Here is a 72,089-nt window from a genome sequence, read left to right as displayed (position 1 = left end):
GAACACTTTCCAGCAATGTTAATGAGACTTGCAACCAATCCTTGTTGACTAGAGCACAGCCAGAGCCAAGCAGAGCAAACAAAGAAGAACAAATTGGTGTGCTGCCATAATCCAAACATCCTGGCAGCCAGATTCTGACCTGCTGACCATAATGCTTCTAGAGTCAAATACTTCAAAATTACCTTTGCTTTGTTCTGTATAAAAATACTTACTCCTAGTCAAAAATAGAAAAACAAAAAGCCCTAAAATGTCTAAAAGCTATTCCTGGGACATGTCTGAAAAATACTGACTTCTTAAGTCAGCATGAATATAAAGTTTCAGTAATTCAGGAGGAGGATAGAGGATACTAAAATGTTCTAAATCCCCCGAATGTGTGGGGTTTTTTCCCAAAAGCGATCACCATTGTGATAGATTTTTCTGTTTAAGCTCATGCAGACCTCCTAGTCTCTATCATTGCTGTTCTTATAGTAGCAGGCACCAAGATCCTGTATGTAAATCAAGTTGCAGACTCATTAGTGTTACTGCTGCTTGCTTGCTAGCTAAGACACCAGTTCTGATTTAGGGTATTTTGACACTTAGCAACAAACTAAGCTTTGTGAGCAGGTGGCTGAGCCAAAATAGTAGCAGAGTTCGCAGTTAGCTGAAATAATAACAAGGAATTGCTGGTCAGAATATGCTTTCTTTCTTGATTTATTAAAACAGCCTACAAAAACTCGTTGTGAAGGATCCACTCCCACGAGACACCTGTTCAAAGCCACCATAATACAGGTGTTTTTCTTTGCACACAGAGTGTCCAACCAGTGGATCCATTCACCTGTGGTGACCAAAGTCATCAAGATCCTGTGTTTCTTGCCTACCCAGGAGATTTTTAACTGCTCAGTTCTAAGCTCTCCCAACAGCTTGTTGCACCTGCAACCTGCAACTCTAAATACACCCTCCTTTCCAGATCTTCATTGCTGTTCTCTCTGTCTGAAGAATTGGAAGTTGTCTCAGATGGTCTCTCCCAGCTCTTGTGTGGCAATTCCATTTTCATCACTTCACTTACGTTGTACAGAGAGAGTAAGGACATCCACTTGTCCTTTGAGGATCTCAGTGATACCTTGCATCAAGGACCTCCTCTCACTGTTTTCCAGCCTGGCTGCCTTTCACAAGCAAAACAACTTTCCAGGCACTGGAGATAGCATAAAGATGTCACTGTCTGCTGTGTCCACAAACTTTCCCTTTCTGAGAGGAAATGAAACCACTTCCCCTCACATGAGACCTCTCAGTATGTCACATAGCCAGATTAAAACAAAAGAACAACAAAAAAATTGGAGGAGAGATCATCTCTCCACTTTGGTCAATGTGCATTTGCACTCTCTGGTCACCTTTTGTTCCTTGTATGCTGCATGTTTGCAATCTAATGCAGGGATTTGAAACCTATGGCTGAAGGTCAGACATAGACTGAAAATTAATCTCTCATGAGCTGTGGCCACTCTGTTTTTAAAGGCATGACTGCTGGCTTGCTGGACAGCCTGAGCTCCTGGGGTGGCCAGCCAGTAGTGGTTGAAAGAGCAGCAGAGCTGTTGTCAAGAGGGCAGAGCCCACCCTGGCCTCAGGGCTGGAGGATGGCACTTGGGGAGGTCCGAGAACCCGTCTGCTTCTCGCAGCTCCGTGATTTCACAGCGAGGCTGTGAGCAAGCCTCTTCCAGAGCTCTTGTGTTCTGCAAAATGGGGCTAGAAATAGAAATTTGTCTCATGTGCGAGACTTGCCATCTGTTTGGGAACCTTGCTAGCAGGTTCACCAGATGAAAGTGAAGTGTTGAAGGCTTTGTATGGGAGGATGAGAAGGTGTATGTGTGCCTGGGGAGGCAGGTTGGGGTGGTAGCCTTGCAAAGGTTCGTGCAGCAGTTGTGAAAGCAGCAGAGGGGACTGGGAGCACAGCCTTGGTTGAGATGCTGCGGGTGTTTCCAGTTGCTGAATTGGACATGAAGCTGCATACATGGACTTGTAGGCCAATGAGTTGTAGGTACTTGGTAGCTTTATCATGGGCATGCAGCCTGAACCACTTTAGAGGGCAAAACTTATTTTCAGAAGGCAGAGGAATATTCGCTAGGAAAATGAGCTTTCTTGCAGCATGAATTTGCAGAGATAGCTAGTCACATTCTAAAATCCTGCCAGTTTACATTTACAGATAATTATGTATAAAGAACTAAGTTATATTAACAGCTGCAGGAGAAATCAATGAAGATATTGCAGAGAATTGTGATCCCAATGAGGAAATTAGCTGCAGGAGAGGAGGAATTGTTGACAAGCAAGAAGCTTTTCCCAGTAAAATACCACAGCCTTTATTAGGAATGCATAAGAAAAAAAGATATATATAACTCAGGACGTGAGTGAGTTGTTTGGCTTAGGGGAAAAGGTAAAGGAGAATTGTTTTCTAAAAAGTTATTTTTAAGATGTAAGCAGGTCTTTAAACACAGGCAAGAATTCTGCATATTATGTTTGCTAGCACAGGGAATTCAGCAAATGAGCACCAAACCCAAAGGGCTCCATCCCAGATGATAATTCTCATGCAAGGAGTACTTAAGTGTACCCCTGGGCCCACATGGAGAGATTGGGCAGGGACTTCTGTGACAAGTACACAGCAGAGAAAGAGGAAGAATGATCAGCAAAGACCATGGTATAGACTGGAGTTATCAGAAAAATATTAACCCTGTAGAAAATGGTCAGATCCTGTTATTGCTTCTATGAACCCTTAGCCTGATTATTGCCATGTGACACATTAGGTTATTTCTTCACAGTAGCTCTTGGAAAGCCCTTTATACATTCATTAATAGGCATTGAAAAAAAAAAAAGTAAGCCTCTTTCTTACCAACTTGATACATTCCAAAGGGCCAGGGCTCAACATCCCTGGGTAAGTGAGTGCTTTGAAGATGCCTGAAGGTGAGCATGTGTGTGCATGTGTGTAATGCATTTGTGGAGGCCTTGAGGGTACTCTGGTTGATGGTGACCAAGCATTTAAATGGAATGACTTGGGACTTGGAAGACCTTCTAAGATAAAACAACTGTAGGGAAAGAGTTTTTGAAATGAAGAGATGGCAAGAGAGAAGCACTGGCTCTTGAGTTTATGGTGCTCTTGCCTTTAGACCTCAGTGCCTGTTTTTTGAGTTGTTTGGGATCTCAATAATGTACTCAAGGTTACTGAGTCAAACAGAGCTAGGCTCCGACCTCAAAACTATTACAGATCTTCCCATCAAACCTCCAGGGGACCAGTTTAACATTCAGGCTACAGGCTATGTAATGTACTTTACCACAAAGTTGATTAATTTTCCTATCAACAACCTGTATGTGTGCTAGTATTTCAAAAATTGGTGTATCAGTTTAAAGGGAAAATTGTAGGCAATACTTCAGCATCATCATCAACTGAAGTGACTGACTCAGAGGTAGTAGGAAACCATCAAGACTGTGGCAATAGAACAAAACAAGCTTTTAAGGAGGTAGAGCTGTGGCTAATTTTGAATTAGAGTCATCAAAATATCACTATACATACTTCTAGGATGCCAAAAATTGTCTAACTGTGTTGTTCCACATCACTCTGAGCCATTCTGGATCAGCCTCCAGTGTAGAGAGATGCTTAAGATGACTTACAGAAGTGTTGAGAGAGGAAACAAGGTGAAAAGTGTTTTCAAGGCTGATGCAACAGTAAAAATGCTGGTCTCTGATGAAATGAGAAAACCTGACTGGAGTATGGGGATGTTGATTTACTGTGCTTGACGCACAGAAATGCTCAATTGATGTTCTTCTCAAGAGAAATTTTTGAGTCAAAGATGACACAGCAATGGTGTGTTCAGCATTTGCACTAGTATCAAAGTAAATTTATCAAAGACCCAGGATACAAGCATCCAACTTGGGCTAATTAAAAGTAGATCTCTCTGTTGCAATCAAGTACTATGTTTTAGTCAATAAAGAGCACAAAGCCAAACCAAGACGTGATGTAAGCCAGTCCAACCCTGCAACAGCAGCTGCTTTAGATATAACTTTAACCTGCCTTTACAGCACAACAAAACATAGTTAATATCAATTCCTTTAAAAGCTGGCACATTATCTATGGTCTTGTATGTGTTCTGATAAGACATGACTTGTCCTGGGAGGGACCATGTGCTTTCACTGAAGTCAGCAGGAGCCAAGCACTTTTTAGTCAGTACCTTTGAAAGACAGCCTTGTATCTCACTGTAAATCAACCCTCACTGGAAGCAACCATCTGGGATGGTTGTGGCTGGAGACGTTACATATGGAATAACTTTTACTCCTCTGTCTAATTCTATGTTACATACAGGATTTATAATAACCTGGAGTAATAATACCATGTTTCTGATTTATACATTTTTTAAAATCCACAGTCCATGTCAAGTCTTTGGGAAAAAAATAACATAGGACTTTTTGATCGTCATACAGATTTTAATTTGAAGCTTGTTTTTTCTTCCTGTCCCAGCTGTAAAACAGGATGAAAACCAGAGAACAGACTTGCACAAAGATGCCAAAAAATCATCTGCAGAGATACTTTATCCTGAATCACCATCCAGCTCTATCTGGTTGACATTATTGCCTCCCTTGGCAAATGACTGATCCTCAGAAATATTTCCCCTTTTCTCTGACTTCAAGAATGGGTTTAGTTAATTCCTATATTATGGAGCTATTGTCTTTCTTCAGGTTCTCTGATTTTATTCCCATTATTTCCCTTGATTTTCCAGTTAATTTTTGGCAATCTCCTGAAGTCAACATATGTGACAGCAAGAGAAGCAACAACCCCATTTCTGAGGAAGATTTGCCTGCTCTTCTCTGTGTTATTTTTTATCTTTTCTAGTGTACTCCTAGGAAGAGCTCCTGGAGCTGATTTCATTGCCCACGTCTTTTACCAGGAACCTATTAGGGTGGGTTGCAATAGTAAATGTAACCTAGCCAGACATCAACAATACAGCTCAAAACTAATGAAGGACAAAAAATAAAAAAGGAAGAGGAAAAACACCATTATCTTTCATTATTTGGTGTTTCCTCATGTGTATGATTTTCTTTTCAAGGGATGGAGAGGTGAAGAACAAAATCAAAACTCTCCCCTCACCAAGGATTGTGATGAGACCAAGCAAAGGGGAGCAGAAAGGATTTCTGGTATCTGCTGGTATAGGCAGTTACCAAACTTATCTCAGCTACCTCCCAGCCACATCAACCTTTAATTCCAGCATTCACTTCCATCACCCTGGGTTTATGGTTCACAAAGCTCCAAGCTGGTAGGCTCAGTGTGGGGCTTCTGATTTTCCTGAAAGCCCTGATCCGACTGGAAGATAGAAGTGTTCAACTGCCCAGACATGCAACATCAATTAATATACCAAATCATTAAAATAAAAAATTATAATAACTGGATGATTGAGTCATTGTAAATTTGGTTACTGCAGCGGCCCATCACTTCAGCCACTCCAGTCCCACTGAAAGCAGGATGAGATACTCCCACTTCCAAGTCGCTAGCACAGCCAGCCTGCCTCAAGCTTCTGTTCCCACAGATGTTTCAGAAGGGGGGATCCCACCACCAGTGCAATGACTGCAGACACCCTGAATCTTGGCCAGGAGTTTTGCCTTCTCTCCTTCAGCTCTCAGACATCCCCGGCTTTGTCTTTTTGTGGGCTCTGCAATGTGTCTCAGCTTTCTGCCCCAAGTTCAGCAAGGCCAAGGAAGCAAAGAAAGGACTGGGGTAAGGGGTCAAGGAGCACTTTCATCATCAGTTTAGTCTATGCTTTGTTTCTAAGCACCAATTTTCTAGGTAGAGGTTTTGTGTAAAAGAGACCCATAGGCTGAACAAATTGTTGTGGATGAAAAGCACTCAAGAAGGGGTCTGAGCTATAAAGTCCCTTTTGTTCTGCAGGAAGAGACATATTTGTCTGCTCTTTGAGCAGTGATATAAAGGAACCAAGATACCCTTGGTGACAGGAATTACAGATTAAGAGAGTGGCATAATCAGTCTTCCTGCTGGCGTGTCTATGTTGTTCTAGATACAACCTCTTTGGCCTCTCTCCCTCAAAATTGTTCCTAGCTGGATTTGTTTCCTGCTACTCAATTTTTTAATATGTAAAAATCACATGTAGAAGTTCTTTTACTTTCCTAAATTCCTATACTCTCATCTAAAGTCTGCTTTTTTTTTTTTTTTAATCTTTTCCTCAAAATGGTAGCTTTTCCCATTGCTTAATCTCACACTTTCATATGTAACCACAGTTGGATGCAAGTTAACTTGCAGTTTGATGATGACACTTCCCCATTGTTGAGTCTCTGAACGCAAAGGTATTTTTTTCCTTGGGCACCAGTAATGCTGATGAGGTCAACAGAGCTTTGGGAATACGTTTTACTACTTAAAAGCTCTTCTAGAACTAGCTGATTGGAGCACAAAGTATTGTTTTATATTGCAAAAGCTGTGGCTTCTTAACTTAAACCAGTTGAAAGGCAGAAAATAATTCATCAGAATGTTGCAGTGGGGTTTATAATGGCTGTGTGCAAAGCTTATCTTAGTAAAGGAAAATGTCTTCCTACAAACTAAATTGTTTAGGCAGCAGAGGCTTTGGAACATCATCTTTATAACAGTCCCTAAATTAGCTCAACTTGTTTGTTCTATAAAGGACAACAAACCCAACAAACTTTTAAGCAAACAGCAGGGCAAACTTTTCCAGCTGCAAAGGGGATTTGGAGGCAGCGTGCATCACTAGTGAAGTGCGCAGCATTTGGTTAAAAGGAGACCAGTTCCCAAAGAATGCATCTTGGTACAAGCACAGATACAGCCAGATCAGCATAAAGATACTTCTAGGGATCACACAGTGTTAGTGTGCCACTCTGGAGAGAGCACCATCCATTCCTGCTGATACAAAACCAGACCTGTGGGAGACTAGAGAGTTTTTTAATTAAAGCTGGTCTACCAAACATTCCTACCATTACTTCTGAAGGTGCACTTTTTGTACCTCCTGTTGGAGTTAGCAACAGTGATGAGAGAACTTTTGTACCAGTACATCTACACAGAGAAATTGTGAATGCTTCCATGATCTCAGATTGCATTGCCCAGGCAGATCTTTGCCATGCAGCTGTCACAGATGTTGAGCTCTTGACCATTCCTCACATCTTTTGACCAGTAACACATTTTTGATAAAATGGTTTACAGTGTTTTAGTTCATGTCACAGTGATCTGAGAGCACACAGTGGATCAGCTCTGTTTTATCTGAGTTGACTGAAGAGTGAAGAGTGATTGAATTGAAGAGTGCAACAACAGGCTCTCCAAGGTCTCACAGCCATTCAGACCAGAGATGGCAAGTCTAACATAAACCCTCCAAAACACAGTGTAGCTATTGGGAACTCAGTGCCAGCAGCTTCACTCTAAAGATCTGTTCCTGTAAAACTTACTAATGCAAATATAGCTGAAAAATGTTAAAACTGAGTTACAGCTCACTGGATTTACCCCTTAGTCTCTCAGGTTTTTTTTTCTGAGCAGATGTCTGAAGTTCACAGCAGCATTTCACTATTATTCTGCAGGTTATTTCCAAGCAGAGGAATTTTGTAATCAGATAAAACAACCTTTAGAGCACCATACAACCACAGAGATTCTGAGACATATTTACTTTGAAGAAGGGCAGCATGCAGATAACATTTAAGCACATCTCATAATCCTATGAATCTACATAGTGATGAAAGAGATCAGCTGGTTTTCAAATGTTAATGCCCTACTTACTGTTCATACACTGCTGTAGAAAGGTGACCTGTGGTCTTTTCAAGGGCAGTCACACTTCTCTGACAGAATAGAGGTATTTCATGAAACAATGCATGCACAAAATGTGTTCAACCTTTATGGTACAGATCTTGCAACAAGGGCTTGTTTTGAATCTGTTTCAACCACAGCTGAGTCCAGGTTTAACTTAATGAATCTGGGTGCCAAGAGATCCTCATTCTCCCTGCAAAGGTAGGCCAGTCACTCATTAGCAGTGTCCTTTCAAAATGCAGCTGCTTGAAACTGCTGTGTTTAAATGGTACTTAAAGTGACATAATGCTGGGAGAAGTTCAGAGGAGAGAAACAAGACTGGTTGCAAGCATGGAAGAGTTTACATGCACAAAATGACTGAGATAGGATTCCTAAAGTGAAGAAGATGTGATGTGGGTGGAATGCAGTTCAGAAGTAGATGAAACTATAGGTTGCATGTTGGAGAGGAAAGAAGGTCTCTCTGATTCTCCCAGTACCAGAGACACAGGATGTCAAAGGAGGTCAGTGGGAGAATGAGGTTCAAAGTAAATACGAGATGTTTGATTATATCTGTTGATAGCACGCTTGGGAATTGCCTTGGTAGATGCCAAAATCTAAGGAAGCTCTCAAAGACCACAAAAAAAGAGCCACCAAAGCTACTAAACACAGATTCTATGTTGGATTTGTGCCCAACCAAGATAGTCCTGTTGTATAAGCAAAATACTTGAATCTGCAACACCATTCATTGCTACTACAGTTTTCACTAGACCAGATGTTTCCCACTCCTTCCATTAGGGTTGTCATGATGCATTTTGATTGCTTGAAATTACAGGAAAATACATTAAAATTAGTACCTAAATTAAACTCTATTCTGTGAACACACTAGGAAAGAAAACAGACACTTCAAACTTTGCACAAATCAGTCTAACATGCCAATTCACTGATTCATCACTTAATTAATGATGTTTCCAACTTGCAGGTCTCTTATTCATAATTCAGAACTCACACAGCAATGAACATAGAAGTTACCAAGTAGACAGTGAGAGTGTTCATTCTTCCTCCCCCATAACTTTGTGAGTGTCCCCTGTTTCACACCTGGAGGCAAAAATATCTCATCAGTCTGCCTGCTGTTGGATCCACTTCAAAAGATTTTTGGGTAAGCCAATGTATTTATAACTTCCAGCTTGGAAGCCTGATCTACACCATTTCCATAAGTTAGTGGATTCTGAGGAAACGGTCACACAATCAATACAGCAGGATTATGGCTGCAGGGATGGCAAGCTGCAGGTGATGGCAGCTGCATAATGACCTCCTCCCCTCCCCTTCAATCATGTCCTGCCTGTGTGTTGTTGTGGCTTTGAGTGGTGCTTCCAGCATATGTCAGGGTCTTGTGCCCACTCCGTGGTAGCCAAAACCTGAGCAGGAGCTGCATGAGTGTTAGCAAGGTGTCCCTTTTATTCCCAGGCTAATCCTGCAGAGACCAGACAGGCATAACCCTGTTTGAGTTGGGCTGCAGGTGACTTATGGAAAAGGCTGAGCCCAGCTTGGATCCCTCATAGAGCACACTCATGTCTCCTTTTCTCATCCAGCTATCGTGCCAGCTCCAATATACAAGACAATTCCTCTCCTTCCATCAACACTTACAGTGTACTTTAGACTTTCCTCTTTCATAACAGGGATATTCATTCTGGTTTCCTCACCTCCTCTCATCTGGTTGTCTTCTGTTGTCTTCCTCTCTTGCGCCGTCACTCAAATTCAGAAGTTAGCACCAGCAGCCACAGCCTTCTCCTTGGGAAAAACAAGGACAAATATGAAAGCAATATGCTGAGAAAATGGCATAGCAGAAAGGAGAGTGACCAGCAGAAGAAAGCGGTGGGGGACCAGGTGTGTCACTGATTTGGCATTGTTTATTGATTAGTTTCAGTTCAAACCAATTATCACCGGTAGTACCAGTCACTAGAAAAGTCAATGCTCAGTCATGTTCTCTCCTTTTGGTGTGCAAATCAGATGTGCCATTGCTTGAGAAAGGTCATAGCTTGGTGATAACCTAGCAGCACAGCCACTGGGGCTTGTCAAGATTTTTACCTGCAAAAGCTATTATCTAATGCCGTTATCTACTACTGGCTTTCTTTTAGTTTTTGCTGTGCTTTATCCAATTGCATGGTGCAATTCTTGTTGTTATATGTCCTTTTTGTAACTAGTAGAACAGTAAGTGCAGGTAGTTATTCCTTGTAGAATGAACTGTTCATGACCTCAAAATAAAATGCAGCATAAAGGTTCACTAGAATGGGATGGTAACAGGGGCCTTGACAGTGCAGGTGTAGCATGATATGAGAGGCCTCAGGCTACAAACAGCTCACCAGTAGTTAATAAGTGGTTGTCAAAGGCTGCAACATTAGGAGGTAGGTCAGAAAAATTCTAGATGTAACAAAGGAGACCTAACATTGAGTACCCAACACAAGTAAAATGCATCACATAGCAAATTAGGATCTGCTGTGGAGCTGAATCAATAAAAAAAAAGAACAAGACATGGTGTGTACAAAAAGTCTGTAAAAATGACCTCTGATGTATCATAGGGTGACAAGGACGAAATTTTCTGTTGTGATTATTCCAGTGAAGAGGAAGATAGACTTCCCACTAATATCAGACTCTGTTTGGTAGAGGACTTGGGACACTGGTGACTTGCTGTTACACATGCCCCCATCCAGCTTGTGATGCCTGATAAGAGATCCATATAAAAGCAGAGAAAATGGAGAATTCTATAAAGTTTATGTGTACCTAATATAATTTGGACTATAAATGGTAGTATCATTGTATTAAAGTACAAGAATATAATACCATCCTAGTTATTCCAGCTACATAATTCTCTGATTAGATTATTTTTAACAAGACTAACAACATATTCTTCCCAGGTCTGCATGTAAGACGTGTCTCCTTTTGATCATAGCAGGATTTGGAATGTGACAAGTTGATGGCTATTGAAGCAAGCTGCCCCACAGCTTGGATGAAACAAGTTGGTAACAAATGAGGTTTGCTTCAGGAGTGACTTGTTTGCATTTAGCATCTCTGAGCTGCTGGACTGTGAGAACTTTGGAAGTCTCAGCTCTGTTTCTTTGCTCTTGGACTGTTTCCTCCTCAGTGCATCTCTGAGCTGTGATGGTTGCGTTGAGGACCCCAGTTCAGCTCTCTTAAAAAAGACCCTCAGCTGAAGAATTTGAACTCTGTAACTCTTTTCCAGTTCAGAGCTCCTCCCAATCTGAGGTCACCAATCTGTCCTCATTATTTATTGATCACACCCTATAGGTACACAAAGTGAAATCACAGCACTCCCTTCTCCTCCAGTCAGGTTTTACCTGTGCTTGATGTGACAGCCCACGCATGGGCTGGTGAGTGGCTGAAATCCTAGAAGCCATCCTCATTTTTTCCTTAGATTTTTGTGAGCATCTCGGTGCACAGTGAGAGGGTAGGTGGTGCCAAGGGCTGCTGACATCCCTGGTCTCTGTTCCCAGCCATCACTTCACATCAATATACCTCTCTATAAACTATAAGTAAAACACTTCCTGTCTTCTGGCAAAGGTCATTCAGCTAAGAGTGTGTTAGTAAAATGACTTGAAATATTTTGCTGAGAGAAGCACTCCTTAAAAATGGGACATAGGTAAGGTTTCATTAGGGGCAAACTTGTGCCTTAATGGTCTCTGACAAGTTAAAACAAGTTCCAGGGAACCTTTTTCCTCGCACTAGTGATGTTTTCTGGAAATCATCACCTTCTCCAATTCATTAGGTAGCCAGTTGTTGGAACAGAAGGAGAACCAAAGTAAAACAGTTAAAATTAGCCTGTAATATATTTTTTTCATTTAAATAAATATGAGTTTTTCTCCTTTGCACCAAAAAAGACACATGGCTCAGAAGTGTATTTTTTAATTTTTACAATGAAGATGCAGCAACTGGTGTCTACAGTGCTGTTGTGTAGAAGTAATTGATCAAAATGCAGAACACAACACACAAGTGCAATGAGACGCACTTTATTTTGAATTCTTATTACACTGTATTTATAAAATGCCTGGAATAGAAAGCAGGTTTATATGCAAGAGCACAAAATGGATTATTTTATTAGAAGATGTAGAGCTTGGTAAGACTGCTTAATTATCTAGCAGAGATTGTCACCTTGCACTGACAATACATTGTTCAGTGTCTTCTACCCCACATGACTTTGACATGGCAAAGTTTCTGATGTGGTCACATAGGCTGTATAAAATGAAGGTGTGTCCATTCCTGAAGCGAAAGCCCCCAAAATCTGGTTTTCCTGGATTCTGGGGTAGTCCCAGACTATATCAGGTGGTATGAATTTTTGCTTTGTTCCCACACTTTAGTAAAAAGAGCTGCATTTCTCTTCCCCCAAGACTTTCACAGCTGGTTACAGGTCTTGCAGAAGTACCATGGGCAATGTGCAGCAACAAGAGGAGCAGAAGGGAAGGAAGGCGTCTCCCTTGCTTTTCACTGAGACCATAAATGACATGGCCATCCAGTAAAGCCCCAGGGTTTAATGAGAAATGTGCTCCTTTTAACTTTAGAAACTCAGCCAGCTCCCCTGTGCTGTTAATACCTGATCTGCTCCTACATACACACTGTGGCCAGAGGGGAGGAGTCGCTGGGGCTTGTGTAATTTTCTGACTCTCACGATACATCTTTATTCCTTTCCCAGATGAGATTCTGTCCCTCTGTATTCCTGGGGTTACTCATGTAACAGGTCTTCATTCTGCTTTAGCTATGATTCTTGGGAACTTTCAGGCACTGTTTAATCTAAATTCATACCCATATTTGTAGTTTAAAGTCACCCCCAGCTCCAGTGCAGGACACTGGCTAGGTTGTGGCACTGGCAGGAGAAGAGCCTCAGGCTCCCTGCTCCACTCCTCTTTCCTTCACCCCATTTGCCAGCCTGGACTGCTCTGGGACAGCAAACACTCCTGACACACTCATGTGGGAGAAGGGTCTACAGGCTGGGTTCCAGAGAGAAAAAAAGGCAGAGAAACATGTCTTACACAAGAGACATGACCAGAAAGCGCAGGTTTTGTGTGATAAACTCTGAGCAGAGGCAGAAGAACTCTGGATTTTCACCCAGCAAAGTAGAGGAACAGCACACCAACTAAATACAGGGTCTGATGAGGGTATGAAGTGACTCTGTGTGAGTGCCTGCACACATGAGAGAGTAGGAAAAAAAGCACAGGGAAGTTGCAAGACAAAACAAGAGGCTGAGAATATTCTGGAGATAAAACATCTGGAGAGATGCTTCCAGCAAAGTGACCTCACCACTAACCAGAACATTATTAATTTGTAGGATAAAGCCGACCCTTTTAGCTAGAAATACCTGTTTCTATTGCAGCCTGAATGATCTACCATAACATTGTGTAATTCAGTCTAAGAATTTATAACACTGGGTTCTTTATTTTTTTCTTTCCCTTTTCAGTGAAATACCAGGCCTTAATTAAAACTAAAGTTCAGATTACTCTGGCGAATGGAGCTTTTCAAATTCCCTTGCAGCACTAATGCAAAAGACCATAAATACAAGTGAGCTACAGAAATAATATGACCTAGAATTGCCTTTAATTACATATAGCTAATTTTAAATCATTCAGCATCCAGGTGCTCTTTTATACTATTCTCAGTCATACCAATTAGTTTGCTTTATCATTTTTTTTCAGCAGAAGGATGACCAAAATAACAATAAGCAGATTTATAACTCTCCATCAGCCACCTCTTACCATGATATTTTTAAATATAGCTAAATGATAGAAGAAGGCAGCACCTTGGTTCATGGTTTCTGAATCTGGACATTCAGCTCACCATACACATGCCTCAAAGCATCAGAATTCAGGCTTGCAATCAGCTTCCGTAAACCTGCTCGCATTGGGGTAAATTTCACCTCCCAGGTCAATGTAGAGTTCATCAGGATTCTCCTGAATAAAAAAAAAGAAAAATTTCAGTTTTGCAGTCAGTCCATGCTCTCAACCTGACACAAAACTGGAGAAACTGAAGGTAGGTAAGTATAACATGTCTCAAATATTTTATGTTTCACTCATTCTCATAAACGTCATGTAAATTACTCTCTCCATCTTCTATTCCTCAGAACTGACCCTGCTAAAGCCTTTTCTAGCCTTTCCTTCAGGCTAATTTTAAATTTCCAAATTGAATCCATTTTCATCTGCCTCCTGTCACTTCCTCTCATGATCACCTTCAGAATGACCTTCTTTATATCTAACATATATTTTTTCTACTTTATAATTCCATTTTTCCTGTTTATTATAGCCTATAGCCTGGTGGTGATTCCTTAAGTGGTTAGATAAGTCCAGGTGTACAGGCTATTTCTCTGCAAACCCTATGAGATGTTCAACCCCTCAGTCACTCCTACCCTGAACCACCCTGCCATCAGCAGATTGCCTCAGTGGTCCCTTCTGATGACTTCTTCATGTCCAAAAAGCAAGTTATAATATTCTTGGGAGTCCTGCTGTTGTTGGTTACTCTTTTACATTATGTATGACTCCTGATAACTCATAGGGAAAATAACAGCACTCTGCACTGTTCTTCATTTTCAATTTTTTTTTTTTTGCTAAAATTAAGATGCATGGACAGTCTCAGGTATTGGGTTTCTGTGTTTTCTCAGTGCTTTCACAAGGTTCTGTGTGCAGATTTTAAAGGCTGATATTTATTGATTGATTGATTGTGTTTGGTGGATGCTGGGATACAACTGCTCCAAAGGAAGCAATGGAAAAAGCAATATAGTGGGGAGCTATTTATGAAAATGAATTATTTTTTCCTCAGCATTAAATAAGAGGGTTCTAAGTTCACTGCTCTTATCTCATATGGCTACAGTGTCCTGAAAACAACAGAACAAAGTGAGAGCAAAGCAAGCCTATTCTTCAGTCACTGTTTCAAGTTCTCATCTGATAGGATTTGGTTCTCAGGTGTCATATCATATGCCAGGGTCAGGACAGAAATGTCTGCCCAGGCTCAGCACAAATTGCCATGAGACAAGAAACTTTAATTAGCTCTAAATGAGCTAGCCTAGAATCCTCCCACCTGAGTATTTGTTTCAGTGCAAGTCTGCCCCTGGTAAAATGAGGTATTCCAGCTCCTTCTTGCATACACAGATAGAGGTACCTTGAGGCATGTACCCACTTTAGGAAAAAAAAAAGCAAGTAGAGAAAGATCATATTTTTGATGTGAGCATATGCAGACTACTTCTAGCAAGTGTTTTCCCTCTTTTTATCTTTGTTTTTAATGAGAGAGATTCTGTTCCCTATAGCTGGTTAGCTTGCATCTACCAGGTGCCCACTAAAATGGAATTATGATAAACCAATGAATTAAATTGCTGAAGAAAGTAAAATACCTTTTAGAGTTTATGGGAATTATCTGCAAGGGATTACTTCTTCACATTCCATCTGAATGGAAAGTGAAGAAGTAATTATAGAATTCTGCTGTGCAGACTTCTTGAGCAGTTGGGGGTCCAGATTCCCTAAGGATGAAGGTTTTTGGGCCACAGTTTCACAGTGCTCCAGTGAGAGAGGGGTAGCACTACCATCTTTGTTTTATAGTGAAATCATCTCACTGCATATATATGTGTGTTGTGTGTGTGCATGCGCAGGAAGACAAAGCTGTGCTGGGAAACCAAACCTGCGTTTTCCTGTCTCTCTACTGTCCTGTTCCTAGAACAAGTTGCTTCTCACTACAGATGCTAATACTAGCTTAGCTCTGACATATAGAAACACCCAAAATTACTTACCTGCTAGTGTGAAAGTATGCTTGGCTATAATTGTTTTAGCACTATCCATCACTGCCTGTTTAATTCTCATTTGTCATGCAAAGACTATGCCCTGAGTAAGAATTGCTGCTGCCAAAGGCTTTTCCATAACTCATGCTCCTCATCTGTCTGAGGCTAATAGCTAAATATCAATGTCTTTATCTATATATAGACTTTATGAATGGTCAAGACTGAAGCCCTGCAGCCACTACATTGCCAGAATAATGTTGTATCAGCTAGGTCACACATGATCAGTTTCTTGGAGCCACTCAAGTGATACAGAAAAACTACTTGAAAAATACACAGAGGCCAAAAACCTTATCCCCACATAGAACAAAAAGCTCCATCCCCTATGTAACAGTCCCTGGTAAATAGGGAAGTGTTGAAAGGGTGGGGAAAGCCTAGAATGTGTTCAATTCTCTTTGCAAAAGGAGTAAGCCACCCTGATCTGATTTTCTTGGGAGAGAACTTAGTGATGAATGATTCTGCATAATATGCTGAGCCATCAACACACTGGAGCCATTTATCACTTTGAATGCATGGAAACAAATGTGATTATTATTTAAATAAACTACAACTGCCCCTTGCTCTGTCCTCCGTGTGTATCACTTGCATCCTACATTCATCTCAGAGAAGTTAAATCTTAAAATGACTAAGCTGATCCATTTCCATTTTCAATGTTGCCAAGGGCATTACTGAAAAGGGGAAAACATGGTGACTCTAAGGAAAATGACGTGTGTTCTGTGAGTCATTTTTCTCCCTTAACTCTTGTGCCTTTGATGCACCTGATAATTTCTGCATCCTTCAAGGTGAGGGCAGTCCCCAGCAGCTTTTGGATTGAAAAAGATGGAGAACAACAGGGGAGGCTGGCACAGCTGGGCAGCAATGAGGGCTATTGCCACAACTGGTGTAACTCTTGTGGACCATGCTGAGTCATGCTCAGCAGCACCTGTGACATACCTTGTGCACAAAGCAAACACAGTATGTTGCCCTTTCGTGGTTATTTTTCTATCAGCTCTACTCTGGAGATTGGTTTTGATCTTTTTATCTCTGTCCCAGGTGCGGTCAGGATCAGACCTCCCCTGCTGGCTGCAGAGGATGCTGACAATTTATGCAGCTGCTGAAGCACAAGGCAATTTCTCAAACTCCTTTTACACACACCTGGGGACCATCAGCTCAGGTAATGATAGATACTAAGCCCAGATAGATAGATGCCCATAGCCTCAAAATTTTCCAAGTTTCTTTGTTATATACCCTTGGCTAATGCTAAGCTCATAACACCAAACTAAAACGGAAAGAGGATTTACAACTTGCTTAGCATAGGGCTATCATGGTATCAGTGTAAGGTGTGACTCTGAGAATAATGAAGGTGGCTTTCCTTTTCCTCAGATCTGGGAGTGGCCTGTGCTGGGAACATGCCTGTGTGCCAGGGCAGCCTTGTGCAGTGGAGCTACTGAGGGGAGCTGTGCGCTCACACACACGCCACAGCTATGCCAGAAGGCTCTGCAAACAACACACATTTTGTGTCTTGACATGAGCTTGAAAAGATCATCTGAGGTACCTGAATGTCTTGTATAATCATGATTAACATGAGCAGAGAAAAGCCCTTTCTGAGAAACAGCACAGGACTCGATTTGCACATGCTGAGTGAGCGGCAGTAAACACTTCAAGTGCGGGATAAATCTTCCTCTCTGCAATAGCAGTTTGTAGGTGCTATTGTCAAGTGCTAAAAGTAATGTAATACAGTGAAAAAGTAAACTTGGGCTGCACTAGCAACTACTCACAAACGCTACCAATTCCTCCAGCCCTGGTACTGAGCAGATGAAATGCTCTCACAATCTCTCTGGATAGCCCAACTTCTACTGACTATGGAGACCTATATCTCCCCTGTGTATTGGATTTTAAAGTACAGAGAGAGTGTTTGAATTAAATTACTCAGCACAGCATTAGTTAAGTGTCTCTTGTGAGCTTCCTACTGTGAGCAAGCAGGGGACAAACCCCCAGCTGGCTGTGCTTTCTTTCCTACCCGAACTGCTTTTTTATTGTTCTCAGCATGCCAGGTCCCTCGAGGCGGAGTGTGACGTTCTCCAGGGTTTGTTTCAGAGGATTGGTGAATTCCACAATCACAGACATTTCTTTACCAGCTACTAGTTCACCTTTGGTCTGCAAGACAAGGAAAGGACAATGCACCAGAAACTGATAATGACAGATACACAGTACTGGCAAGGCAGAAGAACAGAGCACACAGCAAAATTGCAGGAGGCAAAGAAAGCCTAGTGAGAAGAAAATTGTTGGATGGTACATTTTTCCACCCATTGTAATTTTCCCTCAAACCACGTGGCAGATCAAGAGGCTGGCCCTCATCTCCGTAGAAAACTAGAAATCTGTATGTACAGTTCTGGAGCTGAGGACCCAATTGAGGGTGAGTCCAGCTGATGGGGCCTCTCCCCAAGACTCTGCCCCCCTCCTCAGGCTCCCTACCAGCACTGAGGCGATCTGCTCAGGACATAAGCTCCAGAAGAGAAGGGCAGGTCTTTCTACCCTAAATTAAAAACACCAGGCTATGTGGTTACACCCTCAAAATTGTCATGCCCATTTTCCCCTCGCTTTTGCATTTTCTTCTCATGCCCTGAAGGGTTTTCAACCTTGCACATGTGCTCTATGGAGGCCTGAAGGCTAGCTTTCCTTCAAACCCTATGTAAGCAAAAGGGCAGTACATTTAGCATTGGAAAATAGTAAGCCTTCAAACAAATGTGTTTTTAAACAACAGCTACATGCATGGGGATTTGGGGTTCTTTATCCTTCTGGAAATTCAGCATTTCTCTCAGAAAATGTGAACTTATTTTGCTCAGGCAAGGGTTTTCAATTTATGGTTGGCAGATCTTCCAGCCCACTTCATGGTCCATCAACTGATTTAAAAGGTCTTGAGAAAGGTAACTAAGAAAATCAAGTACCTTGTCAATAAATTTAAAGTGGTACTTTAAGAAAGTATGACATTTGCAAAAAGCTACATAGACTCTGGTCTAAGGGATTAATCTGTGCCAAAAACCAATAAAATAACTGGAGAAAAGGAGGAGATACAACTAAGCTCTCAATGGCATTTGGCCACCTGAATACGCAAAAGGACATCACTGGCATTTTCAGAAGTCTTGGCTCAATTAGAGATCCTATAACCTCTTAATTTCAACTGACCATTTGAGATCACTGGGTGTTAATCAAAATGATCCTGAAGTCCCAGACTTGCAGCTGAGACCATGATATGTATTTGCTGGTCTTATTTTTGTAACCTGATCTCAAGGTTAGAATATGGTGTGATTTCCTCAACTGTTGAGTCTGAAAATCCCCTTAGACCAACAGACAAAGACCAAAGTTTCATCTGAAGACATAATGTGATATACATTTTTTCATTCTTGTCTCTGCCTCTCACATGAAGATATTTGGTCTGCCAATCACATCCACCAAGCAAACTTCACATATAAACTATCTCACAGATAAACTATCTCAAATTTCATTGAAAAGAAATAAATCAAAATTTCTTCTATCAATATCTGCTCACACACATGTGCACATACACACATACCCCTTAAAAATTCCAGCTTTTAAAATTTCAGTGTATTTTCATGCATCACAAAGAAACAGAAAAGAGAAAAACTTAGTTTTACTCAGAAACATGGGTTTTGGACAACAGTCTACTCTATATGCTAAAAATCCTTTCTTCAGACCAGCAGGGAGGATAAACTATTTTGAAGTTGAAAATCTGAGATGATGTAGAAGATGTTCGGTTTAGGTATTGAATTGAAAGAATTCTTTACTTTTAAAATTTGGTTATTGGAGACAGCTATTTGAAGTAGAGTTTGCTTGTCTTGTTTACCTCCTCTCTGGAATGCTTAGCACCGAAAATACAATTATCTGATCAGAGCATCGTGGTATTTCTAATGACCACAAAACAGAGTAGATTTTTTGGACAACTTTGATGTAGTCTTGTCCATGTTTCTAAAAAAGCTCTTTTTGCAGTTGCTACATAAATTATTATATGTAAACCTGAGCATTAGTTCAAATAAATATATAGAGGGGAAAAGCTGTATTTCTTTCAAGGTCCTGAATTTTACAGAGCTGTATTCATACTTATATAAAGTTTCTTGAACATGTGTTCTGATTTTTTTTTCTAGTATTAGGAAAAAAGCATATCCAAATTCCATCATTCAAAGCAGACGAAGGCTTGGTGCTTTTGAAATCAATGCAGTTCATTTGGATGCTCAGTTATGAATTGAGAAGTTTAAATCCCAGTTAAAGGGGCTTGTTAAGTTAATCCCAGTTAGGTTAAAATGCCTTGTCTTTGCCATACAACATATACTCCTTGTAGTATCACAGGCATTACTCTTCTCCATTTTCATAGGTATCACACCACTGCCTGCAGAAACACTCCAACTTTTGGGGAACACTACTGGCAGTACATTTAGAGTGGCAGCAAAGCACTGAGGTCCCAAGACATTGTCCTGAATCAGTGCTGCCAGCAAAATCACTTCAATAGCAATGTTTTTTATTCTTCAGCAAGAGGCCCCTCTGCTGTGTTGCTTTAAACATAATAAACTTTTGAAGAATTTAAAGAGCTTGAGTGACTTGAGTGAGTAATCTCTCTTACCCTTTGAGTTTCTTCAGCTTTCTCAGATCTTTTCCCCTCTTTCCTCCATTGAGATTATTTCAGCTCTTCACTACCAGTGCATCTGTCAGCCTCTCTCTTCAGTGTAGGGATGCTCAATACACTATATAATAATGTACCTGTACACCCTCAGACCCTCCAGCCAGCCACTGCTCTATAAGGTCCCTGTTAGATGCTCTCATGTGCATAAACACACACCCTCCTCCACCCCACAACCAATGCAACACCCTTGTAGAGAACACATCCCTTCCACCACAACCTTGAGCTACCTTGATCCGCAGGGTGGGAATTTCCAGCATTACCGCCTTCTGCACGGCCAGAATCTTCCCCGTCTCATTGATCCGCGCAGTCACAAAGAAATGAAAGGAGGCTTGCTCCAGCAGGTCGCGCATGTACTCGCTCGATTTGATCACAACGTCGAAAGAGCTGGCTGAGGGGAGACACAGCAAAGAAAAAAGGCATCTGAAGCCATCTGATCACTAACTGCTCCTCTCATCACGGCCAGTGCCAATTACATGAGTGCCTAGAAGAAAAGGTGGCTTTCCAGATAAAGAATGGCTTTGATTTTTTTTTCCCTCAAACTAACTTAATTTCTTCACTACACCATTTCACCTCTAATTTTTCCTTCTTTCCATTTAGGCTGTGAGCTTCCAGGGGCAAAGTCTGGGTTTGTGCACAGCCCCTGCCCAGTACCCTCAGCATGGGCCAGGTCACTATTGAAGATTTCTAGGTGGTATCACAAAATTAATGAGCAGGAAAGCTGGAAATCCGTACCTATTGGGCACAAAGGTCCAAACCAGCTTTTGAGTGTCATTCCTGTAAATGTTTGCTCTTTCAATTTACTCCTGCTCTTCTTTTGCCTCTCTTCTTGGCACAGGGATGCCACCAGAAGAGTAACTGGGGGATGTGAGCCCATGCAGGCTACCTGGGAGATCACCTGCTCTCCAGGACATGTCTGGTTATCTGCCTTTGCTCTACATTGGATTTGCCTGCAAAATTTAGCAAGAAGGTCTTCCTGTCACCAGCATGCCCTCCAGAGAGTTTTCACGTGCTCTCTGACAATAATTATTGGAGGGACCAAGTCCCTGTAGGCTAGACAGTTACGAAGCAGGGAATCATTAATTTTAACTATATTGAACTGCAATTCCCAGGCCAACAATGGTGTGAGAATGTGATGCAGAGAATCAGACTTGCTAACTAACTGACCAGGCAAAACATATAGATCTGTAGCTCTTCTCTCTATAAACATTCATTATGACCCTAGTAAACACATCAAGATCTCCCATCTGTTACCTATGATGATTACTGTTATCTGTTATTTGTATTGTATTTGTGACATACACTGTAAACACTGGGATAATTGAACTCAGTTGGGTAAATGACATTTACCCCTTTTTGCTCTTTTGATCCACTCACATCAAAACCAGTTCCTTGATTTGGTTACAAAGCTATTCCCTTGGTGGCCACCTGACCTGGATTTACTAGGCCAGTCTTAAAATTACTTGATGTGCTCCTGCTCCCTCCTTCTCACTCTTTATCTTATGTAAAAGAATTTCCCATAATACCCTTAACTGTAAATTATAAATCAGGCAGGGCATTTCTCATCTGAGAAGTAAATAAGTAAATAAATTAGTTACAAACCAGGAGAAATTTACTTTACAATGGAAGAAAAGGCAAACTTTTCTGTTTAAATTTAATCACTGCAGGAAAAAAAGAATATACTTCCATTGTCTTAGCACTGGTTGTGCGGATGAGTTGTCAGTACCACTTACTGCATCTGGGAAAGCCAAGGGAGACACAACACTGAGCTGCCTTATAGTTTTTCAAAAAAACAGAGAAAACTAAATATAACTCAGTAGATCTGAGAGCACCTTTGAAGGCACTGGAAGGTTTAAGCTATTCAAATCCTCAAAGATGTTTTCAACCCACACAATTCCTTTAATCATTATTCTGAAAATAATTCATTCGTTTCCTGTTTGAAAACTGAGCTTGCCTCACACTTTCAGTATTTTGGACTGGAAGAATGTCTTTAATAAATCTGTTTAGCATTGTAATATTTTGTTAAATATATATATATATGTATATATATTTATACACACACACTCCTTGACCTGAACAAATCCTCCTTGGGTGCCTCAGAAGGTACTCTCCTGTTACATCCCTGACAGATTGTTCTCACACACTTGCAGATAATCACACTACCTTCCTTCACACTGCCCACCTGCTCAGACATTATTCCTGATTTCACATGTACTTCTTTCCAAGGAAAAGGTGAAAGAATTCATGCTCAAATGTCATTTATCACCTCCAGAAATGGAGGAGTTTTTGTCCTGTTACAGAACAGGATGCCCCACAAGTTGATGCCTGTATGTCAGATATAAACAAATCCCCAACTTGAAAAGTGGGAATAACTTTAGAAATTTCTCATTGTCCAGAAGCAGTGATGGGGACATACTCTTGATACACATACATAAAAATCCATGTTCTGGTCTTTTAGGTGCCTCTCCCCAGTCTTCATTCACTCACCATCACTCAATTCAGGGTTTCCAGCACTATTTCAAGAAGCTTTTTTTCTTAGCATTTACTTAAATTAGAAAAAAATAATTGTGATGCTCAGTGATGTTTAAAAATCTATTAATTTCATTTCTTGCAGAGAGGAACCAGGTGATCCTCAAAGCGCTGCAGAAGCTGTATTTTAGGTAGTAATACCCTACACAGACCTTTGATACAAGAGCAGACATAAATAAGTCCTGAAACCATGCACAAATCACAGTCAGAAAATGTAGCAGACACTTCTCCTACAAGAAGACCGAATTTTCCCTCATCAAAGAAGTGGCACAGAATTTAGACCAAGACTGTTGAAACTGATTTTTTTTTTTTTTTGCTGCACCTATTCAATCTCCAAAATTTTGCAATATTTCAGATTAGATATTTAGTAACTGATGTAAGTCACTATAAGCCCTCACACTGTGTTTTGATAGCATATATTGGAACAACCCAATGTCCATTTCCAGGCCCCCTGCAAATGATCCACAGAGGTAGAAAGAATTAGCAAGTAGCTCTCAGGGCTTTGTTACAGGCTGGAGGTAGAAGTTTTATTAACCTTCACAATTAGATCTTTATCAGTGGGCTTCTACTTTTTGCAGAATAATGAGCTCCAAACAAAATGTGCCGTTTCAGATGATGTTCAAAGTGAGGAAGAAAGCAGTGGAATTTTTTTGTGGCCCGATAGGAACTGTGGTTCCATGGAGACTTCTCACTGAGACAAAACTAGTCCTCTTGGAAGAAAGAGGGCTCACAGTGTCTCTTGAGCTGGGATGAGGTAGAGAAGACAGAAAACTCAGAGGTCAGCTAGGATTGCTGTGATCCAGCAGCAGACCCAGTTCAGAAGGCCCATTCTTTGGGCTCCCAAAGTCCTGCCGCTCCTCCTGCACTCAGAAAGATTGATTTGCCTAGTAGCAGTGTCTAGAAGGCAAAGTCATGGCTTGCTGACTCTCTCAGCAGGGAACTCAAGTGAAGGATCCTCTACTTCATCTCTGTAAGAGCATGTGGTCATCACTTTTGCTGACCAAGGACACAGGCCTGTCAGGAGAACAAGTGATTGGCAGTCACTTTTGCTAGAGCCTGCTAGGTAGCACTTGGAAGTACAGCTGATCCTAAACATGTGTTGTAATGGCTAACAGGAAATAGATTATGTCCAAGTTTAAAAAGGAAAACATCTCTCTTTCCTACTTTGAGCAGTACAAAAACCTGCCCACAGCCTCCTGAGTGGGTCTGCCAGGACCTTCTTTTCTCATGAGAAGTGGCAGGATCTCCCTACTGTATTCCAGAGGGCACTAGGAAAAGTAAATGCTGCATCTGTAAAGATAACTCACCTTTGGGGCTGCTGCCCAGCTGATAAGTGTCCCTGCTCTATTGTGGCACATTCTCATTACATATAAACTTTTTAGATCACTGTAAATATGAAATCCTGAACCACAGAGTCCTCCAAAGCCAGATATCCACTTGAATCTACTCAGAACTTGTCAGCTTCTACCAGATAAGACAAAAAAATACACCCTCTTGTCTCTGTACATGGCATCTTTGGGAACCAGAACTTCCCCTTCACTTGCTAAAATGCTACTAGGAAAATAAAGGAATTCAAAGGAAAAACAATACCTTGCAGCTTAACACCTGTGCTTCTTTGATTTCTTTTGTACAAAAGAACTAAAATTAACAATTCCCAGAAATGCAGCTTGGTGTAAAAGAGCATTTTGCAAGGAGAAACAGCCTGAAGGAAACAGCCTCAGCTTTAAATGACCCTGGTATCCAGTTCAGGGTAGGGAGAGGATCCTTCTGATACTCAATAGAATATCCTACCCCTGGCTACTAGAACTGCCTCTACCCATAGGTGTAAACACTGGTGAAAGTTAAAACCACAGAAAATAACTATGCAAGACTTACATGAAGAGGGTTCCAGTTTTGCACTGAAAGAGTGTTTCTTGAATTCACTTTTTGGGACTCCTGTATAAAACACTATGTTGCCCGAAAAGTAGGTAGTTGCAGTGTAGGAGTTGCGACTCTTGTTCCTGAAAGTTATAGTGACTTTGAAGTCATTGCCAAGGACTGCCTTTTGCGCTTGGAAGTCCATGTCAACATCTGTCTGTGGCTGGTATGTGGTGTCTTGGATACTTTGCTTTTTAACACCATACATCACAGCAGTCTCAAGAGCCAGCCTCTCCTCATCTGAGCCTAGGAATGAATGAAAACCAGATTTAGAAAAGAAACAGAAGTGCAGCATCAGCCCCCCTGATCATAAGGGTATGTCTAACATAGTTTGTAGTAGCTAAAATAAATAGATGAGGACAGTAAACCCTCCTGGGGTAACACCAGCAATGGGAGAACTTCACAGCTACCAAAGGAGTTGGTATTAAAACCATATCAGACAAACTGATGTAGATGAATTCTTATCAATGCAGCTACACTGATTTACTCTGTGTGAACATCTGGCCTGAATAAGAAATGTCTAAACATCTGTACAGAAAGCCTTGAATTGTTTTGAACGCTTTGAATTGCTCCATGACTAGCCTTTATTTTCACTACAACCAACTTAGTCTAAAGCATTTCAGTGCAGCAAAGTTTGTGTTTTGCTTGTGCCTTATGATCAAGGCACCTACAGTGTTTCTGTGATGGAGTTACAAATAAAGAATTCCAGAGGGGACTTTTGCAGCTTTTCATGAAGCTCCCTCAGTGACAGAAGTTTCCAAATCATCCAGGATTTGACTGTCTATGTCTTATACATATAAGTCTATGTCCATATGGTCCCAGCTCATTTCAGGTTACCTTCTCGGAACTTGTACTCCTCAGTAATGTCCATAATTCCATCACCTCCAACTTCCTTGGTCACAATCAACTGCCCAATACGGCTTGTGTCAATGTTTTCTACCACTTGGGTTCCATTTTTCTCCATTCTTGTGTAGAAAATGTCACTATTCACCTATGAAATTAAATGAAAGAAGATTGAGATATATGAAAGTAGAGAGAAGGAGTCAGCCTATCCCCCCCAAAATAATGACACATTGACTTGAAGTCCTGCTAATGTCACATCTACATTTCATGTTTAAAATTAGTTGTATGCTGAGATGTATTTTACTATTCACAGCTCCAGAATTACAGATAGTGTAAACTTTACAAGGCTACAGAGAGGTCATTCAAAATTGAGGAGCACTACTACACATTTCTTGTACCAAAAAGCTTTAGAAATAGAGAGGAGAATGCTTAATAGCTAAAATGTCTTCATTCTTTTCTGTCCTAAGCCATTTACAGTTCAATTAGAGAGAAATTTGTCTCACAGTGTTGCAATTCTGGGCATGCCTCTTCTGGTGGTGCAAGAGGTTAAAGCTCCAGACCAGGCCCTCTATCTCCTTATAGAGATATTTCCCTCTCAGATCTGTCAGTCAAATCACCCTTGTTAGATCTCCATGACACACCGCAGCCAAAAGGAATGTGGTGAGCAAAGAGAATGAGCAGCTAGAGCTAGTGACCCATTCAGCATAGCTGAATCTTGGAAGGAAAAATGACCACAGCTTGAGGATTCAGTGAAGTCAGAGCAGCTTTTTCTTATTATTACATTGAGGAGCAGAGAGTAGAGAAATCTCTGTCATTCATTAGAGCCATATCATGCCTGCTGACATGTGAAAATACAATGATGAGATTGTTCTGTGACATGAAGTATACATGAAGTAACTTTTCAATCCGTAAATTGGAGAGCTATCTTCTGTCTCACTATGGTCTCTCTGATATCACTCACTCCAGTAAAAATTTTCACATAAAACAAAATTTCACTTTGTACCTCAGCATAGACAAAAGGAGCATCAAATTGGAAGCAAACGTGACCATGTTTAATGGCTTGAACTGAGGCTGGACCACACCTGTACATACCTATGGGGAGAAGAGAGACAAAGTGAGAGACCAAATAAATTAAAAACATGTAAAAATGTTATATTTTCTCAAAGAAAAAGAATTCTTGGGGTTTGACAAAATCTTCTAATAGTTTACAGGAACTCTTGACCAAGAAGCAAAAAGCTAAATTTTGTTACCAGCCTTGTAGATAACACAGACTCGGGTCTGGAGGAACCTGGTGGTTCAGTACCTTTAAGGGCACTATAACATCCACTCTAAGTCTCAAGCACTTGAAATACAATTACAGCTGGGTTTGGTAAACCCAGATAATAAACCCAGGAGTCAGGTACACCACAGGCTGAGAAAGACCTTGCTACAAATTTGAGAAGATTGTATTTTGAGGGCTGGGAAATTAAGGACTGGAAAGAAAGACCAGTGACTTTTTTTCTCTCCTGCCCACTGCTTGTTCATGTAGTTCAGTTAGGGCTGCATAAAGTAAAGGAGAATTAGTCTGATCAGGCTCCCATATAGGTACTCTAAAATGTGAAAAGCCATCTTTAGCAACAGGATCACATCTCTTCAGTACCAAGCAGGACCTTTCTCATGAAGGATTTTGTGTCCCAGGGCATCATAAGCAGTGTTATAATAAGGACAAATTTAGTTTAGAGTTCAGAACAAATCAGGAGAAGGCCCTGAGGTGAGTGTGGTTATTTGGTTCAAGAAGTTGTCACTGGCCTTACGGTGCCACTGGCTCAGCTATCGTCAGCTCATTGTTTGAAACAGAGATCCCAAACATTAGAACGTGAACTAAGGAGGACTTCAAGCAATATTACCATCACTGGTTTCTTGAGGTGTCCCATCAACAACCTGCCATCCTCCAAAGCCAACAGGAAGGTCAGGTCTGGTCATCCAAGCTTCGTTCCAGCAATGATAATTCCTTAGAAAAGAGATGGGACCAGTATATTAAATTCTTGGAAGCAAGCACACAGACCAAAACAAATCCTGCATATTTATGTCCTGGCATTCCTTCAGTAACACCATTTGCCAATTCAGGGATAAAAATGTTGACTCTTTAAAGAGAACAGATTTTTAGGTCTATAAGTTTGGTACCTAGCTGTTAAAATCTGAAAGCCACAATCCTTCCTTGTAGTTCCTTGACTGAAAGTTGAAGAAGGTTTTTTGATTCTTCTAATATGTTCTGAGTGTAAATGTCTCAGAAGATATGCCAGTGTTTGGAGACTGTTGGGGTATGAAACGCTACACAAACTAGAATTCCTTTCCAGACGACACCTCCACTTCAATCTGCCTGCTAAAGCAAACTTTGAATCTTCAAGCCAATGAAAGATGGTCTGCTTTATAATTATTCAGACTGAAGATTTGGCATCTCTGACGAAGAGATTTGGGATCAACTCTGCAACGTACAGTGTGTAGTTTTGTTTTCATGGCTCAAAACAAGTATGCTTCACTGGCTTCTGTGTTGGTTGAGAAAAAGACCCTACACAGCCTTTTGAAAAATATCTTCAGTGTAGATTCCTTGTAAGTTTTTTATCATGTGTCATGACAATGCATGATGTCAGAGCTCCTAAAACACGCCTTTTCATAAAACCTACCTACAATCACTGTGGGCCAACTTGCATCTTTAGGGCTCAGGACAGTGACCTGAATTATAAAATTCTGAGAGTAGTTCATCTAGGTGTTCAGGGTTAAAATGCTCTCACTTGGCTGGATGATCAGGAGAATTAAAAAAACAGCACAGCACCATCACAGTCTGCCCTGGGTGTTTCAAAGATGAGCAGAAAGGATGGACAGATGTTGTAACTTCCAGCAATGCTACCAATGCTCAAGGGAGAGAACAAGCAAGAAAAGATAATCTGGAAAGAAGGTCTTTCAGAAAAGACAGCAAAGTGTTTGAATTTCATTACTGCAAAAAATAAAAGAAGGAAAGAGTAGAGAAAGGGGCAATTTTGCTTGCAAATTATACATATCCTACAGCAGATCTGAATAAACTTACATTTGTGTAGCTGCTGATATAGCCTCTAGTACACGCAATGATATTAGCAACGAAAATGGGGATTGTTAAACTCTGACCATTTCATTAATAATAGGTGAAAAACAGTATGGAGCAGAGTCAGAAGGATCTGAAGCTTGTCTAACAAGACATTTCAAAGTGGAAATGAAAGCTTGGATCGGGTAAAACTTGTCAGTTAGGAGAGTTAATGAAGCAGCACTACAGAAAAAGGAATTATTCAAGGAAAATGACGCACACTCAGAGAATTTTTGATGCTGCTGGGTACTCAGCGCTGAATCATGCTCACAGAACTTTGCTGAGGGCTACCCAAGACTGGGGACACAATTCATGGAAGGTGGGTATTTGCAAACTGCTATGCCAACATATGAGAAAGACAATCCCTGCCCTGAAGCCTTCACTGGTTCACTTTGAATCAAAGTTGGATGTCACTGGCTTTGCATTCTGCGAAAGAAGAACCTGAAGAGCAGGCAAAAGGAAAGGATGATAAAAACAAGGCTGGGAGTTGGGTAACAGTGTGGAAATTTCAGATCTATTTCAGTTATTTAATTAGGTAACACAGTTTTTCTATATTTTCTTCTGTATTTGTCTTAGGGACAGGACCTTTGTTTCTGGTTTCTATTGGTGTAGTGCTGGACACAATAGGATGGCAATTTTTTTAGGTCTCCTGCCATTCAAATTAAAAATACACATAAGGATATTGAATCTGAATGGACAGAAAGACACTGCTTGTAGAGCAGTGAGCATTAAGAAAAGGAGGATGAGGGAAATATTTCCCTTTCCAAAGGTAGCAGAAACCTCCCTATAGAAGTGAGCATAGCTGAGGAGCTGATTCCATGGTCATAATTTGTTGAACTCATTCTATAATTCTTGTATTCTACAGCAAGCCTGAGACATTAAAGAAAGCAAGAATGGCAATAGAGATCAATGTAGTGACCATTAAATATTTACAGAGATAATTACGGATAGACTAAACAAAGCAATGGGGAAATTAATAAAAGATGACCAGGCGGGTTTTATGCCTGGAAGACAATTCAAGAACGGTAGTTCGTATTGCTTATAGGACAGGCAGAGGCTGGAAGCAGCTGCTGCCCTTTTATGAGCTAACAAGTTCAGGCATTGAGGTTGAGAGGTACTGCTAGGGTCAGGCACTGACAATATTGTTGAGAAATTAGAGCAAAGTGATCTGGGACTGAATGGGAGAGCAGAGGTCTCAGAAGGGCTTTCTCCACAGGCCTGGATATGGATGAACTCCTGTGGAGTTGGGTGACATCAGGAAAATTTCTGCTGAGATGCTGATGTTGATATGCTTGGACCTCACAGTAGGAGTGAGTCTTGATTCCCATCCAAGAGAAATATTCTTTAAGTGTCTTTATATCATCATTAAGAAAGACAAGGAGAACAGACAGTACTGATGGCCTTAAATCCGGCCAGATTTATAAAAATAACTTTTTGCAAAGTCTGTGTAATTTTGTATATGTTTTGTTGTTGGTGGTGTTGTTTCCTATCCTGAGGGAGAAGACAATCTTTAATAAAAATCAATAAATGTCAGATAACATTCAGAGGGAGCCCCACACTCAGAGATTGATTGGACTAAAAATCCTGGCTCCAAGTATCCCTGAAGTCTGAGAGTATTTAAGACCTGAAGACAGATCAGCTCCAGCAGTACAAGGCCGGAGTACAATAGAAATGATATATTAATAAAGAAAAAGAGCTTTGCTTCCAGTTTGCAAGGGATTATAAATAAAAGTGAGAAATGCATTTAAAAAATCATTATAAATACCTTGAGCTTGTCCTCTTGAAAAAAGAAATAAAAGAGGCATTAAAAATAAAATCAGGGTTAAGACACAAGTCATTAGGAGTCAGCATGTGGGCTACCAAGGAGTGTTACAGAGTAATGAAAAGAAAGGACACAGAGGAGAAATGAAAAGAGGTGTATATATTAAGTCATGCCCAAAGGGTTATGTGCACCATGTACTAATAAATGCACTGGGAGGATAAAAGGATGAACAAGGCAGTTAAAAAAGTTATCAAGCCAAGGAAAAGCAATGTAGGATGGAAGGATGAAATGTTAGTGTAAAATTCCATGTGGATTTCATTGGGAATAGGATGATTTTGGATCATTTTACCCTGTCCCAAAAGAATGCAGGAGAAAAGAGATTAAATTAAGAAGTCATGGGAAACAGCTGGGTAAAAGAGAGAGAAGTAAAAGCAAGTGTGAAAAGTTGGTGGGATGTATTTCATAGATCAGGTTAGGAGAAGGAGAGAAGGGATGGGAGTGAAAATTGTAAATCATAACAATGATCCATTGCTGGGTGTGTATGGATTGTGCACTGAGGGTCCCAAACACTGGCTCTTGTTTCACGTTTTATAGGCAGAGGAGGTTTCAGAAGACTTCTCCTTTACAGCTCTCTGAGCCATAAAAGGACCAGCCCCATGAGACATGCTGAGTCCTTCTGTCTCACAGACAGCAAGAAAACTGCCCAAGGGTACTATCAGGAGGCAACAAGGCAAATAGCAGGACCACAGCTCTGGATCCCAGGAGAGTAGTCTTTAACATGTTTAAGGTCCTACTTGGAAGAATTCCATGGGAGGCAGTTTTGAGTAGAAGATGGATGCACAAGAGCTGGATGTTTTTCAAGAGTCACCTCCTCCAGACTTAAGAATGGTTCATCTTTGTGTGCAGGAAATCAACCAAAAGTGGCACAAGTCCACAGGGTGGTCCAAATTAAACTCCAATTAAACATAAAAAAAGAGGTGTTTAAGAAAGAGGGGGAGAGTGGGGACAGGTGATCCGGAGGAAAACAGAGTTACTGTCTGACTATGCAGGTGCAGGTACAGGAAAGCCAGAACAGGGCAAACAAATTATGTCAAGGGACATGAAGAGCAGCAGGAAATGAAAGCAAATCGGTGTCAAAAGGAAACCTATAGAGCGTCGCTCTGCTGTTGAACACAGCAGGCAATCTGGTGACAAAGGATTCGGAGAAGGCATTCAGTGTTTTCTCTACCTTGGTTTTTACTGCTAAGATTTGCCCTCAGGAATCACAGCCCATGAAACCAGTGTGGAGGTTTGAAACATTGAAAACTAGACAAGTAACAAGACAGAGAACAGTTCAACAAACTGAGCACACACAAATCCAATGAATCTGATGGAAAATATGAGGTAATCCCATCAAAAATGCTGAGGGAGCTTGCCAATGTCACTGTAAGACCACTCATATCTATCTTCAAAAGATCATGGTAATTGGAGGAAATTCCTGCAGACTGGAGGAAATTAAATATTGCTCTACTCTTCAAGAGAGTGGAGTATCCAGGGAGAGAGAGACTTGTCAGCTTCCCTTTGATCTTTAGGAAGGTTATAGAGAAAGTTCTTCTGGAAAACATTTCCAAACTCATTAAGGACTAAGTGATTGGCAGTAGTCAGCATGGATTTACAAGCAGCCAGCTATGCCTGCCAAACCTGAGAGCCTTTTCTGACGAAACAAGTGACTGAAAGGACAAAGGGGAGACCACTGCATGGGGGTTGGTCCTTTTGACTTTAGTGCCATTTCCTAGAACATCCTCACAGACAAACCTTTGAAGTGTAGACTAGACAAATGGATAGCAAGATACATTGGAAACTGGCTGAATTGCTGGGATCAGAGGGTTGTGATCAGTAGTGATCACCCCTGCTGAAACTCAGTCATTAGTTGTGTACCCCAGAGTTCTAGACTGGGTCTAACACTGTTTAACAGCTTTATTATTACCTGGATTACAAGATTGCCTGTACCCTAAGCGAGTTTGCTGATAAAGAAACTGGAAGTAATAGCTGATATCACACAGACTGTACACAAGGAAAAACTAAGGCAGCTGCGACTGAAAATGGGAAGGCTGGGTAGGATCTTATCATAGGTATAAATTCCTGGTTAGGGAATTGAGGGAAAGAAGACAGAGCCAGACTCTTCTCAGTAGTCCAAGGACGGGACAAGAAGCAATGGGCACATACTGAAACACAGAAAAATCTGTGTGAAGATCAGGAAACACTTTTCTTACTGTGAAAATGCTTGAGCACTGGCACAAGTTTCCTAGAGAAGTGGTGGGGTGCCCATCCTTGGAGATACTTGAAGTCCAACTCTACACAGACCTGAGCAACCTTCTCTAGCTGACGGTGCTCTGAGCGGGAGGGTTGGGTGACTTCCAAGGGTCCCTTCTAGTCTCAACTACTCTGTCTTGCTGTTGACACAAGCATCACTTGTAAATGAACCTGCTTTCCTTAGATTTTCCTCTTGAATATGAAAATCACATAAAAGATGTCACAGCAACAGGTTCAGTCACTTCCTCCACCACGTAGTGGGTTTATTGCAGTTTTAATACACAGACTTCCAGAGATGAAGTTATTAATGAAACATGCTGATGAGCTGCTATGCTAATGAGTTGAAGACCTCATTGACACAAGTCAGGTATATTAACATTGAATAGGACAAGTATCACCTGAATTTAGGAATGTAGAGGTCACATTCTTTTCTTCACTCTGAGGAGGAGAGGCTTGAGGGCCAATATCCCACACAGAGCATATAATCAATATATGCTACACTTCTCCTGTCAGACAGAAGACAGTAAGAGTTTGAAGAGCCAGTTAGAGGACTGCCTTCTCAAAAAGATTGTGGAAACTCCTCTTGGCCCTAGGGAGTTTCCTTTTTATAAATCTGGTGATAGCATTTCAGTATCTTTTATGATACCTTGACTAGTTTCTTTTTCAGCTGAACAGGGCTTATTTTGGAAAGCACCCCTTTTCAACAATGACTGTGTGCACACAATGTAAAACAGTCTACAAATATGGAAACTGGGCACAAGCAGATCAAAAAGGGTGTTTTTCCACAGATATTGGGGTACCCCTTGCACCTTGGCTCCAGAAGAATGGAAGTACCCATCCTACCCTCTTCCATTTTTAGAAAAACTGATCCCTAAGGAGCATAAGCCCATTCCAGTTCTCCAGTGTGCTTAAATGAGCACTGTATGGGAATATCAATAGCAGGATTCCCCGGGGGTTGCCTGTTTATACCACAAGTCTTCATATTAGTCAGCCTACCAACAATCTATTCATTCTGTTTCACATAAGCCAGCAGTGTTCTTCAATGCACAGAGAAATAAACACAATACAGGCATTGCCATCATGTTTTTTACTACTTTGATCATTGACACATTAAAGGCTTTTTCCAGGAGGACTCACCACACAGAATCTTTCGTAAGTCTGGTGTCCACTTTTCCGTCATCATCCAGAAAGAAGTCCATCCGTAAATTGGCATTGTTATCATGGGCAGAAGAATAGTTGGTAATGAGTCTTGCAGGTATCCCCAAGCATCTCAGAACTGTGGCAAAGACAGAAGTGTGATGAGAAGGACAAATATGGAGACTGCGTTCATGGAAGACAGGGTGAGAGGACTGAAATAGTAATTACCAGAACAAAATGGGAAAATTCAGTCAAATCAACCCAAATAATTTCTTGCATATGATTTATATTGCACATGCTAAATATTTAATTTGGTCTCAAAATTATGAGCGTTAAAGACAAATACTGATACAAGGGTTATAACCGAAGTATCTGATTACCAGATGCTGATTACCAATAGTTTCAAAGCAGCTTTGCATAGTGACCACATGGTGGAGTTTCAGGTCAAATCTGGGTGCAATGGGTCAGCTGCATGACCAAATGTGATACAAAAGAAAAGAAGTTTGAGCTTGCAAGAGATACACAATATATTAGGTCTCTTAGCATCAGTAACTTGGGAGAATTATGGGACTATGGTTAAAAGAAAATTAATAGAAAGTATTAAGGAGTTTAAATTCCTTTTAAGGAGTTTTTATTTGGAGTTTTCCTGTTTGATGTCTGCTGTCAGACAAGATCTGGAGAGCACAAATAATAAAGTAGAAAATTACTGTTAACAATGGGGAAAAGCTGCATTATTTGCAACTGAAATCACAAGGTTTGAGAATCTGAATAAAATGTGTTACATAATTCATATTGCCTGCCAAGTAACAGCATTTTGTAGTCAATAGTCCCTTCCTTCATTAAGGCCTTAAAAGGAGGATCACAAAAAAAGCCCCTAGCCCTCACTCTCACACCATCACAAAATAGCACTGATGACCCTTCTTACCATTTGACAAGGGGTAAATTTAAGAGATGTGGAAAAACTGTGGAAGTGCTACAGCTATGTCTATAATCTGAAACATTGCACCAATAGGCTTCTGTGTTTTTTGTGCACTCTGGCAGATAAATAGGCACGGAGCACATCCCCAGGCTAGGGGAACAGGTCTGTGGGGTGACACATCATCCCAGCTACTCCAGATGACATACTTTGTCTCAGCCAGGAAAAGGTCCTGGCTTTCAATTTAGGGGCCAACATGGTTCTGCAAGAAAGAGAGCATGAGGGGTTTTTGGTGGTTGACAGGGTTTGTTTTGGTTTTTTAGGTTTTTGTTGTTGTTGTTGTAATTGTTTTGGGGTTTTTAAAACTATTTTTTGTTGGGGTTTTTTTCAGTTTTTTGGTTGGTTTTTTTGGTAGTCGTGGTGGTGGTGGTTTTTGGTTTGGGGTGGATTTTTGGGGAGTGGTTTGTGGTTTTTTCCTTAAGGGAAAAGATTTTTACTGAAAATCCTATTTAAAAATAGTTCCAATGCTGCAGAGCTGAACAGCCCTGCTGCTACTACTGGGTTTTGTATATTCATTACTGTCACTACTGTGACTCCCAATAAAGTGTAACACTGCACATTCATTTCAAGTTCCTGGATGAAAAATTACCTGGATGCATCCAATACCATATGTACCTATTGATTAAACTTAATTCAAGTGCCCTCCCAGGCTTCCAGCACATGAGCCATCAGGGCTCATTGGAAATAATTTGTCTGACAATTTCAAGATTAATGACCATTTTTTGGAATGTTTTAGCATTTTTAACAGATGAGTATCTGGAGTGTACAATATAGTGACCTTGGAAAGCTGAACTGGTCACAATGATAAAACATTGACAGATGAGAGAGACTCAAAAACACCTCAAAACAACCCTGAGAGTTGCATGTGATTGTTTGGACCTTTGCTGTCCCCTGTGCAGTGGTCAGCAGGTGGATGTGTCAGTGGCCATCATCAGATCAGCCAATACTGGACAATATTTGCGTTTCATAATGCTCAACAAATTTTATACTTGCAGTGCAAAGTGCCAGGTCTCTGACTTGACTAACTTAGTCAGCAAACCAAGGCAAGTTTTGGCCCAGACAAATACGCCTCTCCCTTTAACACAGCAGGCTCCAGGCTCTGCTGCATTGCTCCAGTTTCACAGTGGCCTGCAGGCAAATTACTGCATAGTGGTGATTCAGGGCAAGTGTGGGGGGAAGGTGGGAGAACTGGTGTGTTCGTCTGTCTGTCTGTCATCTAGGGAAATCCAGAAAAGGCAATGGGCAGAGAAGACAAAGAGGCCCATGGAATCCACGGCAAGGCATTGTATCCATAAGAAACATTTGCATGAACTTTTTCAAACCCATTGTGTGAGGCTCAACATAACCAGGCAGTGTGCACTTGCAGCCAACAGCATCCTGGGCTACACCTAAAGCAGTGTGGTCAGCAGGGCAAGGGAGGGGATTCTTTCCCTCTGCTCTGCTGAGACCCCACTCTGAGAGCTACCTCCAGCTCTGGGGTCCCCAGCACAGGAAGGACATGGACCTGTTGGAGCAATTCCATAGGAGGCATGTGTGTTCCTGTACATTAGCAGATGATGCTGTTAGAAAGTGCTAGACAGTCAAAATATGGGACCAATCCAAGGCTGCTTTCCCCAGTGGTTTTTATGACGTGCAACATTCTGCTTACTGCAACGCTAGAACTCTAGTTTGACCAAATGTGTTTATACTTAACCTTGTAGTGCTAGACAATTCATAAACTAGGCATCATTTATTTTCTCCATTCATGGACTCTACATAAAATGTTAATAGTGTTCAGTTAACAGGTACAGGGACAGTGCCCCTCAGTTTTCCTAGGACCAATACTCAGTAGGTAAGATTTGGCCTTTCTGGAGCAGAAACACTATCACATATCCCATACTGAGTATTTATTTAATCTTTTAGGTGTAGACAACAAGCCCTCTGTCTAAGAATTCATGACAGAAATGTGGACTGTGCTGAAGGCCTCAACTTTCATACAACCTTACCCTTGTGAGTCACTGAGTACATTTGACTGAACCAATAAATTGTTAATAGATTTGTGTGGAAGAGCAGCTGACCTGAAGGACACACCAGAGGTTTATTTAAAGACCATCTATTTCAGCCATGTATTTTTAAGTATCTCTAGTATTTACTCCTGAACAGCACAGAGCAAGGAAGTATTTTAGTTAGTTTTACCTAAAAACTCTGTTAAGCAAGAGGTGCATAGCAGCTTGGAGCTTTTCTCACTGATACCTACATGTGTTGAAGACACCAGCAAAAACCCAGCACTGGCCATATCGGACAGGTTGCTTAGAACTGTAGTACTCCAAGAGAATGTCCACACTTCCCGTCCAGGCTGAAGGTGCAACACCATAATCGTACGAATTGTTCCAGGATCCAGCAATCACACCGTCATCATCCCTGGAGTTAATCTAAAATCAAAGGAAATGAGCATTAGAGATGTCAGAGACTGAATAACAAAAAGCTCTTTTACTTAGCAAACCACAAAGATGAGAAAGAGTGAATATAGCCAAGTTTAGGCTAGAAAGTAAGAGAGAAGTGTTTCATTATGAAGCTAGGAGTATAAGTAGGACAATCTTGTTAAGGGTCATGGATTCTCCAACACTGAACAATTCTGAATGAAGGTCAAATACTTAAAAATAATTCTGAAATTAAATCACCACACTGAGTATCCATGTTGCCAGTTAATAAGTTTTATTAACATTAAACATGCTCATTGTCATGTATTTTTAATAAACATAATCAGTTATATATTGGTAAACAAGTCTCAGAAATATTAAGCTGTATTCTTTCCATCATCTGTTTTTCTGTCCATATCGGCCCAGAGATTTTAATAAAATCACTCCTAATTTACAACAGATTGAGAAGAGAACCAGTCTACTCTGTTTTTCTGTCCATATCGGCCCAGAGATTTTAATAAAATCACTCCTAATTTACAACAGATTGAGAAGAGAACCAGTCTACTCTTATTTTCAGAGTAGAAACTAATTTCTTTGGTCTGGCCCATGTGAAAACAAGAAGGAATTTGCTGTGTAAGTTTTCCTCTGGTAAGGTTATACAAAGCAAAGAGTTTTGCTGACTAATGGCTATACCGATAGGCATTAACGAGCAATATGTCTCCTAGCTGCAATTTGAACCAAACCAGTTGAGGCTGTGCAAGAAGCTCATTCACGCTGTACCTTTTAATTATGCTAATGTGGAACAGCTACACGCCAGCCAAATAAATCACAATTCTCATTTAAAAGCTTTTGCCTGCATTAACTACTCTTTTATAATTAGAAAATCGACTTCCTGTGAACCTTAGGACTGAACTGAGATAAGTATTCAGAGTCACAACCAATGGGTTAAGAGGTTATGCCCATCTCACTAGCGTAGGAAACATGCCAAGGAAAGAATCACTTCAAGGACAGGACAGCATGTTGATCTTCACTCTCTACTCTGACTGTAATGAGTGGAAGAAGAGAGGGACTCTACCTGCTCTGCTGTGCCAGAAAGCCTCAGAAGGATTCCAGCATGGGGGGTGCATACCTTCAGACAAGGTCAACTCTACCACATTTCAAATTGAGCAAGAATGAGATTAAGTAGCACAGGTGGGATTTCAGCATCTCTTGCCCACTTATTACTCAGGTCCAGATTTCAATGACCAAACCCTCTACCTAGTTATGGCCCAATTCTGCAGATCAGCCCCAAAGTCTACTGAGTCCTGGATTTTCAATGGTAAACTCCTCCACTTCTCTGAAATGTCGAGTGGCTCAAAACCCAACTAATATCCAAGCCCTATTTGGATTCATAGACTTTGTTCAATTCTGTTCTGAGGGCTTTCCCATTCCTTACATGAGGGACTTTTGCATCTACTAGTTCAGGGATGAGGAAACCACATTTGATTCTTTCTTCTATATAAAGGTCCAAAGCTGGATTTCTAATGTCTGGGGTGAAAGAACTAACTAAAATGTTAAAAGACAAAGAGAAGTAGAGGTGTTCTCAATACTTCTTGCTGAAGCTATTCTATTTAACATCCAAGATTGAGAGGCAGGAGATTCCACTTCATTGTCTTCTAAGACAAAGACCTCATTTTCTTAAAGCCTGGGCAAGTTCTATAACAAATGTGTTAAGGAATCATCTATCTCCAGCAGTCATGTTTTGTGGACAGTCTATTTTAGTAGCTGGCTCAGGAGAACATATAATTACTCTAGCTCAGTGACTAGAGTATTATTCTGGGAAGCAGAAAGCACCAGTTCAGACCTCTAATAAAGCAAAAGAGAGGACTCAGCCTCTGTCTTCCACAACCTGGATGAGCCTAGCATCTTGAATATTAGGGATAGGACTGCTCTTGCACCCATAGCATGATTCCTGGTGTCTGGCAGCTGGAAAGAGTGGAGGTCTGGATAGTCTCCTCAGTTATTTTAGGTACTTTCATTCTGACTGGGGTATGTTTTGTGGACCTCATGTTAAAGAGGACAGTTCCCACAGTGTTTTCCTCTGGGGCCAAAGCAGCCCACTTATATGACTGTTCTCAGCTGGATTAGGTCATTTGGGCCTTGGATCAGACAAAACAACACACACCATTGCAGTGCTCTAAGACTCCATTGAGGTTAGTGCTGGAGTCCACATAAAGTCCCTCAGTTCCCCATCCAAAATTCCACCCATCATGCCACTGTATTATCCATAGCAGAAACTGCTTTCTCAATTATATTAGCTACTGGAAAATGAGCACATTGTCACATAAGAAACACTTCTGCCTGGAGTGCAATGTCTAAAAGTGGCTTTCCCACCAGTGAGGCACAATTCTCAGGAAAAGGCAATAAGCCAACAGCAGTTGCTTGAACCTTAGTGGAGAGAAATAAAATGTCAGACTCCAGAATGGACAATTGTCAGAATGGACAACTGATCTGTTGTGTGTTGTAGAGAGCATGTCAGGGCAAGAGGGCCAGTTAAATCAGGGCAGCTTTGATTTATGGGTCCTTTCTGACACATATTAGGCATCCATTACATACCACTGCTGAGGCAACACGGCAGATTTTGATTGGGTTTCCACGACCAGAGAGCTCCAATTCTGCCTTGTCCATCAGGAACAGGCAAGCATCCAGAACGTTTTCTTCAAACTAGATAAAAGAAAATAAAAATGGACACAGGGGAAAAATTGACTCACTTTTTATTCTGGAAAGAACAGGTAAAGCTATTTTTCCCTGTTGTTGTAATTGCTGATCAGTTTCAAAATTAGCTGGTCACATCAAAGCTCTGTGTTTAACAATAGAAATTTTCTTCTGGAATAATCATCCATGTGTGGGAAAAAAAATAAAAATGTGAGAGTCTGTGAGGGAAGGGAGTGTAATTTTCAATTCAATCTCAGTCCAGTTTCCAGAAGGTTGAAATGACAACACAGTCCTTTGTGACAGGACATGAAATTTTAAGTGCTAACAAGTATATAATAGGAGGGTATATAATAATAACTACAAGAAGCTTGTCTACTTGCAAAGTACTTTATGTCCTTCATAGATTCCAGACCTGCTAATTCCAGGGCTTCTCTGACACAGCCAGTGCACTGCTGAGAACTTGAACAATAAGTGGTTGGCCAGTGTAATTTGAAGACACTTATATTTCAAAGTTATTTTTTAAATCTGTTTAAAATTGACAAGCCAAAAGCTTATTGTATAGATTAATCCTGGTCTAAAAAATTTAGACATCAAAAATACTGAATGACCTAAAACAGTCTTCTTCAAAAATAGAGTGAAAAGGTACATTTTTTTCAATCTAGCATGAACAAGCACAAGAATGAATTGAGGGCAGAGGTGTCTAAATAGACCAGAAACCATTTGTCACAGAACTTGGCCTGCTATGCATTTCATTTTCCCCAGAAGAAACTGCATAACAAAGGAAAATACCTCTGTCCCGTGGAAAATGGCAGCAGACAGGAAATGCACAATAATAAAACAAATACTTTCTAGATACACAAACTTATATTAACATTCAAGGCTGTGACAGAAACTTCATAGTGTTAGGTTTTATGTCCTATGCTTGCATCCTGAAAGGTATGATTCATGCTAATAGGGTTTTTGCTCTCAAGCTGCTACTAGAGCTGGATTGATTTCCTAACTGTCTACAGCCTGGCTTAGGGCTCCTTGGCAGATAAGGCCATCCTGAATTTTACCTCCTGAAGAAAGTGAGAAAGGTCCCAGATCAAACTGCTGCTTAGGCAGTCTGGGGAGAGGAGAATGAAGAGTGAGGTCAGAGAGCTGAAAAGGAAGGCCCAAAGAGTAAAGACTGCTGCTGATACAGCAGGGAAGATGGGAGGGATAGAAGTGACATCCTAGACACTGAGCTCTGGCATAAACCAAGAAAGGGGAAGCACATCGTGTTTCAACATCTTCAGCCATTTCCTGGCCAATGGAAGTCCTTTGCTTCTGCCTTGAGGATACCGCTGCCATATGGATCCTTTTCAGCAAGCATCCTCCAAGGCAGCACACCTCTCTTATTATCACCCACACTTGCACTGAATTACTTTCTCTGGAGCAGATATTCGCTAGTGATCACTTTATAGTCTGAGCAAAACTGAATTAATGGTGTTTGGGAATAGGGAAACAAGGATCAGTGTTTCTCAGAGACCTACTACTAGTATTTTGTCATTACTGGGAGGCTGAATAATTGCACAACCCAGTCCTCTCTACTGGGATGTGATGCAAATAATGTCGGGTCAATGACTGTGCTGTGGAGAACCTCTTTCCCAAGGAGAATCCTCACAACAGAAAATGTGAACTCTGGGCCCTTGCAGCCGTCATTCCAGGCTCAAATTCACTTTTCTTCGAGTCTGGCCCAACAAGCTTTTACCAGGATCAAAATCTGCTATCTGCACTTCAATTAATCAGGCCTGGGTTAGATCAGTAAGAGGTTTACCCTGCAAATTAAACTTTTCTCATCTACAGTTTATGAGACACTGTCAATCTTGCCAGTGTATACAGAAAGAATAAAGAGGAAATAAATAGCTATCAGGGTTGTTGCCTTCCACCTTAGCATTTACAAAGTGACACGAATGCTAGTGAAATAACTGGATCAACAGGGAAGAGAGGACAAGCTGCAAGGGCTACCTGGCTTACACTTTTGGAGTAGTGTAGGATGCAGAGCAGCCTTAATGCTAAGGCCAGTTTTACCCTTCTTGACTATTAAGGAATTTTAAAAATAATTAATCAAACTAAATCAGTTTTCCGCCTTCATTCTTGGCAAGAAAATCCTACCTAGAGGGAAGTGGAATAGAAAAATAGCAGTTATAAGGCTGAACATCTCTGAAATATCAGAGGAACCCGAGAAGTAATAGGCAGGGCAGCTAGGACAGTTGGGTGAACCTGATGCAGGCACAGTCCCTGTCTATTCCATTGAAGCTGAAATGAAAATATACCTTTTTCAGGAGGAAGGAACTTTGGTAAAACCACCTGGGAAAAAATGCAGGTGGAAAATAAGGCATGAGAAAGCACCCAGGTGAAGCGCACACAGACATGCCTTGTTTTATAGAGCAGCACATGTAGCTGTCCTGGGCATCCACCTGCATGCTAAACTGTTTCCAATAGATCATCTTCCATTTAAACCAGAGTAAAGAGGCTGTATCACTTTTTGCACTGCTTGACTTGAGGCTGTGTTTCTCACAGTCAGTTGCAGGCAGATGTGATCTCATGTTGCCTGTGGTTTGACCTGACCAAATGCATGTGTTGTAGAATTACATGGGCACAGTTTTTTGGGTTTCCAGGCTCAAGCAGATCAATGTGTGAATTTGAGAGAAGCCATGATGGCAACAGAACTCTATGTTTACTTGTTTTCTTTTCTGCTTCTCACAAAACCAAAAGTCAACATTAAATGATTGATATGGCATCCAACTTCTGACATTTTTCAGCTAGAGAATTCCTATGTGCCTAGATTTCTTCCAAACCCAAATTTCCCCTGGATCCTCCATGGAATTTTCTTAGTGACTGCCTTCTACACTTTCTTAGGAGGGATCACAGCCATGTTACAGGGAACACCTCCATCCTCATTCATTGCAGCCATGTTTCAACTGTTCTGGGTTTTTCTCTTCCTCTGTCCACATTTCTTGCCTTTTTTTCTCTCATGTTGATGCTTCTCATTACAGACAACAGATTTGAAAACTATCTCCAACCAGTTTTGAACTCTATGCTCCTTTTCAATTCACAACCTGGGTTAAAGCTTCCAGCTGTCATTGTCCTAAGTAATTTTTTAGTTTAAGAACAATACCATGCACTAGTCTATCTGCATTTTTGTATATGACCATGTACCTTTCACCTCTTTGACTCTGTGTGGCCTCGTGCTTCTGACTTACATGTTGTAAAGGGCTATATATCATAAATATAAAAAGCATAATTGTATGATATATCTTAATATAGGCCTTTCTGCTAGTGCTTTTACTCACAGAAATGCTGCTGTTTTTAACATCTAGGATTGCCAAAAATGTGTCTTGAATGGTTGGAAATGGACAGGGTAAGATCAGGAACACTCTCTCCTCCCTTTCACTGAAAGCAAGGGAACCGGAAGAACATTTTTCTGTTCCTTTGCAGATTGACATGTCTGTTAAACCCCCACAAAATTATTAATTCCATCAAAGTTCTTGGCTTGGGCCTGTTGAGATGCATCTGCCACACTCAGCTTTCACATGGGCAACCAATAGCAAAAGATGCACCACAGCATGGGGTGAAAATCAGGTCCTCTGATTTCAACCAACACAGGAATTTCCAAAGTACATGACAAAGGACTATGGAATGGCCCTAACTTCCCAGGCAGAACTACCTCCTAGCAAAACCAAATAAATAATGCAGTTTCTCAAGGAAGGCTAGTATTTGTGTCAGGAAGATGCCAGAATCCCAGAATATAAACATCTCTTGCCAAGCCACCATAGGCCATAAATTTAACATCTTAGGACATAAATCCAGCATCTGCTTTAGGCAGCATCTTCCACCCCAGCTGCTTATTCCCCTCTCTCCCTCCCCCTTACATCTGTCATGGAGTGAATCCCAAATCTAGGAACAGAGCAAACCCAGAAATTACCCAGGGGGGAAAAAAAATCAAGGAGAGTCTTATTCAGCTAAATCAGCTCTCCAGTCTGAGTCACAGCATGGCTGCACAAGTGCTTGCAGGGGGAAAGAAGGGCCAGGAGGGGGCATTTTTGGTCAGCTTACATGCAAGCCCAGCTTTGGCCTCAGGAGCTGGCTCCGCATCTCTTATATCAGAGGCACCAGCAGTTTATGGAATTTCTTCCCTGCTCCTTATTTATGGGTTGTTTTTGTCTCAGTCAGGAAACCAGTCAGCCCTTGCAAACAACGGCACTGACACAACCAAAGGAATGGTGCAGAGGCAGGAACTCCCTAATGCAGTGCTGCCACAGGGAAAAAAAGATGAAATTGTACCCTTAAATTAGGAAAAAAGAGAGATGTGAGTTCAAAGAGCTCTCCAGGGCAAGCACATTGGCAATCCATCCTGCTCAAACTTTGAGGTGGTATTTAGCTGAGGGAGAAAAAGCAAGTTGTAAGGACCCTTCTGCAAGGCTGTGCTAGGGAGGTACCACAAAAACTGAATGGATCCATCACCACAGTAGTAAGGAAATACCTTCTTAATTGTGCTGTTGTGAAAATCAACAGATGAGACAAATTGACCATGTCCAATATCTGTCTATTGGAGCCCCTCTGAGTGACAGCTAGGATTATAGCTTTGCTACAATTTCAGTTCTGCTTGGCAATGCCTTTTTCCCATTCTAACACAATAAATGAATTCTTCCATCCCGTGGGGATTTTTAGGCTGGGTAGCTCTTATGAGAAAGTTGAGGTAAAATAGGGAAGTAAAAAGTCTGAAACAAGGGGTAGTGGCTCTAAACTAAAAGAGGGTTGGTTTTGATTATATATAAAGGAGAAGGTTTTTTCAATGATGGTGGTAAATTGCTGGAACAGGCTACCCAGAGAAGCTGTGGGTGGTCCATCCGTGGAAGTGTTCCAGGCCAGGCTGGTCAGGAATCTGAGCACCTGGTTTAATGGAAGGTGTTTGTGTCCATGGTGGGGTGGTGGAAACAGATGATCTTTAAAAATCCCTTCCAACTCAAATTATTCTATGATTCTGTGTTATTGAAGGCACACCAATACCCCACTCCAGCCTAGTGGAGGCTGTCTTCCCCAGACTGCAAGAGACCACTGGAGACTGATGATATCAAGCCCAGGCAGAAAAGGGAGAGAGAATTTAGAACTTTGGAATTAAACACTACTTTGTCATGGGAACCTTGTGACTATCTGATCCGCAAAAATAACAAAATTATTTCCACCCAGTTGCTAAAGCTAAAAAGAAAAGTCAAAAAGCAATACAACCTGTTGTCAAAAAATGAAAAAAAGCCAAACAAACAACTCTACCTTTCATAAATTGATTTGATCCTGAAGCGGCAAAAATGCAGCAGCAGAAATACCTCTGCCCTGTGGAAACCTCAGTTAATGGTTATAAGTTCCAACAGGCAGCCTCTTAGTATCTGAAATATGCCCCTGAAACAAGGTCTTTAAATATCAGCTATTATAATATTGCTTTTCTGGATTAGGCATACACCCACTTCATGCAATATTAAAATTATACCCCTTATCTTTCTGAAGGAGAAACCAATAATGCATTCCAGAGCCCACAGTCTCAGCCACAGTCTGGTGTCAATTAAACTCATTTGCTGTCCTACTGGGAGCATCCAGAGGAGATCTAAACAGCTCACCTGCCCGTAACTCCAACTTCTTGATTTTATATCTTCAGCGTTTCCATGGAATACAATACCAACATCATTCAGGACATATTCTTCCCTTTCTTTCTCGTCATCCAGGTACACAGCATCCACTGCATTAGTTTACCAAAAATAAATATTAGTACACGTGCCTAATTTTCACATAGGACCGATAAAACATCCTAGCATATAATACATTCATCTTTGGTGAAAAGTACCCCTCTTGCATCAAACAAAGCATTACTTGCTTCAACAGAGTACAAGGATAAGGAGCTGGTCATCCTAGTTAGGAATATGATATACAACTTAAAAACAAGCAAGATGGAAAAGTGTTGGCAACTCCTGCCAGTTTTTCTCAGGATCTGTAAAGTATGATTAAAATGTCACATCTCATCAAGAATTTTATGATTAGTGTGTACAACTAATTTAAAAGTTGGAACACCATGATGCAATTCTGCATCTATATAAACAGATCAAAGAACAATTTCAAACCTATTAATGTTAATGGAAAACAGCTCAGGTCAAGAGATCTAAAGAAAAATCTGTAGTGCATTTAAAAAAAATGGAATACAGTTTTTCTAACATATTAAAAGAAAGGTTTGGTTGCCTTTTCTGTGCATTACTTATTGACTGGAACATCCCTTCCCCACATAGCTTGACTAATCAGGTAATATGAGGAGAAATTCATATTCACAAGTGTCTAAGTGAGACCTAGAAGTAATTGCATGAGGTCTTTATCAAAACATATACAAAAGGTACATTCTAGACTAGACTTATATCAAAAATCAAGAGCATATGCATACATACTTGACTTGCAAATATGATTTACATGGGTAAATAACTCATTATTAACGTTCATAAGGAACCCTGAATGACAGGAAACCATTCAGACATTCACAGGGAAGTATGAAGCAGGCTGCGATGCTGAGATTCTAGAATAAAGATTTCTTTCTTGTACCAATGCTTGTATTTTGAGAGTAAAAGATACACGTTAACAATTAATACCAGGGAAATGAATTAATTTGAAGAAATCAGTACTGTGGTTCCAGATAGCAAATTAAAGGAAATTTCCAACAACTTGATATGAGCAAGTACAAAACTCACTACACTCACTACTGTCATAGTAGATTTCTTCAGCACTCCATTACAAATTACTAGAGGATCATTTAACTTTTAAAAGCCTATTGATTTGCTCTGTTTTGTTGAAATGCAAATCAGATTTGCACTTTCATGTAAACCTCATCCTCAAAAGCTTCTTCATTTCTCCATGAATCTGCAATTTGGCCAAAAATAAGCTAAAACCTGAGCCCAAAAAAAAAAACCAACCAAACAAACAAACAATTTTTTTTTAAATTTAAAAATTAAAAAATTTAAAATAAATAAAATTTTAAAAATTAAAACAAAAATTAAAAAGATATTTTTAAAAAGTAATTAAAAATTTAAAAATTTTTTAAATTTCAAAATAAAATAAATTTAAAAATTTAAAAATAATTTTAATATAATTTTAAAAAAATTAAAAATAAAAGTAATTTACAAATAATTTTTAACATTAAAATATTACAAAATTTTAAAATTTAAAATTTATTTTTAAAATAAAATTTAAAAAAATTTAAAATTAAGAAACTTTTTAAAAATTAAAAATAAAAAAAATTAATTAAAAAAAAAAGAGCTAGAGAAGCAGGGGTTAAATACAAGGAGCCTGCATTGCATTTGAGGAGATCAGTGCTTGCTGTTATGCTTTATGGCAGTTGCGGTCCAGGCCCTGATGACTAAGTACAACTTGGAGCAAGCAGAGGAACAGCAGGTTCCATGGAGTTTTACCTAAAGTAGACAGGTCTGAGACCCACTCTTGTTATTTGGCAGGGTGATATTCACCTGCCTTCTAAAGGCAGGGCCACTAAGAAGTTTGTAAGCTTTTCAGTACCCATGACCTAGGGCAGTGAAAAGCTACAGCCGTGTACAAAGTGGATGATCATAAGTTTGCTATATTCAGAGGCTACAAGGTGAAAGAGAGTGTTCAAACTTGACAGTGAATGAAAAGGCTGCAGCCATTTCTGCAAGCAGGGACTCTCATACACTTATGAAACTGTATATTACATGATTTTTTTGTGGTCCAACAAGTTCTGTATAACATCCCACTAAAAATATGGCAGGTGTTATATATCATGTAGAGTCTGTTTCATTAGGCTGGATTTGCCTGATTTGCTCATTGAACGATTATCTGCCTTCTCTCACTGAGCACTGGATTTTATTAAAGTCTGTTCATACAAATAGTACATAGAGTTCATTTAAAGAAGCAGAATTCACACCTTGTTCTGTGCAGATACACATTCAGTGAAGTGTGTGCATATGCCTTCTTGACAGCTGTTGTTTTCTTTTGGGGATTAAAAATATCAACATTGATCTTGCTGGTATCAATTGAGATGCTTATGTTATTTTGTGACTGCGTGATCTTTGCTAAATCAGATGAAAATTGATTAACTTCTCTGTCGATTATTTTAAATATTTGTGTTTTTGATAAGGTAAAAAGGTCTTTTGTGTTTTATAGGGAAACCAGCTGCTTTGATTTTTGACAGCTTTCACTGCCCTTGAGACTGTTTAGAAAAAAAATGAGGCATTTGTGACTACTTTGATGCTAAGCATGCTCTACATAATGCAACTCCTAATTATTTTGTGCAAGTGGAGGCTCACATCTGACAAACAGAAGAATTCCACAGAAATGTGCTGGGTTTGTTTGTTCTTTTTCTCTAGCAGTTCAGAGGTTTTTTTACTCACTTTTATCCTGGGAATTTACTGAGACACCAGCAATGCTACAAAGAAGCAAATTAGCTTCCATGCTACTCTGTTTGAAGTTGGGAAAGGTGAAAATGCACTTCATGTGAAGACAGCACTGCAGGTGAGGAATCCCTTGCTAAAGACATGAGGAGTGCAGAGTAACCCTTTATATTTGGGAAAGGGAATGAGTTATACTCGGCATGGAGAGACCCTAAACCCAGCACAGCCATCCTGTGGTGCTGGAAAAGCCATTTCTTCATGCAGACAGTGACAGCTGAGGGCAGCAGCACCAGCAGACAGGTGGAAGTGGAAGCAGCAGGCTTGCCCTGAGCTCCCAGCCTCCCTTCAATGTGCTCCTGAGGGAATCCAGGAATGTGAGGCTGGGCCTCAACTGGAACCCTCAGGGCTCATGCTGGGAAGAGGACAGTGCTGTGACAAACTCCAAGCTGCAAGATGTCAATGCAGTTATCTACAAAAAACAGTCTACCCAGGATCAAGGTCAGTATGCTGCCTTGAATAGTGCTAGTACTTGCCTACATTAATGTAGCAGAAGGGTGAAGCTCTGTGTGAATTTTGCCCATGTGGAATCTATGGCACAAGCAATCAAATTTAAGATTTACCCATAAAAGTAATAAAATGTTATTGGGCCAGATTTGGATGACTGGTAACATGTGAGATGAGTCCAGAGTCAACCACATGTTACTAATCCTCAAACTGTATTAGAACATTTAAGCAGAAGAAATATGCAGCTGACCCAATAAAGCTGCAATATATTAAATTGTTTACATGTAATCCACTTGCATGAGGCTTGGGTAAGCAAAATGCACACCTCAGCCCACAGGGTCTGCAACTTACTCAGCTACACTGTGCATCTCCACCTGTGAGAGAGTCACAGAAGTCAGCACAAGGTCTTTTGCTGATAAGCACTTAATGCTCCCCAGCAGAAAGTTGCAGGGACTCAGCACCTGCTTGGAAAGAGCTCACAGCTCCTTGGAAAGAGCTCACAGTATCCAGATCAAAGGAGTTCTTCTCTGCTTTCATGTAGTCTGATATTGCCAAGAGTTTAGTTAAATTCCAAGAAGTTATCCTTAACTACTTGCCATTTTTATCTTCTGTTCCAGAACTGAAGAGAGCTCTGCATGCCTAAAAGCACATCTGTTTTATTCAGCTATGTCATCTGGCTGTAGAAAGGATGCTGCCTCTCCTCACAAACTTTACCTTGCTTATTAAGTAATTAAAACTTCACCTGAGTAGCTGAAATCTCAATCTACAAATTAGGCAAATTCCCAGATGTTTGGGGCTGGTGTATATAAATTTGGAGAACCTGGCCCTGTGTCTTTAAAGCATCCTTTGTTATCAGTCTTAAATATAGCTAAAGGGATTAAAATATATAAAAACATATGATGATTCTGGAAGCAAAGTACTCTGTAGCTTGACTGGTAAAGTATTCAAACTTCTTCTGAAGCAGCAGGACAAGAAAAACAACCCTGCCTGGGAAAATATGTCAAAACTGAACTGTAGTAAGAAAAGGAGTAATAAGAAAGGGCACAAATGCCTCTGTCTTAAAGAAAAGCTCATACTGACATATTGATGCTCCTCTGAGATGATGAGTCGGAAAGCTGCACCAGGCTCTAGAGCCGACACTCTGCTCCCTGCTATAACAATCCCCATTCATTCCTGGCATCACTCTCTTTTTAATGAGGCTTTTCACTCAGACTTTTCTGCTTAGCTATTAAACCAGCAAACAAGCCTAGAAGATTTTCAAACTATTGTTTTCTCTGCACTTTAACTGCCTCAGTTTTTCTACCCTTTTGTCATTCCACTGAAAAATCTTTTCCAGCCAGGGGATAAAGCATGAAGAAACAGTCCTTGATTTTCTAACAAAAGGAGAGGAGGGAAAGACAGATATAGGAGCCAATTACCCAAACTACCTAGGAGTAAAAGAGGAACAAGAAATGAGGATATATCCAAATCCAAATTAAACAAGCAGGAAATGAAAATCACAGTATTCAGCAAGGGACAGGACCTGAAGCCATTGAGACACACCTGAAAATGTAAGCTGCAGAGGGAAATGTGGTCCCCAAGTTGCCAGCCCTGGATCTAGGGTCACACAACATGTCTTTGCTGCCCAGAAAATAATTTTGCTTTCCTAAGGCAGACTTTTTCCATCAGCCTTGCTGATGCCTGGCACTGGAGGCAACTGCTACATGTCTTGCTCCCTGTGGGTTTACTCCCATATTGTGGTTTTTAATCTTGCTGGCTTTTGGCTCATTCAGCTCAGGTGTGAGGGAGGGAGGGCACAGTAGAGCAAAGTGTCTGTGTACCATGAATAATGGTGGATCAGTCTGCACATGGAGTTGCTCGGCAAGGAGTTGTGAAGTAGGGATCGATTTTCCCTTTTTCCCTCTAACACCTCACATCAGCCTGTGTGGTCCCAGTCACACCACAGTGGGGTAGGCAACCCCCCCACATCACATCTTTTCTCCACATTAGGACTGCATGCAGCCCTGGCTAGTTGTCTGCTAAACACAAGGTAAACTGAGACAGTTTAAGAAGATTTTCCCTGGGGTTTATACCTTTCCAAAGATGAGCTGAGCCAATGCAGCACAGCTGTGCTGGCTGTTAAAACACACAGGACTAAAACCAAGTAGTGCTCTACCTTTAGGTAGAGCTTTCTACCTTCCCTGACTGAAGCTGTGAGTCTGATGATGCCAAAACATTGAGAAGTTTTGTCTGCTCACAGTTGATCATAGCTTTGGCAATGTTTTCTCTCTTTCTGTTGCCCACCCTCCAGAACAAACACTGCTCTGAGGTACCTTACACTGCTTTCAGAAGTATCTCATAGTGTGGCAGGGCCCTCAGCCCTGCCCTTCCCTCTATTCCCACTTAACTAACTCCTCTTTATTCAGCATTAATCTATATCTTCTTAAATAATGCATAAGCTAATCATTGCTTATATTCCCTTGGACTAGGGGCAAGTAATGAACCCAGCACAAATCATTCCATGTAGTGACAGCAGTGCAGCTGAATAATGGGCTCTACTAATAATGCTAAACTTACTTGTGACTTGGTAGGAGGGCCCTTCTTTGGTACAGGATTATTTGATGCAAATACTGTGGTAAAAAAATGGAAAGATGAAGGAAGGGTAGCAGGAGAATATTGAAGCTAGCTGGTGACCTAAATATACTGCAATACATGTGATTTGGAGCCTTGCATGTGTTGGAAGATAAGACAGTGCTACAGCCTGTCAGAAGGCAGAGCCAAACATCTCTGGTCCTCCTTGCCCTCTCCTGAAAGCCAGACACAGAGTTCATTGGGTAAAATACAACCCTGACAGCATAAAGCTTGATTTCTTCCAAGGATCCCGAGAGATTAAAAAAAAAATAATTGTTCTTCAACCCACTGTATTATAAAAAAAAGGCTCATTTGCAAAATGTTTTGTTCCTCAGAGAGGGCACCGTTGCTAATTAGTCACCACTAAAAGGGAAGTTATAAGGGCAAATGTCATGTAGCAGCAGGAAAGCACCACCAGTGATGCCAAAGCAAGCTGCCTCCACCCAACCTTTGCAGCTCCCGTTAAATTCCCACAATATTTTGACTTCAGATGTTCAATCCCAAATGTGGCAATTAGCAATGTAAGACAACAGAGTATGTGAAGCCACCACATTCTGCCCCACAACAAATCCTGGAAAAAATTATGCTTGTATTGACTTGTTTAAGGCACACACAAGCACACTGGAGACTCTCAGTGTTGCCTATTCAAGTCAGAGTAAAGCCTTAGGGTGTGTTTACTATGAGAAATGGAGCCTGAGCTGGCAAACACAGGTTTGGCCTCATAAAACTGCAGAGTTTAGACAAAATGAAGTAATTGGTTTCCAGCATGGAACCCTGCTCACACAGGGCTATTCCCCAGCCTGAAAGACTTGACTTTTGGCAGAGTTCCTGTGAATTTTCCAGACCCAAACTGACATGTCTCCAACCCCCTTGGTACCACGCTCCCATTCCTGGACCAACCTACCTAAAAGCTGATGAGCCCAGCAGCACAAAGTGCAAGCCTTTGAGCAGGTACTTACGCTGGCACCAGGGATTGAACAAGATGTAGGTGTCGGTCACTGAATTCCTGCGTGTCCGAAGGATGCCATAGGGAGTCAAGACAGCAACATACAAGCGAAACTTGCCGATGATGCAGGTGGCAGAGGACATGATGGACAGCCGAATGGAGTTGTTTTCCCTGTGGATAACCTTCGCTCCCCACTGACCAGGTTTTAGTGCACCGCCTACTGGGATTGGGATGTAGGTGCCTTTGTTTTGCTGTGGGTAGCGACCTGGAGTGAGAAGTGAAGACAGTTTTTAAATTTTCTCGTAGTCCTCTGTCCTTTTGTTTTATTTTCAATGGAGGTGACAGGTTTTAGTGGGCAAAAAGAACCTACTCTCTCATTGCCCCTCACAGGGCCTGGTAACTTGAAAAACAGTTGCAACAGCTCCCTGCAGGCAGCCTGTCCCCACACCCCCACCCACCTCTCTCCAGCAGGCTCCAGTCTCACTGGCTTGAGCACTGCTAGAGCATAGATAGCCCTGCCAGCATGAGAAGGGGCTGTCCAGGCTTTTCTTGCTCACCATTGTTTATCCTAGTGCACCAAGCTGCACTCCAGCTTGCTCCTTGCCTTGGTGTCAACAACACCAGCTAGACTGTTGGTAAGTTTAGGAGTTTAGGTGAGAGCCCTTCCCCAGTTCAGATGCACCCACCACCCTTGTTGCTAGCACACAAGTGCCCTCTGGGGCACAGACATCAGCTTTGGGGCTCTTTAGTAGAGCAGAGCCCTGTTCTTCTCTGCACTACTGCACTGCCAAGCAGAGGCCAAGAGCTCTTTCATGAAGTACACACAGATGGAGGAAACACAAATGAGTCCATATGCAGATACCCAGTGCTCGGTTCCCTCCGAGCATCCACTCCTCAGGTAGTTTATATTCTGGATGCCCAGAATATAAACCACCACACTGGGGCTGAATCACCAAACTTTCTCCACCAGAAATGGGTCCCAAAGCATGACACACCTCCGAAGTATCTCACGTGAGAGTCTGCCTCATAGTAAGACAAATCACACCCCAGAGGAGCTTATTTTACTCCGCCAACTCTAAAAGCAGCTAGATGGATAGGCTACATGTAAACATGCTCAGTGCCAGGATTCAAAGTTGTGTGAGGCTCCACCCCTTGAGACTGAGGTAGAGCCAAACTAAATCTGGAAGCCAACCAGAAGCACAGACAGAAGACACATTTGTGAGAAGGATGAGTTCCGTATCTCATTCTCAAACCTACTCTTCATTTCATATTTTAGGCTGAAAGTCGGCCTCATTCAAAAATAGGGTAATGAAAAGCAATGATGGCAGACGGAGGGACAGACTTCTATATTTTTCATTCCTACTATTTAAGAACTTCAATATTAAACTCATTTTCCTGCTTGCTTATTTTTATACTGCCCATGTAGAGATAATTGCAGATCTGAATGCTGCTACATTTTGGGAAAGGACAACTCCAGCTTTAAATCTGAAACTTGCAAGCTGCCACGACATTTGTGTTTCTGAGAAATCTGGGGCTACTGTGCTTCATCCAAGAGGTTATTCTGAGCACATGAATTTTCATTCTGTAGATATTCAATGCACATAAATAACCCACTTTGCCCTGCAGGCCAGGGATGCTGTAACCCATGAAACTCATTCAGATCAGTGAGGAACACAATGGAAGGAAAAGACCTACAGAAGAATAAAGGAATAGAATAAGAGAGCAAAATCAATAGAAAACACTAGAAGACAGAGCACTGGACACTTCAAATATAAACCATCAAAAGAAAGCCAGTGTAGAGAGAAGAACCTATAGAGGTAACAGATCTGGGAGCTGAACACATTTTTGTTCTTTGTAGTGCAACTGTGCATGACCCAGCTTGCATCTACAGTTGATATTTTGCTTCTAGTTTTGACATAATCTGTTTCTAAAAACAGCAATCCAAACAAAGCAGCAGAGCAAACCAAGCAGTTGAACTGATATCCTTGAAAACTGTTAACAAGTGCTACTTTTAAAAATACCTCCCGTACCTCCTTCAGAAAGGTGGGAGGGGGAAGAGATTACTATTTTAACATGGTTAGGAACTGACATCCTTGTCTTTGCTGGAAGCTGCATGTCGGTGTAGGAGCCTATTGGGGACAGGAGGAGCTGTGCTCTGGCAGTGACTTTGCACCACCATGTCTGTGTATGCCACGTGTACATGGGAAGACTGCAGAATCACTTCCCAGAAAATCTGCCTATAGGAATCTGATAGGATCTCAAAGAGGCCACAAAAACTTTTCAAGACATCCTTATGGGACCACTGCCACTGGCACCTCATAAGCAGGTTTGGCAAAAAACCATTCTCATTTGTTCTGAAACCTCAAAATCCCATTTTCCCTTCCAAACAAGCAAAGCCACAAGACACCCTAATATACCTTCTGCTCAACAGGGCATCAGCTGTAGCTGCTGTTGAAGGAGTATGCAAGGTTCTTTCAGCCCAGAGCCCCACACAGCTGTCCCACAGAGTAGGGGGTCACTGCATTAGCTTGGTCTCATGAGGAGGTGCTCTGGGACACCAGGGATGCTCTACATCCCTGCAGACATAGCAGGTTTGCCAGGGACGGATATCCTAGAAGTCAGGATACTTTGCACTATGTTATAAATAGTGAATACAAGAGGACAGTGTTTGCTCCTGACAGACAATCATGATCTGGTTCTTGCTAATGGTTACATAAATCCTGAACCCACAAGGAAGTTTGGGAAGATGAGCAGAGCCTTCAAAAGCACAGTCAGCAATTTCCAATGTTTTCTTTGAAGAGGGGACAGGTTCCCTAATCTTCTGAAATAGAACCAAACCAAACCAAACCAAACCAAAAACCAAACAAAATAAAATGCAAATGGAACAATAGGGGGTGTAAATGAAAGAGTAAGGGAATTGTTACTTCTGTCAGGAGCTTGTGGAGCTGAATTGTAAACACACATGTAGGCACCTGACAGCATCAGCCACACTAGTCTCATTTACACACATCTGTTGTCTTGGTACTAGAGTGCTATAAAGCTGAGTAACTTTGGCGTTGCATGCTAAGGTTGCTGGCCAAATAATTCTTACATAGGCTCAGTACTATGTTTATCAACTCTGTAGGGAAGTGCTATCAGGATGGCTAGGCCTTTTCACCTTTATCTACATCTTGAGCACACATTTCTGGCTGCAGTGGAAAAGTAGAGCCAGCTTTGGCTCAGAGTTGCGATATCTGCAATGTTGGCCCTTCCTCAGATGGAGTAACATGCAGTGGTGATTTCATTCTCTGGCTGAGTCTCCAAGGAAGAAGATTCAAAACTATCCAAAGACTTACTACCAAAAGCCTGTAAATGCCTGGCACAGCACTCTCTGTAGGGTCTCTGGTGCTAACCCAACCCACAGAGAGGCAGGAGGCAGTTTGAGTGCATGTCAGAACTGGGACATGTAGACAAGATAAACCCTTTTTATGCTGACAGGAGGGTGCTGACATTGTGCCAGTAGCATTAGCTGGCTCAGGATCTCTCCAGCTCTGATTTGCACCACGAGTTGGCAGCCTGAACTATGCTCCACAGCCAGTTCTTTGTGGTTGCCTCACTCCCCAGTGCTCACGTTTTCTCTGGGTGTAGGAGGCCCTGGCCCTCACATGAGGACATTTCACAGCCAATTGCTCTGCGGCAGACAAAGTCATTGCATGACATCACGCTGTTGGGATGTCCCTGTCTGTTCACTCTAACAGCACATGGAAATGGGAAAATCCAGCCTGTGAACTCAGAAAGTCTGGACATTCCTGCACTGGGTGATTTTTTTAATAGGCTCCTTCAAAGATATCATGTACTGAATAGAAGCTACTGACTGTCCTGCCTTTGAAGCAGGAGAGGAGAGAGAACTTACAGTGACCCCCTTTCTCAGGGCTCCAACACTGTTTTTCAGGGCTAGGTCCTGAGCCACAATGCTGCCAGAAGACATTAATTTTTACAGAAACCTCCCTTATACAGAACATCTAATGGCACAAACAAATCTATTTCCCCTGATGCACAGTGCACAGGTCTGCAATGCTTTGATACTTCCTTCTTTTTTCTTATCCTTTCTTATTCCACCCTGGTTTCTGTAGCTAACTAAGCTGGGGTCCTAAAGCTCCTTCTCACTTCAGTTGCAGCTCAGCTTGACTCTACACTTCTTGAGGTTTCCAGGCACTCAGGAAAAGAGGAGCAAAGCTGCTGTTGCTATTGAAGAAGTTCACAAGATAAATTAAAAAATTGTGAGTAAAGATCTACATGGCAAAAGGCACCATGATTGCAGCACATGTGGATGTCAGTATGCATGGGATGTCCCCTGTCACACATAAACACTTTACAGGGGCAAAGAGCAAAGTGCAGCATTTGTTAAAACTTGCCAAAATCTATTTATGTAGCAGCAAAATAATAAGCCATCTAAACCACAGAACTGTGGCCACACACATGCATTCAAAGTCAGTTATTTTCAACATATGCCTTTCCTCCCTAGCATGTCGGCTCTGGGCCCATCAGGCATGGAGGCAAGCTGTGTTAAATTCTGGGTAAAACTGCCACACCAGAGAGGGATTACAGCAGCAGAGAGAGGGTGAGAGATAGGTACAGTGAATTCAACTGTCAAAACATGAGCGGTCTTCCTCCGGTTATCCAATTCTGCTGCTGTTCTTTGTGAGTGACTAACAGGAAACAGGGCTTGCTTGGTTCTATTCTCCTCCTTCTCCTTCTCTATCCTGTCCCTGGAAGCTCCTGACTGCATGTAGTTTAATTTTCCCCTTGATCCCCAGTGGACATGCACACTGTGTGTATGTGTGTGTGTGTGTGTGTGTATTAAACAGCTCATAAATGCCAGGGCTGAATTAGTGCTGTGCTGCTGGCACAGATACTGGAGGGACCAGCAGGTGCTCTTGGATAGGTCCCGCACAACTGAGCTTTAGTTCCAGCAGGGAGGAAGGAAGATTTGGTAGCACAGAGATTAGAGATCTAGTGACTGTCACAGGGAATTTCGTTCCTCATGGAAGCGGGATACCTCAGAAGACAAGGAGGCGAACAAAGCTGTATCTCAGTAGCCTTTGTCTTTTTAGCAACCCTCCTTGGAAGATTGGCTTTTCAAGAAGTCAAGTGACCTGTCTCCCTTTGGAGTTGTTAATTACACACTAATTAACAATTTTCCTATAAGTTCATTTGTTTTATCTAGATACACTCTTTCTTATAAAGGGTAAAAAATCTATCTCAGCACCATTTATGGAAGTATAATTACTGTGATAAATAAGTTTGAGCTGGAAGTCACCAGAGCAGCAGAGTAAGCCTTTTGATAGTAAGCAGCCTTGGAGATAGGTGTTAGCATATGAGATTTATGACACGAAACACAGAGTAAAAAAAATTAGAAAGAAACAGGAGAGGTGCTCCCATAAAATTCCAAACAATCAAAAGAAGCAAGAAGAAGAAATATTTTTTTGTTAAAAACATTAGTCTCTAAATCACTAACATCTCATCTGGGTTCCTACCACCCTCAAATTCCATTGACTTCAGAAGTGCTATATTCAAACTTGGAAATGTAGTAAACACAAATATCTTGAAAGAAGTTTTCCTCATGGCTCCAGTTATGAATCCTCAACATCTGGCCACTCTGTCCCAGCAGTGAATGTTTATAGTACTTTACAATTGTAAAACACGCATCAAAGCCATGCACCTTAGCTAGTAAAACAACTAAAAAATACAGCCAGATTTTATGTGCCACTTGATGCTGCTGAAGCAGTGAAAAAGTCAGCCTAATAAAGACTAATTTGCATGAAATACTGCATTCATAGACCACCTCAAGGGACTCCCTCCTCTCTACTCCTCTGGGGCCCAGCTGGGAATTCCAGAGGGGAGGAAAAGAATACCTCAATGCCTTTGTTCAGAAAGTGGAGAGGTTTGTTTTTTGCTAAGAGCTGGCAAACAAGTCTCTTGTCTGCTGGGAGGCAATCTCTAGGAAATAGGTTCTGCTGCTAATAAATTATTTTTTCTGTCATAAAATGAAACTCCAAGTTTAGACCATCAGGTGTTTTTGTATCTCTGCTCACTTTTTTGTACTTCTCTGTGAAATGAGGATCTAATAAACTCACAGTCCTGAGTTACCTACCAACACAGTGTGTCCTCTAGACTGGTTAATTCTCTTGATAAAGGCAAGGAATCTCCTAAAACATGAAGATCCAAAGTTTTCCAAAGAGCAACTTTCACCCAGAGTAAGATTCAGCTCGACATCCCATCCCTAGTGCTGGGGGATATCTCATGTTCTAGCACCTCTGTTGGCTGCAATCCGCCCTGACCCAACGCTGCTGAGCAGAATAGGTGACAGCAGAGGTAGAAATACTTCCCAGTAAGTAGAATTACTGCTTGACAAAATCATCAAAACCTCAATAATCCTGGAATCTTTCCTGGCCCAACTCTGCTGTGAAAACAGGGAAAGGTAGTGGACACTGTAGGACAGTATGAAGAGCTCCATAGATTCTGGTGTGCATATCCTGAACTGGACCTCAGGTTATTTAGTTGGACTCAGATATCCCTCTGACTGTAAGTGGGAATTTGGTATCACCTAAATAAGCCATATGGGATCAGCTCTAACATCTTTATGTTCTTAGCTTCTTTGATGTGTTTATAACTATCCCCCTGGAACTGGCTTGGGAAGACTGTGGAAAAAGGAGCAGTAAGTCTCTCCTCTGATCTCAGGCCAGAAGCCAATGATTTATAGAAGCCTGAGGAGAGCATATGGACGGGTGGGTGGGTATCCACACATGCACACGTGTGGAAAGGTGAGAGTAGCCTGGGGGACTGGAATTTATGGCCCTTCCAGAAGTGCATCAATGAATAAAACGTTCATAATAACATTTAGGGCTAGACCAATATATATGGATTTATGAAGCCATTTAAGGAAAACACAAATAGACAGCAATTTATGAGGATGTGGGGAATATACATCATTAGAGTCAGGATGCACCATATAAACTCATCAACTCCTCAAGGATTTACAGCCACGTACTGGAAACTACTACTAAAAGCAAGATTGAAGGCTGTATAAGCCCATCTCATCATTCATCTGCTTTTCAGAGAAATCCCTGCCAGTGCAGCAGTGCCAGGGGAAACTTTGCAGCACCCACACCAAACTGGCTGTCCCAGGCTAAGCCTTGCATTATGGAAAATTAAGAGGAACACAAAATATCCCCATCACCACAAAGGTAGGAGTCAGGACAGATCAAGATGGGTGAGGAAATCCTTTGGCTCTTCTGGGTTCACTAAGGCTCCAAACTAACTGGAATTAATCCCACTGTGGGGAATTAGATGTAAGCACAGCACCAGCACTTTATTGTGGCTTTTTCAACACAACCCCAAACCAATAAAACAAGTTTCACCCAGGTGGTGATGCTCACCTTTCCTCTTGTAAAAGCCAGAAAGTAGATGGAAATGAAGGAAATATGTGGTGACAGAGCAGCTCTCAAACCATAGGTACTGCGGCAGGGCTGAGGTTCAGCACAAGAACTGGAATTACATCTAATTACTCTTTATAAGTGGATATTTTTCCATGTGGATTTTTTGGCACATTCATTGTGTTCCATACTTTGGCAGGCAACTGTGGTCCTAATTTAATAAAGGATTATGTGCAAAACTGAATTACAGTAATTCACATGTTAGCATTTCAGTCAATTTCACCAGGGATGACTCTAAAGAAAACAGTCTGTTAAAGCAAGAACAACTTCAGTCATAAGGAACTATCATAAAGTGACTTCCAAGAGATTGGGGTGAAGTATTTATATATTCATATATATATATATATATATATATATATATAAACAAAAATATGTATATTTACACACACAAATATATATATTTATTTATACAATTTAACCCCTGAATTCTGTGAAAATGGCATTTAAATGGATGTGGATTAAGAAGGATTGTAACTAAAGATTGTTCTCTGAGTGTTTCAGATCTTGTTTCACATGACAGAAAAAGCATTTGTTCCAGGTACCCTTGATTCATTATCAATTAGAAGGATTAAGAAGTCTCTACTTGCTTTACTTGCTTCATTAATCATCTTTTTAATGATGCAAAAGAAGAAAAAATAGGAGTGGAAAAAAATAAAAAGAGAAAGGAAAGTAAATTTTAGGGAATAATGGAAATAGAATAGTTCTGTGCACACCCACAGGACTAATCCATTACAATTGTCACATTTTTCAGGATCAAAATTAGTCTTTAATGGATAAAAATTCTGTGATGGATTAATGTCAACTTGGGGAACTTTCTCAGAGCTGAGAACTAATAACTTCTGAATAGCTTTGCAGGCACTGTTGTACAAACAGCCTCCACTGTAGACACAGCCCTGCAAAAGGAGACTTCAAGTTTTCCCACATCCAATTGAATTCCCTGGGAATCAAGGCCAGCCATCCCTTACGAGAATAGAACCTTGAACCACTCAAAATATTCTGCAGTTCAGGACAGCCTGGTCCACATTATTTGGGGAAACATCCACACTCTTGGAGATACTCAAAACCTGCTCATAGGGAAAGATCCAGAGATGTTGGAGAAGCTGGACCTGCTTTGACCTGTTAGAGATGAGACCTCCAGAGGCCTCTCCAATCGAGGTTATTCTATTCAACAGTTCTGCTGCACCATTTGAAATCTTCTATTCAGGCACACAGAGTGCTCCTTGCAAAGGTCATCTTACAACAGCCTGCCAATATTTCTGTGTGTCCATCACTTTAATCTCCCAAGCTCAGCACATTCCTAGGAAGTATAATCCTTTCAGAACAAAAAGTTTCTGTGAGCTCAAGCTGCCTCTGCTGCAGGGCTGTTTTCTGAACCACTCCCTAGGGATAGCTTCTGCCTGACAGTACCAAAGGGCAGGATTCAGCTTCCCTGCCTTTGGTGTTCTTAAAGCCAGAGTCTGGTCTGTGAGAGAGAGTCAAGAGAGGAAGAAAAAAAATCCAGAAGAGAGTTCATCCCACTTTAAGACAGCAGGGTTAAACTCTGCTTGGAGGTGCCTGCCTCTCTCCCTTGCTCACAGGGAGCCTGGGCAAGAGCTTTTTGTCTGTATTCTGCTGTTCAGGCAGTACAAGAGGTGAGAGCCAGCTCTTCAGGAAGATAAACCAAAGAAAACTGGATGAAAATGGCCACAGCTCCCTCTGACAAAAGGTTTGAGAGCACAGCACTGAGACATTCAGCAGCCAGTTGTCTTTCCTAAGTAAGAGAAATTTCCTTTCTCTTCTCAGCATTAAAATTGGACTTGATACTAAAAGGAGAAATGGCAAGAGTCAGGCATATAATTTCTGAATTTTCCTTCTCTGCTGTGGACTGTGTTTGTTTCGCTTCCTGTTGCTAGCCTCTGAGAACAAATATACTGCATTTTCACCCCATGTTCACAAAGGGAAACATTTGCAGAGTGCTGAGTGTTGACTAGTTCCCAGAAGATGAGCTTAAACACCTCCCAGTTGAATCTCTGTGAGTTAAAGTCCTTGCAACATGAGGGCAGTGGTGCTCACAGAAGCAAAGAAAAAATGGGAGGGCAATAGCGTTGAACCCTATCTGGTATCTGCAGCCAGTTGTCAGCCACCACGCATGGACACCCACCCCATGTCACAGGAAGGACAGCAACAGTGAAGAAGAGGGAGGGGAATTCCACTACACACTCAGGGCTAGCTCCAAAGGAATCATTCAGAGCTGTGTTTATCCCCTGGCTCAGGCTCTATTAACCCCATTCCTACAATGGCTGAAGATGAGAGTATTTTTATCCATACTTAGGGATTCAAGTTACAAACCATGGATGGATGTGTTAGGAAAGAGCAACAGAAAAATAAGTGAATGTGTTCTCTTAAGTGGACTGTGCAATGTCAAAAGAAGTGTTAATTTTCTTCTTCCAATATAGAATATCTGATTAAAACAAATGCAAGCTGCACAGAGTGCAATAAAAAACAAATGTTCCATTTTCCACGTCTTCCTGATACAGCTGTTTGTTTTAAACATATAAAGATTAAGGGAACAATCTTGAATTTAATTAAATCCCAAAAGAACTAATGATATTTATGCATATTAAATTTTTAAAGGCACTTGTGGCTGTTCAGCCAATCATTCACTGGACTGTCATAACATGCCTCCCAACCCTAATTTAAATTAGAAAGAAGAGAGCCATGGAAAAAAAAATGTTCAGCCAGTAACATTTTCACTGCACATATGTTTAAGAGATAAACGCCCATCTAGCTTGAGAAGGCAACAAATCTAATAAATGGTCACATCATCATAATTCAGTGATGGAAAAGACTCAGCATTACAAATTTCAGATCTGCATCTCACAGGAAAGTAAATTAAAACATCAATTATAACCTACTTTAAAGACTTTATAAGGGCACCATTGATGTCTTAGCACAAAAACCCCCAGAACAATCTAGATGAAGCTGGGTGTTACCCAGAGTTGTGTCGTAGGGACCAGAATTTGGTGGAGCCATCTTGGAGCATAGCAGGAAATCCTTTACCTTTTCTCCTTTTCTAGTGAGGTCCTGCCTTTCTCTAGTTCCATGCCTTCAATGAGTCAACAGGAACCTTAGGACCTGGGTCACTGATGAAGACTTCTCAGTGAGAGGAAAATAGCTCTCTCTCTCTTTCAGCAATAAATTAAGAAAGTCTCTGATATCATCCTGAGTAAGTGTCTCAGCACTGGTGGAGCCACACCTCAAATCCTGTGCTCAGTTCTGGAACACTCACTGCAACAAGGACATTGAGGTGCTGGAGCATGTCCAGTAGAAGAGCAACAGAGCTGGGGAAGGATCTGGAGCACAAGCCCAATGAGGAGTGGCTGAGGGAGCTGGGGGTGTTTAGCCTGCAGAAAAGGAGGCCCAGAGGAGACCTTATCACTCTCTACACTGCCTGAAAATGTAGCAAGGAGGGAGCTGGTCCCTTCTCACAGGTGACAAGCAATACAACAAGAGGAATAGTCTCAAGTTGTAGCAGGGGAGGTTTAGATTGGATATTGGGAAAAATCTCTTCACTGAAGGGGTAGCCATGCATTGGAACAGACTGCCCAGGGAAGTGGTGGAATAACCACCCCTGCTTAGGTACATAGTTTGGTGGTAAACATGGCAGTGCTGGGCTAACATGTAGACTCAATGATCTTAGAGGTCTTTTATAACCTTAGTGATTCTATGATTCTGTTTCTGGTGCAAAATCACAGTCACTGAACTCTGTCTCTTGTTACTGAGTTGTTTGTAAATGCAGGCTGAAAAGTTGCAAGATTCTTCCGCCCAGTGTAACTTCCCCTGTTTATGCAATCAGTGTTTTGCTATCTCAATTCATACAGTCATCTCTCCTGCTTCAAACAACAGACTCTCTTCCCTACATCTCCTAAACACTGACAAAAGAGGTTTCCTGTTCCACCTACCTTTCAGCATTGCCATACAGCACTAACCAGACATAATTTTGAAAGTTCAAAAAAATACAGCTTACGAAACAGAAACTCCCAGATTTTGCTCCTTTTCTCTCACATGAAATTTTGCTGGTTTTCTCAAGAAAGGATTCAAACCCTGTTTAGAAAAACACTTCCTTGCCTATGGCTAAGCCTATTTTTATGGTTTATCAATCATAACAGGAAAAGACCCAGCCATGAATTTCTGCTGTTTTCCTGTTTATGAGAGACTATTGCTTTGCTGATAAGACACAGCCTTTGCCAGGCACTTACCCATCAAAAACTCCAGCCAGAATTGGTCTGACTGTGGCTGGTAGGGTCGGTTGAAGTCAATCTGGATTTGGAAAGCCTGTCCCCGACGCACAATCAGCTTGGGGTTGTAGTACTTGTCAGTGTGGTGCTCCTGCTTGTTGATCTCCTGAGGCTCCTTGAACATATAAATATCCACAACACGCAGGTAATCTGCAGAGACACGTAAATGAGCACAGGGGGAAGGAGTCAGTGTGCTGAAATGTCAATATTGGTATCAATGTTGTTAGAGGCCTCGTCCTCCCCTTCTCCAGGGAAGGAACACCGTGCAACAGGAACATGGTGGATCTGTCTGGATTTACATGCTTCTGGCTGAGAAGAGGCTTATAGGCAGACACTTCTCTGTCCACCTGCCATTTTCACAGAGGCCAAAAGGCTTCTAGTGCATGGTGAGAGCAACCACAGAAAGAGCAGGTTGCTAGGTGTTGGAAGGTGAATGACCCCAAGGAGAGTCTGGACCCATCTTTCCATTGGCATTGGTTTTCTGCAAGTCTGGGCCTTGCTGTCACAAGTTTACCAGAGCAATCAGTGGGACTTGGACGGCTGAGGCTTCATGCCCCAATTCTTGTAGTCCCCCATTTGTAAAATGCAAATTCAAAGGGGCTTTGGGACACTTAAATATGTTGTTTGCAAAATGCTACCAGTGCTGAGAGCTGAAAAGCCTGATTTTGCGTTCAGCTGAGAGCTTGGATTGCCTGTATTAGATAAGGTTTGGGTGTACTGCATGTGTCTTGTCTCAGCTTCTCAGTACACCTCCACTGCTATTAGTGTCTCCTTATGAAAACTAAATATAACATTACAGCATATAATTACAGCATAGTTACAGGCAAGCAGCAGTACGTATCTATAACACACACAGACAAAGCTTTACTCCCTTCAGATTCAGGAAGTATGAAGTATTATAGCAAGCTATAAGTAGTTTGTTCAGCAAATGACCAGTGTGGGGTGTCACTGGGATAGCCACAGGCACTCACAGTCACCATAAGCTACATGACTGTACCACACCACAAATCTGCACAATTGGAGTCTTCTCACACGATGAGAAACCACATGAAAATGAACTGGACATTGTTCTTTCACCTGCATGCTAGGGACATAATCATGAAACCTCTGCCAGGAGGAGCAGGACCATTACAACTCACCACCAGGAGAGAGACAGCAGAGTAAAGCCAGACTTGCAGCTCTCAGCTTGTCTTTCCAGGTGCTGACAGTTAGAAACAAGCTAATTCCTGCATTTTATACTGCGAGTGGCAGAGCCAAACTCATGCTCTGGCAAAAAGAACTGCACATTTACAGCAGCTGGTGGAGCTGTGTGTATTTCTGATGGTGGCTAATTTGGCTTTCTACTAAGCACACTGAGGGCAAGAATGATGTGCTCAGTAACTGAGTTGGACATTCAAGTCTGAAGGCTGAATGTGGCCCCTTTCACAGAAGCTCAGCACAATTGTTTGATTTGCCAGTTCTGGACAGGCAGCAGAGCCCTGCAGGCAGCAGCCTCCCTGGATAGGAAGCAAGGTCCTTCTCCAGCTCCAGCCTGGGCTCTGGGCAACAGCTAATAAGAGACGGGGGAATAATGGCAATGGGAATAGGTCCCAATCCTGCTTGCATCATCCCTCAGATCCCTATCCATGTCCTTTAAGAAACAGAAGGAAAGTAATATGCCTGAGGACACAGCATGATAAGGAACCATTAATGGAAAAGCCCTGCATAACTGAACCCAAAACCATCTGCCTCCTGCTAACCCTAACCTGCAAAAAGGCTAGAATACTCTGTTCAATCCTGAGTGAGGTTTAGAGTCCCATGATAATGTTTTTGTTATTCTCTGCTCAATTCACCAGGCTTCTGGAGTAACTTTTGTAAAAATCCATGCTGATTTTAGCACTGGCTGAGATTACAGAGATGTCTGTATGAAACATTTTTGCCCAGAAGTCGTTCCCATTGCCCCTCTGTGAAGTAGGGCATGTCTTCACCTCCTTCCTTGCAAAACTTAGCAGTGCTCTTTCAAAAATGCTGACAAAACTCACAATTGAATTACATGAGGCAAGAATTTTCTGTACAGGGGTAAAGTAGGGACAGGGGAGAATCTCTCTCCTTATATCTTTCTAACCCCTGTGGGCCAAAAGCACTACATTTAAAAGCTGTATATTTTGGGGTTCTGTGAATATCAATAAGAAACTGTCTCAGCTTCTCCCTCATTCCAAGGAGGCACAAAAACAGAGCTGAGGGTTCGTTTTGTTTTCATCTGGTGTTTTGCAATAAAACAGGAGATGGGGGCAATAGTGACCCCACCCTTCCCCTGCATGTTAGCCCCTTCAAGAAACTGCAAAGTTAAGCCACCCTGGGCTTTCAGTTCAGTATTTGCTTCATTTTATCACAGGACTTTACACAGCTCCTGTCAGAACACAGCCATCCACATCTGCAAAAAACACATTTTGTTTTTAGACAGTGTTAAAATGTATGTGCAGCTTGCCAGATGAAGACAACCCATGGTTGAACCTGTGCTAATTACAGTAATGGTAATTACAAAGAGCAAAACATGAGCAGGGTAATGGGATGTGCTAGGACCAGCACCAGGGTGTGATCCAAAGGAAAGCTCCAGGCGATGCTCAGCTGTGAAGGACAGGTGGCAAGTCGAAACCTCCTTTGAAGTCAGGTACACTTGAGGGTTTGCTTGTAGCCTGGTCTATTGTTCAGTTTGCTGCATGAGAGGCAACAGTGTGATGCCTTCTTAAAGCCTGTGTAATGTTAAGCTTGCAGGGCAATAAATGAACACAAAGTTGAGCAGTTTTTCAAATAAAAAGAATAGCCTCCAAACATCGGGTTTCCTCAAACAACCAGAGAGGAAGGACTTTGAATTACTACAAAAAATGGCGTGAATTTCCAAAGGAAGTGCCCATCACTCTGCTAGCAGGGAAAGCACAAACGCCTGGCGACTCACCGGACTCTGCAAGGGTGAGCGGGATGACAGGGCTGCGTCCTCCCACCCAGCCCACTCACGACACACTGTGGTGAGATGAGCTGGCCGGGACGAGCACAGGGACGTTCCCGGAGCCACGGGCTTCCTGCTGAAGAAGGGCTCCGTCCCCATCGTGAGCATCTCCTGCCGCAGCTCCAGCAGCAGGCAGCGCACTGACCGCGCTGGGGACGCAGCCGGCGCCGCGCTCGCCCCGGCTGCGATTCAGCGCAGCCGAAGTGGGTGTCAGCAGAGAGCGAGGCAAGCACAGGGTCTTACCTCATCCGAGAGTAGTAGCTAAAATAGGTCAAGTGAATCACACCCTAAAAATGCCTGTTTCTCTCTGTTGGCTGTCAAGGGAAACGAGGGTGACTAGCTCAGCTGTAGACTCCTACACTGCACAGATCAAGGGCAGAATTCTGTTAAATTTAGGCATATAAATGATGTGAGCCTGGTATGTAACAAGTTATTACGGGCAGCTGATGGCTGGTTGCTGCAGCCAGTGGAGCTGAGAGAAGGATACAGATCACCATGGAACTGACATCCATTGACTCTCCGGACAGCCTGTGCCCTCACCTCCACTCACCGGATGGCTCTGTGTTGACTACAATCTGACACAGGTGAAGACACAGGTGTTTAGATGTTTATATCAGGTGTCCAAAGGCTAGAAAACACCTCCATTGTAACAGCAGAGATAAAAGCATTTGCATGCTTTTTTTTCAGTGTGTTATGACAATGAAATCTGGAAACCACCACAGAAAAATCTGGACAGCCCAGAAGTGTAGGGGTGTGGAGGAGAAGGGGAAGGTGTCACAAGCAGCTCTCTGCCAGGATGTGCTCCCAGCTCTAGGGCCTCATTGCACTGTGCTGCTCCTGCTCTGCCCATGGACAACCATTTTATCCCCCAAGCACAACACTGAGAGTGCTCTGGGGCAAGCCCAGCTCCTGAATGTCAGGTCAAGCTCCATGGGGCAAGAAACCTTTAACATGCTGTGACAGGTGACTTAAGCACCCTGCCCCAAGCAGTATGTCCAGAGACCACGCTTGTATCAGCTGGTGCCACAGGCTTAGATCACAGCTGATGTGCACCAAAACAGAAACACTGCTGCAGTCCCTTCAGGGACCCCTCAGGTCACCCCTTGTGTGTTTTGGCTACAGGCATTGGAGAGAATTGCACAGCAGAGGTGATGCAGCTGTACAAAGAGTTCTGCTGTAATGCACAGATTTATTTTTCAGCCATACCAGTCCCATAGCCAGGTTTACCCAATGGCCACAAACTCTTGCTTTGGACAAGGGATATTCTTCTCAACAAGAGCATCACCTTAAGGACATGTTGGGCTCCAGCCTCAACTCACCTGACCCAGCATTCCTAAGTTTCCACTGCGTTTCTGAAAAGCAGGAGGCTGCCGCCCACAGGCACCACACTTCATTCAGAGCCTGATGTGAAGCACATCAAAAAGCAACAGGAATCTTTCTCTTGGTACTGGTGGGCTTTAGCTACAGGCTGCATTCCTTCTAAGGTATCCCACAGTAATACATCTCCAGTTTCTGTGAGAGGGTTGGGTTTGAAACTGTGTCTAGCTGGGACCTGCACTGCATTGCGTTTGACAATTTAAACACACACAGTTGCCCCAGAGCTACAGTGTTGTCAGAATTAGGTTCAAGCAAAATTTCTGCAGTCTTAACATGCCAGTTGGTATGCTCAGGCATTTTTTTAAAAATAAATGCTTCGAAAGGAAATGTGTGTGTATTAAGATGGGGGTAGGGAGGGGTGTGTGGGGAGGGGAGTGTGGTTAAGGCACATGATTAGGATTACAGAAATAATGCTTTGCTACTTGTCACTTAAAATCTCTTTGCCTGTTTCCCAATGTGTGAAATTCAGTAATTAATTCTTGTCCACATTTATTAAGCACTCCTTCAACTCTGGATGAAAAGTCCCCTCTGAGCATTAAGTAGTATTACATCCAGCTACCCTGAGCTGCCACATTCAACAACTTCTGCTGTTCAATTCAAATAGGCAAAAAATTTAACATAATTTCATTAATGAGACATTCAGAATTTAATCCTGTTTTCTTTTAAAACAGATCTTGCATATTTTTTATTTCTGGTTGACTCCAAAGAGCCAACACTGGGAACATACTTTGATTTGTCTATTCTCTATCATGATATTGTTTTGTTTCCCCAGCCAAAAGATTGAAACATTCTTCACAGGAGAATAAAAAATCATATGGGTACATCTTTTAGTCTCATGTTATTTTTTGTGACTGAACTGAACATATATAGCAAAAGTTTTCCCTGCCAGACAACAATTTTCAGCAGCTTCACAGGCAAATTAAGGCCATATAAATGAAACAGGTCATTAAGAGAACAGAGTCCTTCTGGCCCTACACTCCAATGCTGCCACAGACATGCCTGAAGCCAGTAGGTTCTTAAGTGATTCTGTGATTGTGATCGAACTGGAAAAAACCCATTCTTGCCTTTTTTTAACCAGTCCCACAGTTCAAGCTGATAAGTGATCACCCAGCTTCTTTACTCCTCACTTTCCATACCCATAACCCATGCCAACACTTCCATACATACAGGTGGTTTCAGTAAGTTTTCCTATGAACAGCAAGAAAAACTGTCTGAATTGGAACTATGTAAGGAAAAAGTGGTTTGGGTTTAGTTCACAGACCTGTGCTAAGAGTATGGAAGTTGTAAAAATAGATTTACAGCTTAATTGTACACTGTACCTCTGGGATTAAATCCTCTGGGTATCACTCCAAAAGCTTGCATCTCAGGAACCTCATTTTCTTCATCATTGGAGTAGTTTGGTGGGATGGCTCTTCTCCCATTCAAAGGAAGTTTATTCTCCTCGTTGGTGCTCGTTGTTTCAGACATCCTCTGCTAAAAAAAGTTGTAATAGCATGAAAGAGAGAGCTCAAGGAAAAAGCAAACATGAGCTAGCATGGCACGTGCAAGATGGGAGAAGCCAAAAGCAATGTGGGGTGCCAGTGAGCTACACATTTTTAGACTTACATAAATAAAACCTGAGAGGCAGAAAACATCAGTCTAATGATAAGTACAGCTCTCTAAGGATTGGAAGGCATTTTGTGTTCATCAAAACACATGAATAAGAGAAGAAGGAGGGGGCGGGAGAAGGAGAGGGAAGTCTAACACAGAAGTATTTGTCTAGGAGAAGCAGGGCACTAAAAACATTAGGAAGTTTCAGGTAAAAGAACTGGAAAATCTTTCACTCTCTCATTCCTCCATAAAAGCATCATTGAATCCAAAATAGCAAATTATATTTTCAGAAAGTGCATCACACACTACCTCTCCCTAATAAAAATGACATTATAAGTCATACTGCAATCAAGCCAAATATTACAGCCTGCAACAGCCTGTGGATAAGTGGAGAACTGTATTTTTGTCCCTATGCACACAAACACCCAATATCTACAGAGCTAACTCCTGCACCCAGACAATCCACTTTTGAGAAAAAGAGGGGGAGGGGGGAAGAGAGAAGGGAGTAAAGGGGAAAAAAGGAAAAGAAAAAAGCACTTATCCACTTATTTCTTTCCCACTAATGTCCTTAAGGGAAATCTTAGATGTAGGCTGATCAGAGACTTCTTTTTGAGCTACTGAAAACTGCTTTCACATCTATTTCAGTGTAAGCATGTAGCAGTGAAAAAACCATGCAGCCCTTCTAAGAAAATATTAATGACTGAGAAGAAAACTTCTTCCCAAAGCCCCTGAAAACAGCAATTTAAAACGTAGCAATTATTTAATAGAAGTAAGCTCTAAAAGGAAGTTTTTTTCAGTTATCAAGGGTACCTTCTTTTCAGATAGTCTTTTTTTTTCCCTTCTCCCTTGCAGAATTTCTGCAGTGCAATAGAAGCAGGGAAAATGTTGGGGGCTTTTAAATAATCTCTGTATATCCTCCTCCTTCCTGTTGCAATAGGACAATGCTGAAAGGGTTGCCAAGCCCTCCCAGCACCACCTCGGATGATCTGCCACCACAGCTGGTATGTCTTTTCTTCCTCCCTCCCCTCCCAGCCTTTCTTACCCCAGCTCTGCTCACCAGGAGCATTTCAGGGTGTTTGTGCTAAGGAAACAACTTGGCCATTGAAGTTTCAGTTCTTTTTGAGACCAAGAAGGAGTACTTATGGCACAAGAGCATATGAAATGGGAGACTGGAGGGGATTTTCTGAGGCACACAGTCTAAGAAGCCATGCTTACCCCCTTGCCAGACTTTGGTGGTGTCTCTGCCTCAGGGAGCCTGTGATGCAGCTTCAGGTGCTGGTTTTCAGGAGTCCTCCCAGGCAGACACAGTGATGGTATCCCTGCTAGGTCCTCACAGCAGTCCTTTCAGAGGGCTGCAGGACACATGAACTGGAGAGTTCATTGGCAGTCCAGCTTTTTCTAGAGACCTTGTGCTGTCCAGGACAATGAAGGTGTTTTGCACCACACAGCTATATTTGGGTCAAATGACCTTCAGCTCTTGCCCATGCTGAAATGTGCATCACTTGACAGGTCTGGGGCTGCACCTTGTGGGAGCTTTTTAGCTTCATGTTGACTTTCTTCAGTTTCATCAAGCTTTAAGGCAACGGGAGACACTGTGACACCTCCTCTGTCAGACACAACTCAAGAGGCCAGTGGAGTTACATGGACAAAAAGCAATGCACAGGGAAGAATTCAAGCCTGTGTTCTGCCAGCTGCTCCTGTTTGGCAGTAGAGGTAGAAACCACCTACTGAGAACATGCATGGGCAGTGGAGAGCCCCTCTTGCACACATGGCACTCATCAAGGGCACTCACTCGCCTCTGCATCTGCAGGGCAGATGAAGAAACAAGGAGACACAGTGAAGACAACTCTACTGTCTTTCAGGCAGCTGTGACTTCCAGCCCCACAGCACCAGAGAATTCTCAAACGTCCAAAGGCTAAACACCACTGAAATCAAGCCAGGGGGCAGAAAAGGAGAGAATACCTCCCATGGGAAGCAGCAAGTAAATCATCTGGAAGACAGGACTCCTATCCTACCTCCCTGG

General features: G+C 41.7%; 1 protein-coding gene across 1 annotated transcript; it reads right to left on the bottom strand.

The window, feature by feature from the left end:
* Positions 1–11,760: 11,760 nt before the first annotated feature.
* F13A1 (coagulation factor XIII A chain) lies at positions 11,761–70,973 on the bottom strand. The gene is made up of 15 exons (XM_058825429.1): positions 70,877–70,973; positions 69,796–69,949; positions 64,075–64,263; positions 52,375–52,626; positions 45,521–45,639; positions 39,786–39,893; positions 37,028–37,202; positions 33,816–33,954; positions 27,414–27,517; positions 26,531–26,619; positions 25,522–25,675; positions 24,643–24,930; positions 20,469–20,629; positions 17,566–17,702; positions 11,761–13,698 (listed from the first exon to the last, which is right to left on the bottom strand). The coding sequence occupies exons 2-15, from the start codon at positions 69,941–69,943 to the stop codon at positions 13,554–13,556; spliced, it is 2,208 nt and encodes a 735-aa protein (XP_058681412.1). The 5' UTR covers positions 69,944–69,949; positions 70,877–70,973; the 3' UTR covers positions 11,761–13,553.
* Positions 70,974–72,089: the final 1,116 nt, after the last annotated feature.

This window comes from Ammospiza caudacuta, chromosome 1 (assembly GCF_027887145.1).
Source record: "Ammospiza caudacuta isolate bAmmCau1 chromosome 1, bAmmCau1.pri, whole genome shotgun sequence".
Taxonomy (NCBI): domain Eukaryota; kingdom Metazoa; phylum Chordata; class Aves; order Passeriformes; family Passerellidae; genus Ammospiza; species Ammospiza caudacuta.
The sequence above is the reverse complement of the archived record's forward strand: the minus strand, read 5'-3'. Positions and strand labels throughout refer to the sequence as shown.

Excerpts from the sequence above, each read along its gene's own strand:
- F13A1 (XM_058825429.1), bottom strand. The coding sequence starts at position 69,943 with ATGTCTGAAACAACGAGCACCAACGAGGAGAATAAACTTCCTTTGAAT. Across the intron at positions 26,620-27,413 it reads ACCTCAAGAAACCAGTGATG|GTATGTACAGGTGTGGTCCA; the intron begins GTAATATTGCTT and ends TTCTCCCCATAG. Across the intron at positions 20,630-24,642 it reads AAAACTGGAACCCTCTTCAT|CCAGCTCTTTCGACGTTGTG; the intron begins GTAAGTCTTGCA and ends GTCTCCCCTCAG.